The sequence below is a fragment of the Haliotis asinina genome, chromosome 1 (assembly GCF_037392515.1).
Source record: "Haliotis asinina isolate JCU_RB_2024 chromosome 1, JCU_Hal_asi_v2, whole genome shotgun sequence".
Classification (NCBI taxonomy): Eukaryota; Metazoa; Mollusca; class Gastropoda; order Lepetellida; family Haliotidae; genus Haliotis; species Haliotis asinina.
The window spans coordinates 63,410,274-63,482,362 of NC_090280.1; the positions used below are offsets into that span (position 1 = coordinate 63,410,274).

Genomic DNA, 72,089 nt, shown 5'->3' on the forward strand with positions numbered 1-72,089 from the left:
ACTAGACAAGCTAGTAGGTCATTATCATAGAATTTCAACTGCAAGATAGACTAGTAATAGACTAGAAAGATTAGTTTATTATCAGTATCACAGAATTTAACCTCCAGCCTTGTAATGAATGAGAAGAACTTTACAATACTTGTAAGACAGGCTAGTAATACACAAGATAGGCTAGTAACTCATGTATATCCTAATGTAGCAAATTAGACTGTCTGTCGTCTCTTTGGCTCAATGGTGAACTGATGCAATCTATCTCAAATACTAATAAACATATAATACTCAATGAAACACTGGTTATAATTCGAACATCCAACTGAGTTTTTGCAGAATTCATGTCCTAAAAAGTTGTTGAACAAACTGTCATTGAAATATTGACTTACTTCACTATTTGTTACAAGGGAGGAGTGCAAAGAGAGGAACAGCCTAATGAAGTAATGAAGTCATTTATCACCGTACGGTGCTGTCTCCATCCTTTTGCACACATGTGGCTCTTCCTCTCATTGCGCTCTCTCATAACAAATAGTGAACTGGATCAATATTTAAATGAAAGTTTGTGAAACAACTTTTAATTTTTTAGCGCTTAATAGAATTTAAAACAAGTTTGATGTATCATTCAGTATTTTATGTTTATTTGTTTTTTATTACATTTCATCTGTCTGCTGTTGAGCCAGACAAACTTTAGTACATTAATCAGGTGCTTATGGCTGCCCAGCACGAATTAACTGGACCGGTAGGATTGAGTCAGTTTTAGTATATTATCTTAAATTATGTTTAGTCTTGACTGTTAAAAAAGATTGTTATGACTGATGTGCACAGTTGATGAACATCTCCTGCCATAATCACGGGAGCATACCTTTAGTGTATGTTAACTTAATGTCATAATAATGTTAACTTAATGTCATAATAATGTATTGTTTCTGTTAAGTACTTTCATCATAATTAGTTTTCTTGCACACTGAATAATTGTGTCCACTTTGTGGTAGTGGAGAATAATTGAATAGATTTGCCTGAAAGCTGTTTCTAGTTATAGAGGATAATGTTGCAAGTATTATCTCAAATTTCAATATGTGCAAAAATTAAGTGGCACAAGTAATGACTTTGTTCGACAAGCTCTCTCCCCCCCACCATTCCTCTCTCCTCCCCACCCAAAAACAACATTCGATTGCACAAGAATTTGGAATGTTTTTAATATTTTTTTGTGGACCAAAGAGTTTTCAGGGAAGTAGTTTTTATCTGAATTTCCTTGCGTAGACAAATGTATATGTATGTGTTACTTTCTCATGGTTTCATCCTGTGTTTTCATGTACAGATGCCTGTTATTGGGTTGATTTGTGATGTTGCAGAATTTTGAAAATATTATCTGTTAAGTTGTGAATAAGAATCTAGACTGATGGATTGGGGAACATTATATGATGGTTTGTTGACCAGACATTATGTGTTTTGAATAATATTATCTGCACAGTGGGGGTTAAGGAAGCCCATTTTGTGATGTTCAGGGACTAGATTTTCGAAGCTGTCTTAGTGGTAAGATGGTCGTAAGTTAATGTTAATGAGTGGCACTTACACGACAGTCTTAGCGCTAAGAGAGCTTCGAAGTTCTAGGCCCAGGTTTTGGGTTGACTTTTAGCAACCCATTCTTGCTGTGAAAGGCGACTACTTGAAGTGGCTGGTCAGGATTGTCGACTTGGTTGACACAGGTCATCAAATTGTAATAGATTGATGATCATGCCATCAATCACTAGATTATCTGCTCCAGGTTCGACCGCTGCTACAATACTGGAATGTTCTATATCTGATGGAGATCTTGTGTATGACATAGCTAATTTGTCTTCAGCAAAGCATGATTGTTGTAAAAGGTGACTACTGGCTCAGGTGGTCAAGTGTGCAGATATTCTTCAGATGCGTGACATCATGTACCAATACCATAGACTGATGCTCATGATGTCTGTCTTGTGATACCAGGGCTAACTTCTCAGACATATTGCTCTGTTACATATTGGTCAGGGCTCATTGGGGAAGGTAGGGTAGCCTAATGGTTAAAGCGTTCGCCTTGTTCCCGCATGGATACATTATGTGAAGCCCCTTTTTGGTGTGCCCCACCCTGTTATTGCTGGAAAATTGCTAAAACTAAACTCACTCTCTGGTGTCATTGAATCGTGTGCTACTCATAATCGATTATATTGGCGTATTGGACAATGACTCTTATGCACATTTCTGTTCAATTTCTATGTTAATTTGATATTTTGAGGTGAATAGAAACCCTCAGATTTTGACTGTGAAATATTTGGATATATTTCAAAACTAGAGGAATGCATTTTAGGTGGATCGTTTGTTGTGACAAGTATTTTGGAAGTTATGCTTTGGTGATCAATTACATGTGTTCCAATTATCCTTCAAATTCTAATCATGCATAAAAGCAGGAACTGAGGCTTCAGTTTAGTAGGCCATGTTGGGTGTGAAGCATTGGTCTGTGAATTCCAGGACTTCTATGTATTTATGATATTCTTTGTTACCTCTGTTGACATAATGTATGTTCTCGCAAGATTGTTAACACTCTATGTAAGATTTTGCTCTAGGTGCAAATAAAATTGTCTCAGATCTATCATTATTAATGTATATGTCCCTTTTGACTATGATGACAGTCTTTTCCTTCTCTCTTTTGCCCTGAAAAAATGAAGAAAAGTTATATTTCAGCAACTCCTGCTTGCAAAACATAGGATGGTCAAGTGCAGTGACTGCGTAGAGTGATGATCATGTCATAGATCACTGGTTTGTCTGGTCCATACTTGGTAGACCTCTACCATATAGCCTGAATGTTGCCTAGTGTGGCAACAAACGAAACAGAAACCTTTCCCCCTTTAAATTGTTGTATACAGTCGAATCTGTCAAATGCCGACTCTATGTAATCCGATTTTCACCATAATCTGGACTGCTCTATGAGCAGAATTGAAGAATGGTCTCGAGTTAACTACGTGAAGATTGGCTGATGACATGCCATCGTACTCTGATGTCAGGACGCCACTCATCGCTCGATTGTCTGGTCCAAAAGATTATTTGCAGGCAGCTGGAATATTCGTGGGAGCTAGTCCTCATTTCTAGATTTGCAGAGTATATTTCGGGAAGGGAGAAATTCATTGCATTGTAAGCGTTCGTGTCGATTTTGTATCACATGCATCTTCATGACAAATGGGAATGTCTCTGCACCTCTTTCTGAACAGCTTTGATGAGAAACTGTATATGAAGGGGTTGGCAATGGCGCTCACGCAAGGAAAGTACCAAGCCTGATTGACGAGAATCATATTGATTGACGAGGGTTCTTCATATGAGATTGTACATTATTTCCATGAAAGACACTATTCCAATGTACCTTGTGTTTGTACTGACGGAGAGTATTAAAGCTTTTCCGTCCCGCTTGTATTTTTCCTTGTAGTCACACTCTGGAAACTCGGTGCTTTGGTTACCAGGAGTTAGTTTGTTGTGACTGTCACTCACAACAGAGAGGACAAGTGTGCTAAGCATAAGCACAGTAATGCTGCATCTGAGGAATAATTTCTTAGCCAGCGAATGGGTTACCTGTGAGGCAAGAGGATGGCATATCTTCCTGTAACGCTTATATGCGATGATGCTCAGAAGGATGCCCGAGGTGATGGTCGAGAAACTGCTCATGAACGTCATGAACTTTCACATGTGAGGCGTGTTATTGGAACGCATGAAGAAAGTGAAGTAGAACGAAACTGGAAGACATACACAGATGCTGAACAAGTCAAACGTCGCTAAGGATTTGACAAAAAGTCAATAGATATTTGGAGGTATGTGACAATGGTATGTGCACAGAACCAAGCAGTTGCCAATTAACCCGAGTAGGAAGAGGTTGACCCCGAAGACCAGAACAGGCCACAGAAGCTGGACAGACACGTCGGCACATCTGATCAAGGTGATGTTGAGACCGTCCATCACTTGGTGTAAGAGGTACTCGGTGAGATAGGGATACTGTTTGACTAATGATCTGAATACATCACCCTTTAATATATTTCCACAGTGAGAATATACAATCACGTACAAGCCTTTACTACACAACTGACAATTGTATTGACCTGTTGAATACAGGTTGATGGATCATCTGGATATCGCTCCCTTATAGCGGAATTTATTTGCTCAGTAAAGGCCTATGAGCAAGAACACCTCTTTACCAATAGTTGATGATTGGTGTTGGTAACTGGAATCTTTAACTGTTCCGGGAAATCATTGCATTTTTGTTATCATGTCTGCTGAATGTTTTGAATACAGTATGTTGGTGATTGAGGAAACGGAAGTGATTTTACTGTCCCTGAACGCAGATGTTCAGATTAAAAAGAGCTAATATGTTCCGTTTAGATTCAAATGAAACGAGATGAACTCTGAGTCTGAATACATAAATAAGATACTAAGGTGAGGAAAAATATCAACGAGGGAAGCAAAACGGACGTTAGAAGGTCCCAATATAAAGTTTCCGTAATAAGAGCAACTCGACCGACATCCAGATTTTGAGTTTTTGAAGAATGTCTATTCTTGAACACAGACATCAATAAGCAAATTCAGTGCAATCAGTGTATTTGCACCATCAAGGTTCATCAATATGTTAAATTATGATTAATTATTGGAAGGCTGCTAATTCGAGAGAATCGCCAAGCGATCTAGCTGCCATATTGTGATGCTGGTAAAGCACGTGACCAGCATTACCTTAGGTACAATAGCAATGGCAAGGCGCTGGCAAATGGGGTACATTTAGGGGTGGTTAGACTTTTTATGCTGACTACAGAAAAATGAGCCTACCTTAACGGTAGTTAATCTTTTCCTGTGTCCCCAAGGGAAACGTCATGAACAATGAATGTGAGTAAAACACTTATTGTTGAGGTAGAGTCGGTGAAACCGAAACAGACGCATGTTTTTAAGTACTGCTGACTGTACAAAACTCTTCTTGGGGTATTCAGACGTGTTAGATTCACATTAAATGTCACTGTAACCGCCACATAGCAGTTAGCACTGTTGGCTGCAGTTGGGTGCCTAGCTATCCAGAATGTACTGCCTACACAGGAAGGGCACTGTAGCTCACACCTGCTTGGCGTTAAATTCTCTGTACACAATGAACACAGCTTGGGGCACTGTAGCTCACTCCTCCTTGGCGTTACATACCCGGTACATTGTATCATTGTTCTGATTGGTTTGGTTTGTTCTTTAACGCCGCACTCAGCAATATTCTAGTTACATGGCGGGCGTGGAATGGAGTCTAGACCAGACAATCAGCATGAGCATCCATCAATATTTGAAGAACCATGTCAGCGAGCCTGACCACCCGATCCTCTTTGTTGCTTCTTACGAGAAGCATGGATGGTTGAAGATTAGTTCTGACCCGGATTTTCACTGGCAAAATATCAGAAACAACCATATTATCATTCAACACCAATCATGTGGATCTAAATGTTTTTTTCCTGGTTATTATACAGAGCGGCCACTAGATCCATCGCGTAATTATGAAAATTGCAGGACATAATCGGCGACGTTGGTGTCCTCAGATTTGCTAATATAAAGATGCTAGAGATATTTGATTAAAGTGATTGTTCATTTACAGTTCAGTTTCTTGACAATAACGAACTGACACGAAATGTCAAAGCAGATATCCGATTTATATTATTTGGTTACTATCACTTTATTTCCTTGCAGGCATCACAATATATACAACACATATTTTCAACATAGATATATAAAGATAGTGTCTGTTTGCAAGTGTGCGTGCGTGTGTGTGAACATTTCGCCCATGTAACGCGGACTTTCTTGTTTCAAACGTCTTAAAATATCGATTTCCTGGTGTAACAGAAACGATGGACATTGTTCAGATGACGTAAAAGTTGCTATAGTAACGATGAAAATGCGCAAAACAATGTTAACCACCCGTTCTCCGATTTGCCTAATATATGACGAGTCACCAGGAACGCCGTCATTGTGCAGTCCTTACCGATGTCAGTGTCGGTGCGCAGCGCTGCAGGCCCCGGGAACCAGGATGCAGTTTTCTGCAGTCAACAGTTACGACAGAAAATGAACACTGGAACTTTCCTCCTCGAAGTTCTCTTTATTCTAATGTAGATTTTAACAGGGGAACGACAAATAACATCAACTACATTCATAAACCCCCGTGTCAATTCACCGACACGCCAAAATCACTTCAACTCCTTGTATAAGCTGTATAGTCTATTTGGTTTAAACATATTTATTCAAGTGATCATCATTGGACTGGCAAACAAGCATAGAACATACTCACTTGGGAACACTGCTGCTCAATCTTACTTGGCCTATATAAAAGGTATATACCGACTGAACACAACTTAGAGGTACTGTAACTCCGTCTTACATGGCCTTAAATATCCGGTAAACAGTGCATAGATACCCAGAAAGAAGCACCAGCAGAAACAGTTTCTAATTTTCAAGCATCTGTTTTCATGTCAGAGGGAAACCAGCGTTTCAGCATCCCACTTCTCCTGGGGACACCTCAACACAGGTTATATGGACTATTTCGTAATGCGACTATACCATACGTTGGCCATACTAGTTGTATTTCTGTTGAAAACGACAAAGGTTCCCTTTAACTGACATTCAAACTCAGCGAAGTTATGTGTGCTTCTGTGCATGAATGTAGCAAATCCTGCTCTTCTGCTTACATATGGCAAAACATTCTTGACAACTTTTTGTTGTGAAAACGACAAAGACCTTTTGATATATCCTACCCAAAACATGTACAGTTCATGCTATATCATAATCTATGAATACACGCCATTTAGTAGGTGATCAAATGTAACACATATTTCATTTGATATTACCCTTCTCACTACCTTTATTCTGGTACTTTTGTTGGGTTGAGTCCCATCCTGGATTCAAACACACACCCTCATCCCAACAAATATGATAGAACCTCTATTTGACTGAGAAAGTGTTTTCCCAGATATAACATGTGGTACATTAGATACAATTGATATACTCATCAAATCCATATTGTCAATATCATTCTCGGTTTGTTTGTTATGAATTCTTATTATCAAACGCGATATGATTCCAACAGTCGTGTTGTAATGTTCATATTTGTTACGTGCACTTTTATGTACTTAGATATCTTACATTTCACGTGTTTCAGTGACGATTCCTCTTAGTACAGTGAGTGAGTTTAGCTTTATGCCGCTCTTAGCAATATGACTAATCATGTAGTGTTGGTCTTTGTGTTGTTTGCTGCAGCTCTAAGCGATATAACAACTATTTGACAGCGATCTGTAAACAAAATCTGGATCAAACAATCCAGTGACTCACATCGTGAATACTGCTCCACTTTGGGAGACACTAATTCTGCATTGTGACCCTTCCACCTTTGTTCATTATCTATACTGCCCGTAACAGGTTTAGGGTCACCGGATACTTTCAAGGCATCTGCAGTAACATGAATTAATTGAGTAACCCTTAAGTTCTTTTGACCTATATATGTGTCGGTTTATCCCCCACCTATCACAAGACGGGATGTAATCGATTAAGTTGTAAGGCGCTGTCCTTATTTATTGTGTAGCAAACCAAATGGAACGTGACTGATCAGTTCAATCACATGTTTTTCTGACCCGGACTTCATACTAAATACGTGAATTTTTGTCAAAGCTCCATTTTCAGTTACCCGTCTATGTGTTACCGAATGTAACGTTGACCTTGACCTCCTTAATGAAGTGAACACGTGATTGACCCCACATGGCATATTTACGGTCGTTGGCTATGACTAGACTATTTGTTGCATTTATTAATAGGATCATAAATCTCCTGTTCAGCTTTGGGCTACTGAAGAAAAAGGAGCTTATTGAATCCAAAACCTTTTTGTCGAAATTTTTAAGATCATTAAGTAAAGTTGAGAATACTAAAATGCATTTGTATGTCTGGAACAATAACGAAACAAAAATGGCAGCAGTTGAAATTTATTTCTCGATATCCGAAATGAACACCCACTGTACTGTCCCCCTCAGAGCGAGTGAGTGATCATGGTTTTACACCGCACATTGTGCACATTTCACACATTGTGCACGTGTGGGGAATAGAACCCTGGGCCTATATTTCCGAAGCTCTCTTAGCACTAAGATGCCATGCATCTTAGGTAAGTGCCATACATTAACATTGACTTACGACTGTCTTAGCACTAAGGCAGCTTCGAAAATCTAGGCCCTACAGGTTGAAGAGCGGATGCCTTAACCATAAGGTGCCATCACAGGCTACGGTTATGTCAAGAAAAGGGTGCACAGTCAGCGTGACAGGATTATGTTTTATTTACGTTTATTGCATGTCTAGATGAAAGAACAGTACAACACGTCAGTATGTTAGTGGGATATTTATATATTTTTAGAAATGGTCATTTAAACCATTATCTGTTACCTTAGAGACTTGCGTTTTGCATAGAAGCAGCATGACGATCGAGACGACAGCCAAACCGATGTATATGTAAATACTTGACGGAATATATCAGTATAATGGTTACACAACAGCATTGTCAGAAACATGTTTTATTTGTTTCCATGGTTACAGGTCGGAGTTGTTCCTGATGAAGTCAAGGTACTTGGAGACTCTGGTGTAGACGCTGGGGGCGTCAGTAGCACAGCCGGACAGACCCCAGGAGGTGACGCCAATCAGGGTGTACTGACCGTTTGACATACACACCAGGGGGCCACCGCTGTCTCCCTGGCAACAGAGGAGAAACTGATTAACCACCAATAAAACAAACAAGCATCCCTGATTTCACACGTAATTCAAAGCATGGAAGTTTATCATGGGTAATCTCTTTCGTGATGTCATGAGTCATATTGCAGATGTCTAAAATTGGTTAAATTTGATATAGCTGTGATTTCATATCATCTTAATTACAGTAAAGATAGTTTAATTTCCGATCAAGATATTGTCCTCAGAATTTAAGATATGCATAAAACAGTTGAAGATATCAGTACCTTCTTGATGTTAATACGATTTGGCAATAACAACACTGCTTGTTTGACGTCTTTCTATGAAATTCTCGGCATGAGAACGGATATGGACGACCTTAGTGTTAATGAGTGGGCGAGTTTAGTTTTACGCTGCCTTTTACAATATTCCAGCAATATTGCAGCGAGGAACGCCAAAACGCGGCTTCACATATTGTGCTCATGTGGGGACTCGAACCCAGGTCTTCAGAGTGACAAGCCAACGCTTTAAACACTGGGCAACTCCACCACCCATAAAATTGATGATATTCCGGTTTGCTTCAGGTGGTTGAGTTCGTGAATAAATACAAAACTTGGTGAATGTTTCTCCACTTACATTACATGCTCCCGTGGCCTTGTTGACGCTGTCGTAGACGCAGACGTGGTTGTCGGAGAGGCCGAGGCCAGGGAAAAAGCCGAGGGCACTTTTGCAGGCGCTGTTGCTCACGACGTTGGTTTGGACTTCTTGCAGAATGTCGGGAAGGCCAGACTCAGATCCTAAAATACAAATATCAGATGGTGAAAGGTATCTCAAAGTACTGAAGGTCAATGAAAAGCAGACCCTGCGATCCCAGTTGAACCTGTCTCTGACACAGTTGTCACACAAAGTGAGTGTTTGTTGAAGGAAAGCAGTGTTCATATCCTGCACGTGTCGGTCTAGCTGACCTGCTTGATGCATGTCATCGCAGTCCAGTTAAGCAGATGTTAATCACTGAACTGTCTGGTCCAGACTCGATTGCTTACAGAAAAGGCGTCATACAGCTGACCTGAACTGATCTATGCTGAACCGAACTGAATTTGATTTACAACCCCGGCCGCTTTCCGTAGCATTAGAGGTGCTTACAAACGAATGATACACACAAATAGGTCATATATGCATGTCGGTTGTTTGCAAGAATAAAGTACGTGTGAACATAGATTTAACCAGGAAAAGAAATAAAATGATACAAACGTTAAACAAACAAATGGATGAGTTAAGTTTTAAGCCGCTTTTAGCAATATTCCAGCACTATTACAGTACGGGACACCATAAAGGGCTTCACACACTGTACTCATGTGGGGATTAGAACAAGGGTCTTCGGTGTGACGAGCAAACTGGAAGTGCCATGTTTTAACATCTTTTAGTTTGACACAAACGAGCGTCAGCCCGGGTAGCAACAAGTACCCCACCAGGCGCTCCATCCACTTTGTCATGGACAACAAAACAAAAGGACTGTAAAATTCTCACCTCCAAGTTTTCCCCATCCGGTGATGAAGCAATCACTTTCCCCTGCAAAATTCTTGGAGTCATCAGGAACCAGATTTGCCGGTTGAACGCCATCATTCCATTGGAGGGGTGTGGCCAGTTTCAGAATAGCAATGTCATTCGGAAATCCGAGAGCGGTGCCACTGTAGCTCGGGTGCTGTAATTATACACGTGTCACTTGACGAAAAGTGGTGATTTGAAAAACTTGTACATACTCTGCATTTACTGTGAAATCAACACCTTTTCACTGTGTAACGTTCGCTTGTTTTGTGCTGGCAGTGATGCTCAACACTGACTACTTTATATTCCCAAGCAACAACAACTTACCCAAAGCAACATACACCCCCCCCCCAAAAAAAAAAAACCAAAAAAACAAAAACAAAACAAAACAAAAAAAAACCCCAAAAAAAAACAAAACAAAAAAACAACAACAAAAAACAAAAAAACAAAAAAACAACAAAAAAAACCCCAACACCTTAAACAAACAAGCCAAAGGAGTAATTTAGAATATCACATTTTATATACTACGTTCCCTGGTTCTTTACATAATATAACCATGCAATGGCAGAGATATGGTCAGTGTGTCAACCTTGTGCATTGATGCAGGTCCAGCACCATCGTCGCCTCATCGAGACCACGAAACATCAATGAAACGCCATTGGAAGATTATGCAGCCGAAGGAATTGGCGGAGTTCCTCAGAGGTAGCGTTGATTGAACACACGGATTTCATTGATTTCACAAACGTCGCACCTTTCCATTCAGCAGCTGTTCAGCGGGTGAATCAGGGGAACTTGACGCCACGCTTACACATTAACCTCGTCTTTATTAAGATACTGTTTGTGACTGAGGGGATTATGCAGCCGAAGGAATTGGAGGAGTTCCTCAGAGGTAGCGTTGATTTCATTGATTTCACAAACGTCGCACCTTTCCATTCAGCAGTTGTTCAGCGGGTGAATCAAGGGAACTTGACTCCACGCTTACACATTAACCTCGTCTTTATTAAGATACTGCTTGTGACTGAAGGGAACTGGATTGGTGTGAGGTAACAGACGAAATGCTGCCAATGTCGTTCTTTTGCCAAGAAACCGGCAAAACGGCTATGTACAGTGTTTTGTCTCGTCACCTCACAACATTCCAGTTCCCTAAACGAGAGGCCAGACTCGCTGGCTTGGTTCACAGTTATATTGATCGATGCTCATGATGTTGATCACTAGATTGCCTGGTTGGGACTCGATTCTTTACAGATCGCCACAACAAAGCAAAACAAACATACCATGACGTAGGTTACGTCGATTTGCTGCTGGAAGTCCGATGGATTCTGAAGATCGTGTCCACCTGCCACGATTGACATGTCAGATTGAACTCTGGAAGAAAACAATAAAAAATATAATTAAATAAAACGTAAACAATCATGAAGAATTTAGATTTTAGGGTTCGAATCCCAGCACGCATCTCATGTGTTCCGTTGGGTCAAGAATGGAGTAAAGCTAATGAAAGCGCAGTACAAGGTCGTTGACCTACTTCTTAGTTCCTTCTGAAAGTATTGTCATTTCTGCCCTCGGTGATTTCAAAATCTGCGGGAAAGACAAAAGGCTGACAGAGACAGCCAGATAACCTCACGGTTAGAGGGCCCGCCTACCACACTGTAGACAAGCGTTCGATTCCCCACATCGGTACAATGTGTGAAGCCCATTTCTAGTGTCCCCTGTAGTGATATTGCTGGAATATTGCTGAAAGAGGCGTAAAACTATACTCCCTCATCAATGATAAAGAGGTAAGGGCGAGGGGCATTTAATTTATCTCAAATTTCAAGTGTTCCAAAAATGCCCTACCTCCTTTCCTACAAAAATAGATGTCCATGCAAGTTTCCACTTTCCAGACAACCATCCATAGCATTTCTCTAATGTGGCAAAGATTTCACAACTGCTACAGGTATATACTTGGCTTCCCTCAGACACAGCAATTATCAACGTGCGATCATGGATCACTGTGACCTCATAATCATTCTATTCCTAAAATCTTCATGTTTTAACGGTACACTTGAGGGTCAGATGTCATGAACCTACAATCCTTCAATTCCTAAAATCTACAGCCATTAACATGAGAGAGGAGTGTCTGATATTATGAATCTACAATCTTTTAAATCCTAAAATCTACAGCCATTAACATGACAGAGGAGTGTCTGATATTATGAATCTACACCCTTTCTAGTCCTAAAATCTACAGCTATTCACAGTACAGCTGAGTGTACAGTCAAATCGTTCAATTCCTAAAGTCTACAACAATTGAAATGACAGTTGAGTGTCTAATATTGTGAATCTACAATTTAAGTTTTTGCATAGTTGTATTACGAGGTGTTACTCACTGATTTTCCACACAGTGGGCAGCGGTCACGGCGTAGTTGGCTGTCAGGATGGACGCTCCACAGATGTGACTTCCCTGTCGACGAAGGGAAAGCTGCGACGGCCAAGAATGCGGGACAGCGTCCGATCCCCCAACAATACGTTGGGAGGGGGCAGCGGCTGAAACAGCGGGTACCGCATTATTCGCTTCCATGGAACGCTCTACCACCAAACCCGTCATCGTTACAAACGAAAATAGCCCGTACATAAAGAGTTTATAATGCTATATTTGGTGGTGGCGTATTGTCTTGTGCATAGAGCCAAGAAGTCTGTCTCACAGTCCCTGAACCACTATATTTTCCCTACTGCCGTGTCCTCTCAGCGGTGATAAAGTCTTAAAGAAGCAAGTCTAGATTCTCTCGGGTTCAAAATCTCCGGCTTCGCTATGGGCCCTTTTAAGTTTAAATAGGTTTATTTGTTACTATCAGATTTATATATTCAGAGCCTAGGCATTAGTCTAAGAGACCATGCCACAAATAAACTGAAATTAAGCAACCGTGGTCATGGAGAGTTTTGAATGGGTAACTCATAGATTGACCTCTGAGAGTCACTTGGTCTTCAGTCTTGCCCCATAAAGCTTGCATATGGTCTCAACTAAGGCAAGTTTGTTCAAATTTCATCTGTTCATTCAGCAAAAAATTGGTACCCGGAGTGCTGAACCATCTGGCGCTTTACAGGCACTCTTGATCACAATAATGCCCATCATGCTGTATGCGCTGAGAGCATGTCCGTGTGGTGTGGAGTCAAGGGCTTTGTAGCTAGCCTTGTTACACGGCAAAATGGTCTTGGGTATTGGGCGAAGTTATCTGCATCACCACCGTAGGTCAAGGAGACAGCGGGGAGACACAACGCGATAAAGGTATGACGAGGTAAAAGTAAAACCTCATCACACCCAATCTTACAAGGAAAGTGTAAAACCTCATCATACCCAACCATACAAGGTAAACGTAAAACGTCATCACTCCCAGTCTTACAAGGAAAATGTAAAACCTCATCATACCCAGTTTTACAAGGTAAATGTAAAACGTCATCATACCAACTCTTTCAAGAGAATTGTAAAACGTCGTCTAATCCGGGTATTACAATGTAAATGTAAAACGCAATCACACCCAGTCGTACAGGGAAAATGTAAAGCTTCATCATACACAGTCTTACAAAGAAATTGTGAAACGACACCATACAAACTCTTACAAGGAAAATGTTAAACCTTACCATACCCAGCCTTACAAGGAAAATGTAAACTACGTCCTAAAGGCCAATAGTTTCCGTTCAAAGAATAGATTTGTTCAGTGGTCAGTGCCTTTCTCGTCCCAACTACCAGGTACTGGGTATCTGTACTCACCACTGTAAGCCAGGGAGACAGCGAGAAGGAGACACAACATCATGATGAAGGTTAGACGCTGACCAGACTGACTCCGTACCCCTATATACTAAGACCTGAAGCCCTGCAGGTGCAGCGTTCACAAGACACGTGGAACATTTGACGTGTACGGTGAATGAGCTGCATCTGTCAGTTTCTGAAACTCAAATGACCCTGACTTCGTGGTTGAGAGGCACTCATGTTGGCCAATGAGACTTGAAACTGATGTAACAGTGGAAAAATATACTCTTTGAAAGTCAACGAATTAATGAATTTCTTAGTACAATTTTTGTAAACAATGGACAACATATTTTCTTAGAACGTCAACGATTTTTTGTGCAGTCTTTTGAAAACAATGGGAAAATGTGCACATAGAAAGTCAACGAATGTTTCTGTACAATCTTTTGAAAACAATAGGAATATATGCTCTTAGAAAGTCAACAAAATCGTGCAAATGTAATTTTTGGGTTTGACCAGGAATTGATTGGACAGTTTGGTACCTGAAGACGTACTCGAATCTAGAGCATCTGTCAGTGTCTGTATATGTAACGAAACCCTTTGAAATTTAATGTCTCGTATATCATACAGAGGTAAACACTTAAGCCTCCTCAGTATATCGATTCTCAGCTTACTCTCTTTAGAAAGACAGACGAGTGTTATGCATGTATAAAATTGTAGTTTATTGTCCCGCAAAACACATGCGAATAATCAGTTCCAGTGTATGTTTTATACACAATGTTCTTGTGATGCAATGTTCTTGACTTGATAAACTGGAAATATACTGGACAAAAATAGGTAGGGATTTATGTAAATTTTAAAATTATGAATAATGATCTATTTATTCACTAACAATCTGATGAAATATCAATCATAAAAAAACAATATCCCTAAATTATTTTGTCCAGTAGTTTTAATCTTTTCGAATTAAAAATACGTGATGCATTCAAATGTTCACTCAAGAGAATAGTGACTGAGTTAATTTTACCACGTAATTACGGAAGCTGACTTTTAGTATGTAATTTTCCATACATAAAAATACGATAGCATTCACCTTTAAAAACGCAAGTCTGGATAAAAGAACAGTACAAAACGTCAGTATGTTAGGGGATATTTATATGTTTTTAGAAATGGTCAATTAAACCATTATCTGTTACCATAGAGACTTACGTTGTGCAAAGAAGCAGCATGATGATTGACACGAGAACCTCGACGTCAATCTGATGCAGTTTAATGGTTACAAAACAGCATTGTCAGAAACGTGTTTTATTTGTTTCCATGGTTACAAGTCGGAGTTGTTCCTGATGAAGTCAAGGTACTTGGAGACTCTGGTGTAGACGCTGGGGGCGTCAGTAGCACAGCCGGACAGACCCCAGGAGGTGACGCCAATCAGGGTGTACTGACCATTTGACATACACACCAGGGGGCCACCACTGTCTCCCTGTCAACAGAGGGTAGATTAGGCACCAATAAAACAAACAAGCATCCCTGATTTCACACGCAATTCAAAGCATAGTAGTTTCCAGTTTCCATAGTAGTTTCCAAAGAGGGGTTATGCTCTTTCGTGATGTCTTGAGTCATATTGCAGATGTCTAAAATTGGTTAAATTTGATATAGCTGTGATTGGTTTCAGGTCATCTTAATTGCAGTAAAGATATTTTTATTTCCGGTCAAGATATTGTCAACAGAAGTTAAGATATCCATAAAACAGTTGAAGATACCCGTACCTTCTTCATGTTAATACGATTTGGCAATAACAACACTGCTTGTTTGACGTCTTTCTATGAAATTCTCGGCATGAGAACGGATATAGACGACCTTAGTGTTAATGAGAGGGCGAGTTTAGTTTTACGCTGCCTTTTACAATATTCCAGCAATATCGTAGCGAGGAACGCAAGAAAGCACACTGTGCTCATGTGGGGACTCGAAGCCAGGTCTTCAGCGTGACAAGCCAACGCTTTAAACATTGGGCAACTCCACCACCCATAAAATTGATGATATTCCGGTTTGCTTCAGGTGGTTGAGTTCGTGAATGAATACAAAACTTGGTGAATTTGTTTCCACTTACATTACATGCTCCTGTGGCCTTGTTGACGCTGTCGTAGACGCAGACGTGGTTGTCGGAGAGGCCGAGACCAGGGAAAAAGCCGAGGGCACTTTGGCAGGCGCTGTTGCTCACGACGTTGGTTTGGACTTCTTGCAGAATGTCGGGAATTCCAGACTCAGATCCTAAATGACAAATATCAGATGGTGAAAGGTATCTCAAAGTACTGTAGGTCAATGAAAAGCAGACCCTGCGGTCCCAATTGAACCTGTCTCTGACACAGTTGTCACACAAAGTGAGTGTTTGTTGAAGGAAAGCGGCGTTCATATCCTGCACGTGTCGGTCTAGCTGACCTGCTTGATGCATGTCATCGCAGTCCAGTTGAGTAGATGTTAATCACTGAACTGTCTCGTCCAGACTCGATTGCTTACAGACCGGCGTCATACAGCTTACCTGAACTGATCTTAGCTGACTCGAACTGAATTTGATTTACAACCCCGGCCGCTTTCCGTAGCATTTGAGGTGCATGTTTACTTACAAACGAATGATACACAAAAATAGGTAGTATATGCATGTCGGTTGTTTGCAAGAATAAAGTACGTGTGAACATAGATTTAACCAGGAAAACAAATAAAATGAAACAAACTTGCGACGTTAAACAAACAAATGGATGGGTTAAGTTTTAAGCCGCTTTTAGCAATATTCCAGCACTATTACAGTGCGGGACACCATAAAGGGCTTCACACACTGTACTCATGTGGGGATTAGAACAAGGGTCTTCGGCGTGACGAGCGAACTCGAAGTGCCATGTTTTAACATCTTTTAGTTTAACACAGCTGCACGCTAGGCCAGTTAACAGGAAGTGCCATGTTTTAACATCCTTTGGTATGACACAAATGAGCGTCAGCCAGGGTAGCAACAAGTACCCCACCAGGCGCTCCATCCACTTTCTCATGGACAACAAAACAAAAGGACTGTAAAATTCTCACCTCCAAGTTTTCCCCATCCGGTGATGAAGCAATCACTTTCCCCTGCAAAATTCTTGGAGTCATCAGGAACCAGATTTGCCGGTTGAACGCCATCATTCCATTGGAGGGGTGTGGCCAGTTTCAGAATAGCAATGTCATTCGGAAATCCGAGGGCAGTGCCGCTGTAGCTCGGGTGCTGTAATTATACACGTGTCACTTGACGAAAAGTGGTGATTTGAAAAACTTGTACATACTCTGCATTTACTGTGAAATCAACACCTTTTCACTGTGTAACGTTCGCTTGTTTTGTGATGGCAATGATGCTCAACACTGACTACTTTATATTCCCAAGCAACAACAACTTCCCCAAAGCAACATACACCCCCCCCTAAAAAAAACCAAACAAACAAACAAAAAAAACCCAAACAAGAAAAAACAACAACAACCCAACGCCTTAAACAAACAAGCCAAAGGAGTAATTTAAAATATCACATTTTATATACAACGTTCCCTGGTACTTTTCAGACACATTTACATAATATAACCATGCAATGGCAGAGATATGGTCAGTGTGTCAACCTTGTGCATTGTTGCAGGTCCAGCACCATCGTCGCCTCATCGAGACCACGTAACATCAATGAAACGCCATTGGAAGATTATGCAGCCGAAGGAATTGGCGGAGTTCCTCAGAGGTAGCGTTGATTGAACACACGGATTTCATTGATTTCACAAACGTCGCACCTTTCCATTCAGCAGCTGTTCAGCGGGTGAATCAGGGGAACTTGACGCCACGCTTACACATTAACCTCGTCTTTATTAAGATACTGTTTGTGACTGAGCGGAACTGGATTGGCGTGAAGTAACAGACGAAATGCTGCCAATGTCGTTCTTTTGACAACAAACCGGCAAAACGGTTATTTACAGTGTTTTGTCTCGTCACCTCACAACATTCCAGTTCCCTAAACGGGAGGCCAGACTCGCTGCCTTGGTTCACAGTTATACTGCTCGATGCTCATGATGTTGATCACTAGATTGTCTGGTTCAGACTCGATTCTTTACAGATCGCCACAACAAAGCAAAACAAACATACCATGACGTAGGTTACGTCGATTTGCTGCTGGAAGTCCGATGGATTCTGAAGATCGTGTCCACCTGCCACGATTGACATGTCAGACTGAACTCTGGAAGAAAACAATGAAAAAATATAATTAATTAAAACGTAAAGAATCATGAAGAATTTAGATTTTATTTACGTTGGTGATGGTTTGTTTCTGTGGTGTAAAACAACGTTGTGGGTACGGTGACTGTATTCAACGACATTTTGGGGGGTTCGAATCCCAGCACGCATCTCATGTGTTCTGTTGGGTCAAGAATGGAGTAAAGCTAATGAAAGCGCAGTACAAGGTCGCTGACCTACTTCTTAGTTTCTTCAAAAAGTACTGTTATTTCTGCACCAGGTGATTAAAAAATCTGCATAAAAGACAAGAGACTGGAAAAAACAGCGAGATAGCCTCATGGTTAGAGGGCCCGCCTACCACGCTGTACACCAGTGTTCGATTCTCCACATCGGTACAATGTGTGAAGCCCATTTCTAGTGTCCCCTGTAGTGATATTGCTGGAATATTGCTGAAAGAGGCGTAAAACTATACTCCCTCATCAATGATAAAGAGGTAAGGGCGAGGGGCATTTAATTTATCTCAAATTTCAAGTGTTCCAAAAATGCCCTACCTCCTTTCCTACAAAAATAGATGTCCATGCAAGTTTCAACTTTCCAGACAACCATCCATAGCATTTCTCTAATGTGGCAAAGATTTCACAACTGCTACAGGTACATACTTGGCTTCCCTCAGACACAGCAATTATCAACGTGCGATCATGGATCACTGTGACCTCATAATCATTCTATTCCTAAAATCTTCATTTATTAACGGTACACTTGAGGGTCAGATGTCATGAATCTACAGTCCTTCAGTTTCTAAAATCTACAGCCATTAACATGACAGAGGAGTGCCTGATACTATGACTCTACACCCTTTCCAGTCCTAAAATCTACAGTTATTCACAGTTCAGCTGAGTGTCTCATATTATGAATGTACAATTGTTCAATTTCTAAAGTCTACAACTATTGAAATGACAGTTGAGCGTCTAATATTGTGAATCTACAATTTAAGTTTTTGCATAGTTGTATTACGAGGTGTTACTCACTGATTTTCCACACAGTGGGCAGCGGTCACGGCGTAGTTGGCTGTCAGGATGGACGCTCCACAGATGTGACTTCCCTGTCGACGAAGGGAAAGCTGAGATGGCCAAGAATGAGGTACAGCGTTCGATCCCCCAACAATACGTTGGGAGGGGGCAGCGGCTGAAACATAGGATAATCGTTTATGTATTGATATGTTGTAGTTACAGTATATACTGAACAACATAAGAAACGCAATTTTCAAAAAATGAAATGTGATATAAGTCATATCGTGTCGTCTATCTAAACACCAGACGACTAAAAGTCACAGTTACGTTTCTTTTGCTGTTCAGTACAAGTTTGTGTAATATATGCACTTCAAACATGAATCACCAAGGACTGACAACGTCTACAAATCGTGGGTATTTCTACGCCGAATAAGTCCGTCTTTTGTCTGACCACCCAACCCATTTAGCTGCAGGGTGGTGTGTTAGCTTAGTGGTTAAAACTATTGAAGCCTGTGATGTCACTCGCCCTGAAAATGCTGGAATATTGCTAAAAGCGGTGTAAAACCAAACTTATACACTGATTTAGTTGTAACAGTCCAACCCTGATTCTCCTCTTGTTTAAAGAACACCATATGACTATTATCGTGCAAAATGTGCATCATCGTATTCCACTAGCATTGAGAATAAACTACCATTTTAAGGCGCTTGTACAGAGTAAAACATAACGAATAGTTTTGGAAGTAGTGGTTTCTTTGAGTTCATTAAAAATGCAGTATCCAGTATTAATCCTGTTGTAATAGATATATAGGAGAAACACATTTATAAATTTAGCTAACGAACGTACAGTAGAGTCAGCATTGTTCTCATTATTATATAGTACGTAATTTGTATTTGTGAGAGTCCGGATTAATGACTTTAATGACAAATTAAGAACAATTTTGCCGGGACTCAGAGAATAGTCCGCAAAATGGACAAAACCAGATTACACCGTCTGGATTTAGAAGATTCCTTTTAGCCGTTCCGGTACCTACCATAAGCAACCTCCTTAAGTTCGTTATAACTGCAGTATCCTGTATTGAGTCATCAATCATGTTACAATGGATATATAGACTGACGTATATGACGGACAGTTTTACTCGTTCCTGTGACTGATATTAGGAGCCCCTTCGTGTGTGTTATAATCGCAGTATCCTGTTTTGAGTTATTTATGTTTTCATAAAAAAGATGTATTGAAGGAACTTGCTTCCTAGGTTTCAGCATGTTTCCTTAAATCGAAAAACATGTCTGACAGGACAGCACTAAGCATTGTTCCATCTAATCAACCAGTTATGTTCTGCTGTCTAATGGTCAAAATGATCTATTGAATATCTTATGACAGAATTTGAAGTCTTACCTTCAATATGTGAACAGTGTACGCTTAAAACATTAAGTGCCAGCTTCATGCTACAAGGGACACCCCATAGCATAAACGACGACTTACAAGGAAAAGGTAGAAGGTCATCATTTCAGTCTTACAGAGAATGTGAAAAATAAGGACAATGTAGTCTTACAGAGAAAATATAAAACCACACCATACCCTGTCCTTCAGGAAACATGTAAAACCTCATCATACCCAGTCTCACAAGGGAAATGTAAACTCTCATCACACCCAGTCTTACAAGATAAATGTAAACCCTCATCACATCCAGTTTTACGCGATAAAAGTAAAACCTTTTCATATCCACTCTTACAAGGTAAATGTACCTTATCCAGTCCTACAGAGAAAATGTAAAACCTATCACACATCCTTAGAAGAATCATGTAAAACCCGATCACGTCTTTCAAGGCAAAAGGAAAACTTTATATGCAATCTTTCAAGGAAAAACGAAAACTTCTTTCTACCAAATGTTGCAAAGAACTTCATCCTAGTCAGGATTGCCCTTCGAAAGAAAGGGTTTGTTGAATGACAAGTACCAGCTAGGAAGTTTTAAAACCTTAGTAGCAACTACAGGGAACTGGGTATCTGTACTCACCAGCATAAGCTACGGAGACTGCGACAAGGAGACACAACATCATAGTGAAGGTATTACACTGACTTCTAACACCAACTCCTCCCTATATATGAACCCCAGAGGCCATGCAGATGCAGCGTTCGCAAGATACGTGGATACGCGTAGGACGTCAAAGATGCACTTGACTCAACATCAGCTGTCGGTTTCTGTAGGTCAACAGGTCTTGACCTGTGGAGTGGTGGACTTTCGAGGCTATCAGGTTAGAGACACGGTGACCACACGAGTGCATACAGATGGAGACAGTTTGACATTGTGCTTTCGGAAAGTCATTTGGAATTTTTTGAAGTGAGAGAGTTTAGTTTTACGCCACACTCAGCGACATTCCAGCTATATAGTTTGGAGCAGCCAATCCAGTGGCCAACACCAAGAGCATCGATCGACGGAAATGGGGTAAGGAGACATGTATCTACCACGTCAGCGAGCCTGACTGTCCGACCCCATTAGTCGATTGTTAATCTAAACATAGATTTCTGATGATAACCCGAATCTTCATTGGTAAAAATTAGCAATAATTTCTGATTGAAAACTAATAAAGGACATTATGAACAATCCATAAAATAATGTGGATATACCAACAGCTCAAATACCCAGTGACACTCGTTTATGAACGTGAATGTAATGAGTATGTGCCGAAGAGAGATAGAGAGCCAATATACAGACTGAAATTTTGTACCTATCCCCTCCCCCTCCAGCCACCCACTTTAGCAGTCATCCAGCCAGCCACCCAATTTAGCAATCATTCAGCCAGCCACCCAATTTAGCAATCAGTGAGTTAGTGAGCCATACTTCAGCGATACCGTGACGGTACCAATTAACAGTAGTATTAGAAGCTATAAAAGTGTTGACGATAAACGGTAAAACTACTAGTGTATCACAGATGGGGATATAAAACTAGTATGGATCTAAAACCTTATACTATAACGCAAGATAATACAATGTAAAAATGGGCTGGAAAACCCCAGCAACAGCAGGTATTTTACCATACTGGGGACCATGGACACTTTAATTACTGTTGCTACTTGCAAGGACCCTAGCTGGATTTACACCGTCCCTTCAGCTATTGGAAATTGGAAGAAACGTCTTCGTTCAGGTGCATGTATAAGACACAGCTGAGTATTCAAAACTCGAATAAAAGTCTAGGCATCACATGTTATTTATCAGTTGCTAACCTTTTATTGTCATTGTGTAGATATGATCAACAGTTATAACAATATCCACCAGGAGTGCAGCAAGCCAATTTCTTCGTGTGAGCCCGACAGATGCAAAGTTCTATATTTAGATAGATAGATTCATAGTGGGATTACCACATTTTAAATTGTCCTCGTAACGTGATGATAGGTCTTTTTGGCAAGAATTAGAAGAAAAAAATCTTTTTAGCAAAACTCATTTGTAATCCCGGGCTTTTTTAAATAGTAGCTACACTCTGCCTGTTGTTCTTATCCTAAACGTCAAAACTCAGTTCTGGCGCACGAATACATTGGAACAACAAACATAGCGAGAAAAATAAGAGTGTAATTGAGGAAAAAACTCTTTATGGTATCGGTTAGCGCAAATACGGGTAATGTCTATTTTCAATAGAGTGGAATCAAGTGACGTGTACATAAAATGTTTGAGTCAGCTAATAAGTCAAGGATTCTGAACTGACGTTAGTTCAGGCGTAGCACGTGGACTCGGTGAAGGACACAATGAAGAACACTTCACTCATATTCCCACTCGCTCAGAGCAGGTTCCATGACTCACTCAACGATCAGCTGATCGGGGCGAACGCCATGTATTCTGTTGTGTTACAAGATATAGAGCAGAAGGTTTGTTTGGACCTTGAAAAAAAGTAGTTCCGCCAAAACGATATTTTCAAACGCAGGCTTCTGTACATTAGATACAATTAGTTACAACTCATCAAATCCATATTGTCAATATCATTCTCGGTTTGTTTGTTATGAATTCTTATTATCAAACGCGATAAGATTCTAACAGTCGTGTTGTACTGTTCATATTTGTTACGTGCACTTTTATATACTTATATCTTACATTTCACATGTTTCAGTGACGATTCCTCTTTAGCTTTATGCCGCTCTTAGCAATATGACTAATTATGTAGTGTTGGTCTTTGTGTTGTTTGTTGCAGCTCTAAGCGATATAACAACTATTTGACAGCGATCTGTAAACAAAATCTGGATCAAACAATCCAGTGACTGACATCGTGAATACTGCTCCACTTTGGGAGACACTAATTCTGTATTGTCACCCTTCCATATTTGTCCATTTGCTATACTGCCCGTAACAGGTTTAGGGTCACCGGATACTTTCACGGCATCTGCAGTAATATGAATTAATTGAGTAACCCTTAAGTTCTTTTGACCTATATATGTGTCGGTTTATCCCCCACCTATCACAAGACGGGATGTAATCGATTAAGTTGTAAGGCGCTGTCCTTATTTATTGTGTAGCAAACCAAATGGAACGTGATTGATCAATTCAATCACATGTTTTTCTGACCTGGACTTCATACTAAATACGTAAAGTTTTGACCTCCTTAATGAAGAGAACACGTGATTGACCTCACATGGCATATTTACGGTCGTTAGTTATGACTAGACTATTTGTTTCATTTATTAATAGGATCATAAATCTCCTGTTCAGCTTTCGGCTACTGAAGAAGTAGCTTATTGAATCCAAAACCTTTTTGTCGAAGTTTTTAAGATCATTAAATAACGTAGAGAATACTAAATGCATTTGTATGTCTGGAACAATAACGAAACAAAAATGTCAACAGTTGAAATTTGTTTCTCGATATCCGAAATGAACACCCACTGTACTGTCCCCCTCAGAGCGAGTGAGTGATCATGGTTTTACACCGCACATTGTGCACATTTCACACATTGTGCACATGTGGGGAATAGAACCCTGGGCCTATATTTTCGAAGCTCTCATAGCGCTAAGATGCCATGCATCTGAAGTAAGTGCCACACATTAACATTGACTTACGACTGTCTTAGCACTAAGACAGCTTCGAAAATCTAGGCCCTACAGGTTGAAGAGCGGATGCCTTAACCATAAGGTGCCATCACAGGCTACGGTTATGTCAAGAAAAGGGTGCACAGTCAACGTGTCAGGATTATGTTTTATTTACGTTTATTACATGTCTAGATAAAAGAACAGTACAACACGTCAGTATGTTAGTGGGATATTTATATATTTTTAGAAATGGTCATTTAAACCATTATCTGTTACCTTAGAGACTTGCGTTTTGCATAGAAGCAGCATGACGATCGAGACGACAGCCAAACCGATGTATATGTAAATACTTGACGGAATATATTAGTATAATGGTTACAAAACAGCATTGTCAGAAACATGTTTTATTTGTTTCCATGGTTACAGGTCGGAGTTGTTCCTGATGAAGTCAAGGTACTTGGAGACTCTGGTGTAGACACTGGGGGCGTCAGTAGCACAGCCGGACAGACCCCAGGAGGTGACGCCAATCAGGGTGTACTGACCGTTTGACTTACACACCAAGGGGCCACCACTGTCTCCCTGTCAACAGAGGATAGATTAGGCATCAATAAAACAAACAAGCATCCCTGATTTCACACGCAATTCAAAGCATAGTAGTTTCCAGTTTCCATAATAGTTTCCAAAGAGGGGTTATGCTCTTTCGTGATGTCTTGAGTCATATTGCAGATGTCTAAAATTGGTTAAATTTGATATAGCTGTGATTGGTTTCAGGTCATCTTAATTACAGTAAAGATATTTTAATTTCCGATCAAGATATTGTCAACAGAAGTTAAGATATCCATAAAACAGTTGAAGATACCCGTACCTTCTTCATGTTAATACGATTTGGCAATAACAACACTGCTTGTTTGACGTCTTTCTATGAAATTCTCGGCATGAGAACGGATATAGACGACCTTAGAGGTAATGAGTGGGCGAGTTTAGTTTTACGCTGCCTTTTACAATATTCCAGCAATATCGTAGCGAGGAACGCCAGAAAGAGGCTTCACACATTGTGCTCATGTGGGGACTCGAAGCCAGGTCTTCAGAGTGACAAGCCAACGCTTTAAACATTGGGCAACTCCACCACCCATAAAATTGATGATATTCCGGTTTGCTTCAGGTGGTTGAGTTCGCCAATAAATAGAAAACTTGGTGAATGTGTCTCCACTTACATTACATGCTCCCGTGGCCTTGTTGACGCTGTCGTAGACGCAGACGTGGTTGTCGGAGAGGCCGAGACCAGGGAAAAAGCCGAGGGCACTTTGGCAGGCGCTGTTGCTCACGACGTTGGTTTGGACTTCTTGCAGAATGTCGGGAATTCCAGACTCAGATCCTAAATGACAAATATCAGATGGTGAAAGGTATCTCAAAGTACTGAAGATCAATGAAAAGCAGACCCTGCGATCCCAGTTGAACCTGTCTCTGACACAGTTGTCACACAAAGTGAGTGTTTGTTGAAGGAAAGCAGTGTTCATATCCTGCACGTGCCAGTCTAGCTGATCTGCTTGATGCATGTCATCGAAGTCCAGTTAAGCAGATGTTAATCACTGAACTGTCTGGTCCAGACTCGATTGCTTACAGACCGGCGTTATAAAGCTTACCTGAACTGATCTTAGCTGACCCGAACTGAATTTTATTTACATCCCCGACCATTTTCTGTGGCATAAGAGGTGCATGTTTACTTACAAACGAATGATACACAAAAATAGGTAATATATGCATGTCAGTTGTTTGCAAGAATAAAGTACGTGTGAACATACATTTAATCAGAAAAAGAAAACAAAAAGATACGAACTTGCGACGTTAAACACACAAATGGATGGATTAAGTTTTAAGCCGCTTTTGGTAATATTCGAGCTATATTACAGCGTGGGATACCATAAAGGGCTTCACACACTGTACCCATGTTTGGATTAGACCAAGGGTCTTCGGCGTGACGAGCAAACTGGAAGTGCCATGTTTTAACATCTTTTAGTTTGACACAGCTGCACGCTAGGCCAGTTAACAGGAAGTGCCATGTTTTAACATCCTTTGGTATGACACAAATGAGCGTCAGCCAGGGTAGCAACAAGTACCCCACCAGGCGCTCCATCCACTTCCTCACGGACAACAAAACAAAAGGACTGTAAAGTTCTCACCTCCAAGTTTTCCCCATCCGGTGATGAAGCAATCACTTTCCCCTGCAAAATTCTTGGAGTCATCAGGAACCAGATTTGCCGGTTGAACGCCATCATTCCATTGGAGGGGTGTGGCCAGTTTCAGAATAGCAATGTCATTCGGAAATCCGAGGGCGGTGCCACTGTAGCTCGGGTGCTGTAATTATACACGTGTCACTTGAAGAAAAGTGGTGATTTGAAAGGCCTGTACATATTTTGCATATGCAATCAACACCTTGTCACTGTGTAACGTTCGCTTGTTTTGTGATGGCAATGATGCTCAACACTACTACTATATATTCCAAAGCAACAACAACTTCCCCCAAAGCAACATACAAAAACAACCCAACGCCTTAAATAAACAAGCCAAAGGGACAATTTTTTATTTGTAAACTACTGATGGTTCGCTTTGATTTAAAAGTAATTTTAAATAAAGTCATTTACATTTACATCTTCTTGACTCTTGATACCTTCTTGGTGTGTTTATGTATTTCATATACATTCACAAGGTGTTCAACGGCCTCTCATAAAAAAACCCCCAAAACATTACATATTAAGTACAACGTTCCTTGGTACTTTTCAGACACATTTACTTATAAAACCATGCAATGGCAAGGATATGGTTAGTGGAATAACCTTATGCATTGATGCAGGCCCAGCACCTTTGCCTCATCGAGAACAGGAAACATCAATAAACTCCTATTGAGGATCATGCCGAGGAAGGAATCGGCGGAGTTCCTGAGAGGTAGCGTTGATTGAACATTCGGATTTCATTGATTTCACAAACGTCGCACCTTTCCATTCAGCAGTTTTTCAGTGGGTGAATCAGGGGAACTTGACGCCACGCTTACACATTAACCTCGTCTTTATTAAGATACTGCTTGTGACTGAGGGGAACTGGATTGGTGTGAGGTAACAGACGAAATGCTGCCAATGTCGTTCTTTTGCCAAGAAACCGGTAAAACGGTTATTTACAGTGTTTCGTATCGTCACCTCACAACATTCCAGTTCCCTAAACGGGAGGCCGACTCGTTGGCTTGGTTCACAGTTACATTCATCGATGCTCATGATGTTGATCACTAGATTGCTTGGTTGGGACTCGATTCTTTACAGATCGCCACAACAAAGCAAAACAAACATACCATGACGTAGGTTACGTCGATTTGCTGCTGGAAGTCCGATGGATTCTGAAGATCGTGTCCACCTGCCACGATTGACATGTCAGACTGAACTCTGGAAGAAAACAATAAAAATATAATTAATTAAAACGTAAACAATCATGAAGAATTTAGATTTTATTTACATTGCTGATGGTTTGTTTCTGTGGTGTAAAACAACGTTGTGGGTACGGCGACTGTATTCAACGACATTTTGGGGGGTTCGAATCCATTAAAATTTCCACTTTCCAGACAACCATCTATAGCATTTCTCTAATGTGGCTAAGATTTCACAACTGCTACAGGTATATACTTGGCTTCCCTCAGACACAGCAATTATCAACGTGAGATCATGGATCACTGTGACCTCATAATCATTCTATTCCTAAAATCTTCATGTATTAACACTGACACTTGAGGGTCAGATGTTATGAATCTACAGTCCTTCAGTTTCTAAAATCTACAGCCATTAACACGACAGAGGAGTGTCTGATATTATGAACCTACAATCTTTTAAATGCTAAAATCTACAGCTATTCACAGTACAGCTGAGTGTACAGTCAAATCGTTCAATTTCTAAAGTCTACAACTATTGAAATGACAGTTGAGCGTCTAATATTGTGAATCTACAATTTAAGTTTTTGCATAGTTGTATTACGAGGTGTTACTCACTGATTTTCCACACAGTGGGCAGCGGTCACGGCGTAGTTGGCTGTCAGGATGGACGCTCCACAGATGTGACTTCCCTGTCGACGAAGGGAAAGCTGAGATGGCCAAGAATGAGGTACAGCGTCCGATCCCCCAACAATACGTTGGGAGGGGGCAGCGGCTGAAACATAGGATAATCGTTTATGTATTGATATGTTGTAGTTACAGTATATACTGAACAACATAAGAAAAGCAATTTTCAAAAAATGAAATGTGATAAAAGTCATATCGTGTCGTCTATCTAAACACCAGACGACAAACATGTCACAGTTACGTTTCTTTTGCTGTTCAGTACAAGTTTGTGTAATATATGCACTTCAAATATGAATCAAGAAGGACTGACAACGCCTACAAATCGTGGGTATTTCTACGCCGAATAAGTCCGTCTTTTGTCTGACCACCCAGCCCATTTAGCTGCAGGGTGGCGTGTTAGCTTAGTGGTTAAAACTATTGAAGCCTCTGTTGTCCCTCGCCCTGAAAATGCTGGGATATTGCTAAAAGCGGTGTAAAACCAAACTTATACACTGATTTAGTTGTAACAGTCCAACCCTGATTCTCCTCTTGTTTAAAGAACACCATATGACTATTATCGTGCAAAATGTGCATCGTCGTATTCCACTAGCATTGAGAATAAACTACCATTTTAAGGCGCTTGTGCAGAGTAAAACATAACGAATAGTTTTGGAAGTAGTGGTTTCTTTGAGTTCATTAAAAATGCAGTATCCAGGATTAATCATGTTGTAATAGATATATAGGAGAAACACATGTATAAATTTAACTAACGAACGTACAGTGGAATCTGGGTTGTTCTCTCAGCATTATTCTCATACTGACACATTATTATATAGTACGTAATTTGTATTTGAGAGAGTCCGGATTAATGACTTTAATGACAAATTAAGAACAATTTTGCCGGGACTCAGAGAGTAGTCCGCAATACGGACAAAACCAGATTACACCGTCTGGATTTAGAAGATTCCTTTTAGCCGTTCCGGTACCTACCATAAGCAACCTCCTTAAGTTCGTTATAACTGCAGTATCCTGTATTGAGTCATCAATCATGTTACAATGGATATATAGACTGACGTATATGACGGACAGTTTTACTCGTTCCTGTGACTGATATTAGGAGCCCCTTCGTGTCTGTTATAACCGCAATATCCTGTATTGAGTTATGTATGTTTTCATAAAAAAAATGTATTGAAGGAACTTGCTTCCGAGGTTTCAACATGTTTCCTTAAATCTTCCAAACCAAAATCGAGACCGTTTTCTCCAACTTGTATAACGATATGGTTATGTATATGGTCGTCATTTCCAGGTTTGGATACGTTTGGATAAGTAAAATACCTGATAACTAAACCATTTCGGCGAGTCCCTTGATACTTTACTCATCAGGTTTCCATGGTATTTGTTTGATGATACACATAAAAGCAAAGCTCGCAAGACATATCTGACAGGACAGCACTAAGCATTGTTCCATCTAATCAACCAGTTATGTTCTGCTGTCTAATGGTCAAAATGATCTATTGAATATCTTATGACAGAATTTGAAGTCTTACCTTCAATATGTGAACAGTGTACGCTTAAAACATTAAGTGCCAGCTTCATGCTACAAGGGACACCCCATAGCATAAACGACGACTTACAAGGAAAAGGTAGAAGGTCATCATTTCAGTCTTACAGAGAGAAAAATAAGGACAATGTAGTCTTACAGAGAAAATATAAAACCACACCATACCCTGTCCTTCAGGAAACATGCAAAACCTCATCATACCCAGTCTCACAAGGAAAATGTAAACTCTCATCACACCCAGTCTTACAAGATAAATGTAAACCCTCATCACATCCAGTTTTACGCGATAAAAGTAAAACCTTTTCATATCCACTCTTACAAGGTAAATGTACCTTATCCAGTCCTACAGAGAAAATGTAAAACCTATCACACATCCTTAGAAGAATCATGTAAAACCCGATCACGTCTTTCAAGGCAAAAGGAAAACTTCATATGCAATCTTTCAAGGAAAAACGAAAACTTCATTCTACCAAATGTTGCAAAGAACTTCATCCTACTCAGAATTGCCCTTCGAAAGAAAGGGTTTGTTCAATGACAAGTACCAGCTAGGAAGTTTTAAAAACTTAGTGGCAACTACAGGGAACTGGGTATCTGTACTCACCAGCATAAGCTACGGAGACTGCGACAAGGAGACACAACATCATAGTGAAGGTATGACACTGACCTCTAACACCAACTCCTCCCTATATATGAACCCCAGAGGCCATGCAGATGCAGCGTTCGCAAGATACGTGGATACGTGTAGGACGTACAAAGATGCACTTGACTCAACATCAGCTGTCGGTTTCTGTAGGTGAACAGGTCTTGACCTGTGGAGTGGTGGACTTTCGAGGCTATCAGGTTAGAGACACGGTGACCACACGAGTGCATACAGATGGAGACATTGTGCTTTCGGAAAGTCATTTGGAATTTTTTGAAGTGAGAGAGTTTAGTTTTACGCCACACTCAGCGACATTCCAGCTATATAGTTTGGAGCAGCCAATCCAGTGGCCAACACCAAGAGCATCGATCGACGGAAATGGGGTAAGGAGACATGTATCTACCACGTCAGCGAGCCTGACTGTCCGACCCCATTAGTCGATTGTTAATCCAAACATAGATTTCTGATGATAACCCGAATCTTCATTGGTAAAAATTAGCAATAATAAATAATAAAGGACATTATGAACAATCCATAAAAAAATGTGGATATACCAACAACTCAAATACCCAGTGACACTCGTTTATGAACGTGAATGTAATGAGTATGTGCCGAAGAGTGATAGAGAGCCAATATACAGACTGAAATTTTGTACCTATCCCCACCCCCTCCAGCCACCCACTTTAGCAACCATTCAGTCAGCCACCCAATTTAGCAATCATTCAGCCAGTCACCCAATTTAGCAATCAGTGAGTTAGTGAGCCATACTTCAGCGATACCGTGACGGTAACAATTAACAGTAGTATTAGAAGCTATAAAAGTATTGACGATAAACGGTAAAACTACTAGTGCATCACAGATGGGGATATAAAACTAGTATGGATCTAAAACCTTATACTATAACGCAAGATAATACAATGTAAAATGGGTTGGACATCCCCAGCAACAGCAGGTATTTTACCATACTGGGGACCATGGACACTTTAATTACTGTTGCTACTTGCAAGGACCCTAGCTGGATTTACACCGTCCCTTCAGCTATTGGAAATTGGAAGAAACGTCTTCGCTCAGGTGCATGTATAAAACACAGCTCGGTATTCAAAAATCGAATAAAAATCTAGACATCACATGTTATTTATCAGTTGCTAACCTTTCATTGTCATTGTATAGATATGATCAACAGTTAAAACAATATCCACCACCAAAAAAGCCTGTTGGGAGTATAGAGTGCAGCAAGCCAATTTCTTCGTGAAAGCCCGACAGGCTGCAAAGCTTTATATTTAGATAGATATATAGATTCATAGTGGGATTACCGCATTTTAAATTGTCCTCGTAACGAGATTGGGGGTCTTTTTGGCAAGAATTGGAGAGAAAAATTATTTTTAGTAAAACTCATTTGTAATCCCGGGCTTTTTTAAAATGGTAGCTACGCCATTGTCTGTAGTTCTTACGTAAACGTCAAAACTCAGTTCTGGCGCACGAATACATTGGAACAACAAACAACAACATGGCGAGAAACCTAAGAGTGTAACTGAGGAAAAACCTCTTTATGGTATCGGTTAGCGCAAATACAGGTAATGTCTATTTTCAATAGAGTGGAATCAAGTGACGTGTACATAAAATGTTTTGAGCCAGCAAATAAGTCAAGGATTCGGAACTGACGTTAGCTCGGGCGTAGCACGTGGACTCGGTGAAGGACACAATGAAGAACACTTCACTCATATTCCCACTCGCTCAGGGCAGGTTCCATGACTCACTCAACGATCAGCTGATCGGGGCGAACTCTTTTCACTGACACTGGTCTTCCGATGCCTAGTTTGTTGATCAAATGCAACTGATGGAATGTATATGTTTACATCGCCATGTATTCAGTCGTGTTTCAAGATATAGGTCAGAAGGTTTTGTTGAACCTTGAATAAAAGTAGTTCCGCCAAAACGATATTTTCAAATTTCTGTAAGTGCAGTGAAAATATCAATATTTTAGAATATAACTCTGCATTTCCCACTACTCTTTGTAATATTATTACTGTGTGATATTTGTATAGCAGCAATATTGAACTCAGCTCAGTTGGTCAAAGACGTTTTGTTTTCCGTCGTTCAGAGGTTGTGAACATCTACATCACGTCGTATTTTTCAATCTCAGCTTCCTGGGGATAATACAACTCTTGCAACTATTGAGACGCGCCAAGTTCGCATGGCTTTCAATTCTTACGAGGTACTCATTCACAGCTGTGTGGACTGGGAGACATACATGCAGTTCATGTTGGCAAAGCTAATTGGTATGCCTCTCCATGTGTGGTCTAACGTGTACAGGGATGTTTATTAAATTAAATGTACTATATGCGGGTATGTAAGTAAGCATGGTTTTCGACATCATTTAACAATATTCCAGCAATATCACGAGCTTGAATGATTGTGCCCATGTGGGGCTTCGAACCCGGGTCTTCGGGTGATAAGCGAACACTTTAACGACTAGGCTAAACAACCGCCCACGCTTTCAAGTACTCACACAACAGATAGTTTTACAAGTCAGAAGGCAGCATGTAAGTTAATCATAACACATGTAACAGAAAGAATATTTCCGTGTAATATTTACGTCATTTGTCGTGTAACATCTTTACAGCTGGAAAAGATAAAGAACAGCCGACATTAACAGTGGGTGTATTGGAGTGAGTGAGTGAGTGAGTGGGTGAGTGAGTGAGTGAGTGAGGATAGCCTAAAGCCTAATGCCGCTTTTAACAATATTCCAGTACAACTATATTAACATACTCACTTGAAACGTAGGAATAATGACAAAGACATGTTTCGAAATTAGTGAGTGAGTGAGTTTAGTTTTACGCCTCTTTAGCAATATTCCAGCAATATCACGTCGGGGAACACCAGGAATAGGTTTTACATATTGTACCCATTTGGGGAATCGAACCCGGGTCTTCGGCGTGACGAGTCAACGCTTTAACCACTAGGCTACTCCATCGCCGCTGGGTATATTGGAATACACACTACAGAAAAAAAACAAAAACAAAAAACAAGATTTGTTACGTTTTTCTCTACAATTTATTTAGTTGATATGCGAAAGTGTGAAATATACGTCGTCATATCTGACTGAGCGACGTAATTGCCATCAAAAGTCGGATCTATTGTTTTTAGCAGCTAGTCGTCTTTTTTCTAAGTTTTGCCCGATTTTACGAGTAAACATGCATTTCTGGATATCCTCTTACACACCCCACTGAATGCCCAAATAGGCCGAAGTAAGTTATTTCGACATATTTCATTTGCAGCTGTGTAAACATTATTTGAGGGATGCAGAGTCTAAAACACTTTGTTTCTATTTCCGACAGTACTTTAGCCACGATAGATTAGTCACCCTGATATCAAGGAAACTGGTGCACCATAAATTCATTTGAGAAATATCTATTTGGATTTAACCTAATGACCATGACCCACCACGCGCTGACCTCGTGATGGTCCTATTAAACACGTCACGAGGGCCATAATCCAATCGATTAGGTTTCGCAAAAAGTCACTGGACATTAAAAGAAGCCGTGCGCATCTATATAGTAGTATGCTGAAGTAAATAGTGAGAAACTTTCAAAATTCTTCTCAAGCTGAAGACTCTCAACCCTTGCTTCACACACTATAAGCTTGTGAAGAATCTGGTCTTCAACGTGTGAAAAATGACGTCATAATCACAAGTCTGACTCAATGTCCCCATATAAATGACCCACCCCTGAATAGCGTTAAGGTGTGAGTTGACGTGCCCCGTGCGACCCCGCGATGATTGAAAGGTGGTAGAAACCTACCTTGGTGAAACGATAAAACAGTAAAGCGATGATATAAGACTAGAAAACTGTATTCATGTCTCGCGCAATCAATCTTGTTATCACTTCCCCACGGCCATGATTAAATCACGGCCATGATTAAATCATCAAACCCCGTAAGCCACCATGACATGGAACTGAGGGGGTTAATGGTCCAACGGTCAAAGCATTCGCGCATCACTCTGAAGACCCAGGTTCGAAGAACCGAATGGGTGCAATGTGTGAATCTTCTTTCCGGTCTCCCCACGCGATATTTCTGGCTTAGTGTTCAAAGCTGAGTAAAAATATACTCATTCACTCACTCACTCACTCACTCAGCATTGGAATGACATCCTTGGCACGTGGTTGCGCTGCAATGCGCAGCACATATAGACTCATGTATAGTATGACCAGAAATTACTGAGAATTTAAAGATTGTATTTTTCTATATTTTTTCACTGATTACTCATGAATTAAATGTGAATATCAGCAGAACATAACTCCAGATTCAAAGACTAGTGAACAGTTTTTATTGTGCCAAGTCACCAAGACCAGCAATGCAGGCTTCGATGCGGTGGGGCATATTTCTGATAAAAGAATTTAGAAACTCGTGGTCCATGCTGTCCCAACATCGGACCACCTCTTCTTTCATTTCAGCAATATTTGTCACATTTTCCCTATTAACACTTTCCTTCATAAATCTCCAAACGTTTTCTATCTGCTTTAGGTCAGGGCTGTAGCTTGGCCAATTTAACAATGTCATATTTTGTGTCCGAAACTAGGTCTGTATGCTTTGGACGATGATTTAGGTCAGGGCTGTAGCTTGGCCAATCTAATAATGTCATATTTTGTGTCCGAAACTAGGTCTGTATGCTTTGGACGATGATTTAGGTCAGGGCTATAGCTTGGCCAATTTAACAATGTCATATTTTGTGTCCGAAACTAAGTCTGTATGCTTTGGACGATGATTTAGGTCAGGGCTGTAGCTTGGCCAATCTAATAATGTCATATTTTGTGTCCGAAACTAGGTCTGTATGCTTTGGACGATGATTTAGGTCAGGGCTATAGCTTGGCCAATTTAATAATGTCATATTTTGTGTCCGAAACTAGGTCTGTATGCTTTGGACGATGATTTAGGTCAGGGCTGTAGCTTGGCCAATCTAATAATGTCATATTTTGTGTCCGAAACTAGGTCTGTATGCTTTGGACGATGATTTAGGTCAGGGCTATAGCTTGGCCAATTTAATGATGTCATATTTTGTGTCCGAAACTAGGTCTGTATGCTTTGGACGATGATTTAGGTCAGGGCTGTAGCTAGGCCAATCTAATAATGTCATATTTTGTGTCCGAAACTAGGTCGGTATGCTTTGGACGATGATTTAGGTCAGGGCTATAGCTTGGCCAATTTAATGATGTCATATTTTGTGTCCGAAACTAGGTCTGTATGCTTTGGACGATGATGTGGGTCGTTGTTCTCCTGGAAAATCCAAAACTATTCACACAACACGAGAGCAGAATGACGGAAATGCCCCTCGAGAATATCTGTGTACCGCTCATTGTTCATATTTCCTTCAAATACACAGAGGGACGTTCCCTCTAACACAGATATCCCACCTCACACGTTAAATTTCGGACTGTACTTTGGGCGCTGATACAAAGGAGTTTAGTTTGTTTGGTCCAGAATTTCGGTGTTTTAGGAAACAGAACTTTCATCTTAGAAAATCACGTTGTCCCAGTTGAAATTTCTATGCTGTGAGCACCAGTTCAACCTTCGCTCCTTTTGTTCAGGTCTCATGATCGGTGATGGAATTCCTCGACGTTTCTGCCAACCCATTGCTTGCAGCTCAGTTCTAATTGTCTCCTTACTGACAGCGACAGTTCCTCTATCAGTCATATCCAGCCTTAAGTTTTCCGATCTCCTCCTTTTGTTTTAGAAACAAGAATAGCAAGCCGCCTCCTGTCCCCGACAGTCACTTTTCTAGGCCTACCTGCGCCTACCTGGTGTTCAATGACATATCCATTCGCAATAAGTTTCAAAATGCGATAAACAGTTGTGGACAAAGGGATCCCTGTTCTACTCTTCCTCTTCTCTGACTCATCCGTCACTGAAAATGTCGTCTGCTAGTAAGTAAAGACGATGAATAACTCCTCACAAACTAATGAAAATGGATTAACGGAGTTGTCTCTCTTGAATGAAATCAAGCACTTCATAGCTGGTCAATGTTGTTTATACTAGGAATAAACATTAACGTACAGAAATGTTATAGCTATATTTCATGATACGTTACTTCCCTGTGAGAGTATATATTTATGACGACATTCTCTCTCCTTTGCCTACTGCGTCGTACTCAAGGAAACCATTGTTCGATAGAAAGCTCTAACCAGTTAGTGGGTATTTCCGTTTGTGCCCGAAATATCGGCATTTATATACCCAGAAGTAATATCATTCTTTCAGTTGTTAGTGAATTAGTCGGGTCAGCATATGCAATATGAAAGTTCAGTTGTCACCACGACTCTATATGAAGTGAACCATTCAACATTCGGGTTGGGTTGTATTGTACTCTGGCGAACAACACATTGTAATTGACACACTGTATCTAACTATGACAAACAGCACCCGGAAGATAATTGCGATGAGGGTCGGCCGGATGTGCGGATGTTGACATTGGGCATTAGAACAAGTCAGATCGAGACAGCAATACTCAAAGAACTTGGACAACTTATCCAAAGACAACAGTGTGATTGTATTGTGATGCTGAGCTCACTTTCATTTTCTTGATTTGACGGATAATATCACCAAATGGTAGGACTCGAGTTTCATGTGTGTTCATGGTTGTTCGTATCATCAAGCAAGCTAAACTCCAACATACCGTTAGATTGGCTCAAACACCAACACAAAATCGTGTACCGACCAGTGCCTGCCAAGGTGTCATCGTGTTTGAGGAGTCAGGATTGAAGTATCATTACGAATATCTCCCTCGGACGAATCGAATATGAGTATATACCATGATTGTGTTATTTGAAAACACTGTGCACAATTCAGAGGCCGCGGGTAATTTGGTTCAGTTATAACGGTGTCATTCATGTGATAGAAACTCGCAACAGTGCAAACAGAGAAATTTCAGAAAAGGTGATTGCAGTCGTCACAGTGTTCACAGAAGGACTTTATTGTTGACAAGGTTGAAGGTGCGAGGGAAAACCAAGCATTGTCTGATCTGGAGACATCCATACATTAATTCTGTGGCATCAAGTTTGAACTCAATAGAAAAACGCCAAGAAATTGTATTAAGTTGTCAGTTACATGGATTATACTACAAAACCCCACTTCAACTGGATGCTGTTCTTTGATGGACTTTCATTGGAAATTTTCACAAGCATGGAGATACGTTGGACCCCATGTTTCATAAGTGTTTTCTGCTTAATGTCATTGTGCCATTTCCAGGAATGTCATTCTGTAAGCTGCTTTCATGATTGGTGTTCATGTACATCGCATGCAGCTAGTTGCAAAAACAATGAGGACAGGCTGCAATATGTCCCACGCCTACAGTGGGTTGGGGACATTTACAGATTTACATTTGTCCACAACCATTTGAAGACTATCACAAACAGTACCTTTCAAAACATCAGCCAATACACCCTACACTTGCTGAATCTTACACACAATCGAATTACACATATCTCAGCAGGAGCCTTTGCAAATCTAACTCACCTTCTTTATCTGGATGTTAGTGATAATCCTATCGCGTTAGCTGAATTAGGTAGGGCGTTTCATTCACTTCCTGGTGTTTTGGAATATCTGTACTTGAACAGATTAAATATCAGTGACGCCGGGTTAGAAGGCAATTTCCTTTCTGGTCTACAGACAAAGAGTCTCACTGGGTTACATCTCGCCCAAAATAGACTGACAAAATTTGATGTTACGCCCTTTGTCGCCTTCAAAATGTTGACAGTTTTAAACCTTTCCGACAATGAAATTGAGTGGAAAAGATATCATATGATTCGTAAGTTGGAATGTTTACAGACTTTGATTCTTGACCACAATAACTTAACTGAAATACCCACAATGTGCACAGAACAGCCTAAAATGCCCTCCTTTCCAAACCTGAAAACATTATCAATGAACTATAACCGTGTCTATACACTAGTTGCTGGAAATTTCCATTGCCTCCGGAACTTAAGACATTTAAGCATGTCAGGAAACGTAATCAGGAGTATCAAACGTTTCTCATTTCAAGGTATAGCTGGGCTTGATACCTTGGTTATATCACACAATAAAGCAAATCTAACAATACAAGGGCAGGTATTCAACGAAAACCTATCGAATTTACATCTGTCTCATTCAAACATATACTATTTCAATACATCCGTATTTGTGAACTGCACCAGGATCAAGACACTTCATATCTCTGGCAATGACTTTAGTAGAACTGATAAATATTTCTTTAGATATCTTTTCGGAAAAACAGTGAACACAATAGAGTCATTCCACTGCAAACGTTGCGGGTTAAGACAGATACCTAGTGTCTTATCAGAAATGGGCAGACTTAAAGACCTGCATCTAAATGAAAACTCAATACAAAACATTCAAAACAATTTCTTTGAAAACAACCTCCAACTTCGGAAATTGTACCTTGCCAACAATTCCATTAAGACCCTAAGTAGATTAGTTTTTTCCAATTCGGTGAGAAACGCTTTACATCATGTACATCTTGAAAACAATCCTTTTGTTTGTAACTGTGATTTATTTTGGCTCAAGTACTGGCTATTGTCTGAGACAACGAAGTTTTCAAATAATCTGTCTAAATATAGGTGTTCAAACGCTCCTTTTCAAGGCAAGAATCTTGTAGATATAACGTCTATTAACAGTTCAGAATGTTCTGAATCTCGCAAGCAATTTTCCATCGTATACTGTGTCGTTGGGACTGTGCTTATCTGCCTGTGTTGCTTTGGCTTGGGCTACAGACTCAGATGGAACATTAGATACTGCTGCTTGACGTTCAAATCATCAGCTTCAGAATCTATTCCTCTTCTGAGAAACGATGTCTACATTCTGTACAGTGATGAGGATTATTTGTGGGTGCGTTACGAAGCACTGGACAAGTTAGAAACGGAAGGAAGACAAAAAGTATGTTTCCGTCAAAGAGACTTTAACCCCAAAAAATATATGGTTGACAATATTGTGACAAACCTGAGACGTTGTAGAAAAGTCATTGTAGTTTTTTCCAACAGCTTCTTCAAGGACCGAGCTTCGCAGTTCGAGATGTCCTTGATCTGTAAGCGTCTCCACAAGGATATGCTGGTGTTGGTTCTTCTCGAAGAAATTGAGAGCAGATACATGTCTCATTCTCTCAACAGTATGATGCAGAATTGTCCAACTATGAAGTGGTCTGAGATGAACGATGAAAGAGATGCTTTTTGGGAGCAGCTGTTAACGCATGTGTAAGAGAAGATTCTTTGGGATGACTGATGCATCGTTTGTGGACTCAAGCCATTGTGTATATACATTCCACATATATGACTGTTCCCAAAATGAATGTCCAGTAACATATTCTTCCTTTATTGAGTTCTTTATCGCTCCCGGAAGACACGGGTTAGAACTGGTCTTCAACAACCCATGCTTGTCATAAGAGGCGAATAACAGGACAGGTCAAGGTCAACGGATGGTTGATGACATATGTCATCGTAATAGATTGAAGTTTATATTAATGGTCATGAATAGTTCAGACTCGATGATTCATGGATTTCAATGCAGGATTCCAACTGAAGTTGATGACGTAACTGTGGTGAGTTCCTGAGTTCCCTCAGCTCCCTTTTGAAAACTTCAGAAAACTGCGGTATGTTTTGGCACAACCCAGCAGGATTAAGTGTGCTATATTCAGGGCTAGCCGAAAATATAAAGTTGTTGCTCACGAACTGTCCTTGTATGGACGTCAACAGTCAAACATATCATCATACTCTCTGACGGGTTCAATTCAATGGAAAGAACACTAGACGCATGTACGAAGCTTAGATACTAAGCTTACACAATATCAAGGAAGGGGCTGAATCCATTCCTTGTGTCTCCCACCGTGTGTGTGTGAAACAGATACAGAAAATTACTGTGCCAAAATGTCTATTCAATTGTGGAACTCTCTCGGCCAAACTGAGATTCTTATGCTTGAAGGTTTATGCTGTCGTGATAACATACTTTCTGTGAGAGATCAGTTATGGTGTGAACCGATCAATATTGGCCAAGAGGGCTTCAGGGTATGGCTCCACAACCTGTCAGACACTGAGCTGGTGTTGTGTCTTCTCTCATGCAGACCGTAGCGTGGACTGAACGCGGAAGAGCAAAGAACATTCACCAGTATGGCTGTAAGATACTTTCATCTGTCGTGTAGAGAGGTCACACAACAATAAGCAGCTCAGCTAGCTTTCAAAGAGACATTATATCACGTAACGATGTGACAGATATGTAAATACTACGTTTTCCACTTTATACTCTCCCAACTTGGAGGATACATTAAAAATATATTGTCAACATACTTCCTGTAAAATCTCTGCTTAACTTTTGTTGGTAGATCTCATAGATAGATTTTCTTGTTACTTTTTTGGTATATAGGTTGTTGTGGACTTTGCGTAGTTCATCGTAGTTTGTAAATTCAGAGCAAAATATGTTACTGTTGGAATTTTAATTTGATTTAATTTGCAATATTTTGATTTCATACGTTCCATTATCCGTTCGCCTTCTTGCATATTAAGGTCGTAGAGAGCGTATTTTACGATCGATTTACTTCACTACACAGTCATACATTAGAGCAAATTAAAGGTGGCATTTTAAGCTTTATATTTCCGGATCTGCCATAGGCTATCATTGATTATTACCGGTTATTAAAACCATAAGGAACCAATATATTCATGATAAGTAGATCAGGCGTCTTAAAATGCTTGTAAATCTGATGTTTACAATTTGCTCCTAAATTTAAAATACATGTACCAGTACCACTGCTCTGTTCACGTTGCTGGGATATTGCTGAAAGGAACGTTGAACCACAATTGCTCTTTACTTCAGATCCAAGTGAACGTTGGCACTTTTTTATGTTATTTTATTAAAATTCAACTACTTTTTTAAAATATGCCATGTGTAAATAAACGAAATGTGCTGCTATCTTCTGATTGTTTTAAAAAATGATTGGGGGCACGAGCGACTCAGTTCACTACGCAGAATTGCCTTAGATGCATCAGAAACCTATGAATGTGGGTTAGAGCCAATGTTTCGGGGTTTTTTTATATACAACACTAAAACACTGGCGCCTGGGTTTCAGCAATGCGGAAAACGCCCGAAACCCACCCGAAACCTGACTTACCTCTCCGGTCAAGCTGACCGGTCATGGTATAACTGGAATAATATTTACAGCAGTGTTAAACTAATTCACTGCATAGTTTGTGTGTTACCTGTCAAACAGAAACTCATTCACTGCATAGCTTGTGTGTTACCTGTCAAACAGGAACTGCATAGTTTGTGTGTTACCTGTCAAACAGAAACTCATTCACTGCATAGTTTGTGTGTTACCTGTCAATCAGGAACTCATTCACTGCATAGTTTGTGTGTTACCTGTCAAACAGGAACTCATTCACTGTTTAGTGTGCGTGTTACCTGTCAATCAGGAACTCATTCACTGCATAGTTTGTGTGTTACCTGTCAAACAGGAACTGCATAGTTTGTGTGTTACCTGTCAATCAGGAACTCATTCACTGCATAGTTTGTGTGTTACCTGTCAATCAGGAACTCATTCACTGCATAGTTTGTGTGTTACTTGTCAAACAGGAACGGTAGGGTAGCCTTGTAGTTACAGCGTGCTGTCATCACGCCGAAGACTGGGTCCGATGTGTAAAACTCATTTCTGGTGTGTCCTGCCGTGATATTGCTGCCACTAAAAGCGACGTAAAACTAAACTCACTCAGCCACTACTTGTCAGTAGAACTACCGACAAGGGAATCGAATAGCCCACCGGATCAGTTCACTTACGAAACGTGTCTTTATCATTATTCCTACTTTTCAAGTGAGTGAGTCAGTTTAGGTTTACAGTGCACTCGAGTCTGGACGAGACAATCCAGTGATCAACAACATGTTCCCAAATAAACTGGGATATGATGGCATGTGTCAACCAAGCCAGCGAGCCTGATCACCCCATCACCTCTTACGACAAACACGGATCAATTCTAACCCGAATCTTCACGCAAGACAAGTGGTTGGTTGATCAATAGGGACGGCTAGGTAGCACAGAGGCTAACGTGTTAACTCGTCTCAACGAATACCCGAGGTCGCTTCCCCACATAGGTACAAAATTATACGTGAAACACATTTTTGTGTCCTCCGCCGTGATATCGCTTGGATATTGCCAAAAGCGGCGTAAAAAATATCACTCATGTGCATGAAAAAAAACCCCATAATACCCTGTCATGATCCATGAAAATGTCCCAGGTAAACGAATATAGCTTGTTCATATATTCCAGAGATTTTTTATCAGATAACAATTGCCTTGATTTTGAATGTGTTTGTGACATGTGCTCACGCCCACCTACCATTCTTTGAGTGGCAGTTGGGAAGTCTTTATGCTTTACAGTGCTACAAGAATCTGTATCTAAACGGTATCCATAAAGTTTGTTCTATATTATATCACACGTACCATTTACACCGCATGCTCAAGATATAGTCTGTCGTTTGGAAGATAACTATTTAAATAAGGACAAGATGTTGTCTTTTACTGAGTAAAGCTTCTGGTCTTGTCCATTTTCTAGAGTACAGAGTGTGTTAGAGACAATCGACTGATTTCTCTAGAGAATTCTAAAGGATATGGAAAGGGTTTTGTGGCTTCTGTTTACATATCCTTGAGGAAAATCTTGACTTTTTTACACGCTGTAATCTATGCTTAGCAGCCACCAGTTAGTCAATTGTTTACTTTTGAGCTTTACATTACAAACTGTGAGCCGTGGCTGTACTCAGGCCCATGTCTAATGTCTCCTAACCCGTGAAGATCCGGGTAAGAATAGGTATTCAGTAATTCCTGCTTGTCGTAAGAGGCGACTACCGGGTGGTCAGGGATTCAATTTCAAGTCACAGGGCAGGTGACCGCAAAAACGTAATTGTCCTGACTAATTTTCCACTTGCCCTGATTTTTATGAAATAATCATGATGATGTAATTATGAAAGAATAAATCAACATGATATTTCATGTTAATTTTTACTTCACTATTTATCAAGAAGTGATAAATAGCAAGACAAATAACTCTACTTTGAATCACATATTTTGTCAAGCAATATAACACTTGCATTTGTCAAGCGTGGAAACACTTGGAAACTTCACTCTGGTGTCATACTGATGAGGTCTATGTGTGTCTACTTCCCGTAAACAAGGAACTTCTGTTACATGAAAGACTGCTTTTTATGCGTATTATATCCGGTACTTCCATGGGTCATCACTGATCAGGTGTCGTGGGGTAGCCTAGTGGTTAAAGCGTTCGCTCCCAACGCCAAAGACCCAGGTTCGATTCCCCAAATGAGTTCAATGTGTGAAGCCCATTTCTGGTGTCCCCCGCCGTCATGTTGCTGGCATATTGCTAAAAGCGGCGTAAAACCATACTCACTCACTCACACTCATCATTTATAGCACCGGTTATTAAACCCAGAAGGAGTAAGTGACATCACTTTTACGTCGCACTCAGCAATATTCCAGATATATGACGGCAGTCTGTAAATAACAAGATCAGGGTTAACTGAAGAAATATTCTTACCCGGATCTTCTCGGCTCAAAACCAAGAAGGAACCTTCTTAAGTCTGATTTAGTTATTTCAAACTTTAAAAATCAAACGAACATATTTTGCCTAATGAAATCATTCGTTCCATGCACTGAATCTCTTCCCGTTTCGTTATTAACGATAAGATATGTTAGAAACCTCTCTATCACGTCCTCCTCTGACTCGTACAGCGGCGAGTGTCAGTGGTGTGGTTTGATTTATTTCCTGGTAGACAGGAGACCTTCCTTGTAAACTGATCGTGGTTGTGCTCTGTGATATGAAAGCGGAGAGGGACCTACTGTGGCTCGTGTAGAGTACAACTCCATTCGTCACGACACGTTCTTTTCCGTAACCCGACGAAAGTTTAGTATTCCCACTATTGTCCAAGACTAACACACCCATGAAGATTCGAGTTAGAATTAGTTTTCAGCAAGTCATGGTTGGGGTAAGAGGTGATTCATGGAATTGGGTGACGTCGGTGAGACATACTCTCGTATACCAGTTGTGTAGATCGAGAGTCATGATGTTGATCACTGGATAGTCTGGTCCGTATTCTGTTTTTACAGACCGCGGTCATATAGCTGTAACATTGCTGAGTGCGGCGTTAAACAAACAAACACACAAACAATAAGTCTCACGTATATATCATGTATGTATGTAAAAGAAACTGGTTCTAACTTTGCAAGGATAAGTAGGAATTGTGCAAGAGTGATTCTCAGCATAATAAGTGCATTATAATTTGCTAAAGTCCATTCACAAGATGAATGCACATAGCGCTAACAAACGTTATATGCATGCGAACAAATACAAATGAATGCCCACACTGTAATATGACATGAACGAGGAATTAAAACTACTTGTGTAGAGCACAACAAAACTGTTTGTCAATAATACATACATGTGCTGCAACGTGAGCGCAGTTTACCTCATCATTGCGAGTTAATTACGACTATATGCTAGGTTTCATATAATGAACTGGTGAAAACTGAAAGTGAACGCAAGAGAACAATCAGACTAAATCCTCCGAAACAATTTCCAGAGAAAATAGCACTGAAAATTATTTGAGAGAGTGAGTGAAAGAAAGAAAGAGTGATAGTGACAGACAGACAGACAGACAGACAAACAAAGAGTTTGGTTTTAAGCCACACTCAACAACAAAGGAAAGTTCAGATCATGATGGCAATATACAAAGAAGTAAGAATTTCAACACTTTATATTTATTAATAGGACTTCAGATTTCACAATATATCTCATTTAAAACTATCACAGCAAAGTTTGCCTTTCAAAATGAGAGTTGTTCAACAAATCAATTTGTTTAGTTGGTTGTAAATTCAAGGTAGCTGGTTTATTGGCAAGTTTACAGTCGATAAATACAAAAGCGACGAAACCATTACTACAATCCAAAGACATCTCTGCTTAATAATACCAGGTGTTCGCCATAAGGTAATCGTGTCACGTCCCAGCAATTCCACCTTCGTAATTCAGTTAATTACCACAATCATGTGTCATTCAATCCGCTCATGGTAGTGGATGTTCTTTGATTATAGCCGTGAGCCCATCGTCTGCTGGTAACACGCAATTGTTTGGCATGGAATTCAATCCTGGGCACATAGTTAAGGTTCCTCTCTGATTGTAGCGGTTATGTTTACGTCCATCGTCTACTGGTAACAAGCAATATGGTTTTGGCGTCAAGTAAAGTTGAGTGACATGGAATTCAGTCCTGAACCCGGTGTGAAGGTGCCTCTGTGAATATAGCAGTTATATTTACGCCCATCACATACCGATGACATTCAAACGTACCGACGTCAACAACAGTTACCTGACACCGTTCTTCTCGGTAAGGGATAGGGCGTGATCCTTCCCCCAAATTAAACCAAATACATGTGTTCCATCTTTCAACGTAAGAAGTAGGATCCATTTGCGGATCTGTTATCCCGCTCCATACATTCAGCGACTTGGCCTTGCTCTTTATCTCTTTCAACAATTCAGCTGAACTACCCCTTTCCACCTCAACAACATGTCGCCGGAATCCTGTTTGTGCATTTGGAATGTTCCCCTTGTATTTTCCAGTGAATGTCTGATTTTTCAAAACCATGTATATGTCGACAATTTCACGTTCAATTTCGGTGCTCATCACAGCGTCCTAGACGACAGACAACACGCAACAACGTTAGACCAGTCAGGGACCACTGCGCAAATAGTTGAAACAGGTCGTGTCGGTAAATCTGGTGACGTTCACGTCAGGTCTATTTATACCAAACATAGTTTTTATGTCTGTTCTTTACACAGAATAAAATCGCACCACTTACGGATCGTATGTTAATTACATTGTCTTACCACAGTGATGCATTAATCCTCTCGTTTGTTTTAAGCTGTACATTGGCAAAAATATGTTCTTCCAAAGAAATGCCTCCCATGGTGTTCTGAACTCCTCACAGCATATAGCCACTTCTAATCTGTCAGGGACAAGTGCGCAAATGACAGCGACTGTATCGTAGTCAAGAAGGTGTAAATATACTATGCTATACAATCAACAGCAAATACCTCATCTGTATTTCAGTACCAGGGTAGGTGTATCTACACAGTGAAAATAAGATATATATATATATATTTTACTATAACACAATTACATCATAGACATGATTGATGTTTGCTTAAAACTCCAACATTACAGCTGTCTGTTCGAGTCTGAACCAGATAATCCAGTGAGTTTAGAATCTATCACTGTGCCAAGATACTTATACTCCTCAACTCTGTCCGTTGTTTCGTTATTCACGGCAATTGGTAACAGCTGACTTTTACTTATCTACTTCTCTATTTAATAAGGACATCTGACAAAGACAATCAAGTGATCAACATCATGAGCATCAATCTGCGCAATGGGGATACGTTGACATGTGTCAATACAGTAAGCAAGCCTGACACCTGATCCTGATAGTCACCTCTTGCGACAAGCATGGGTTGCTGAAGTCCATTTCTAATTGAGCTTTGGTTTCGTTGACAGAAGCAGACATGTTGGAACTTGGTGAATATGTATATGTTTATTGTAATTAAACGGACGTGTACAAAACTTGCACGTTTAATATGTTTGTATCATAAGGTGACACCTGCACATATGAACATGACCCCAACTTTGTAATGTCAAAACAAACGTGAGTATGATTTCATTTCGCAGAGGGCTTATGTTTATCAGTTCGACTCTATATCGGTATTCACAAAAAAATAGAATCACGTTTCACTCCATGGAAACGCAGTGATTTAGAGCTGATCCTATCAGTCTTTGCCCTGGTTGATAAACCCACAAGTGTTTCATGACATCAGAGATCGTTCTGGTTGTACAAATAGATACATGTTTAGATAAGGGCATGTGGGTGAATTTCCCGATGCACTTACATCAGAGGACTCGGCACAAAAACAAATAACGACGATTTCTTTTTAGCGGGATCCTGTAGTAGCCTAGTTGTTAAATCATTCGCTTGTCACGCTGAAGATCAGGGGCGGTGAGGTAGCTTTGTGGTTAAAGCGTTCTCTCAAAGTCCTGGGTTCGATGCCCCACATGGGCGCAATGAAGCCCATTTCTGGTGTGATATTGCTGGAGTATTGCTAAAACTACACTAATTCACAGAGGATTAGATTACAGCACCAAAACAATGGCTCCTCAGTTTCTGTAGTGCGGAAGAGTTTGCACTTGATAACAGGTCAAGATAACATGATAACTGGAATGTTGTTCACAGCGTTGTTTAACATTGTGTATTACATTCAAACAGGGGCGGTGGGATACCCTTTTAGTTAACACGTTTGCTCATTGCGCCGAATGCTCGGGTTCGATTCCCCCATGGTTTCAAAGCTTGAAGCTCATTTCAAGGGTTCCCCTACGTGCTGTTCGTGAAATATTCCTAAAAGTGCCATAATTCCATACTCAATAAGTCTTGTTAAGGTTTAAATTTTTCAGGGTTGTCAAGTAAAAAGTGACCACAGCCAAGTGATGAGAAGTATATATATATAATTATACGTAGTATGTATTGCCGAAGATAATGTTTGGATTTTGATAAAGCCATCCATATTAATGTACAGAAACAAGCGCTGTCCATTACGTTTCCATTTCTTATGATTTCAGAGAATTTCTCCATTCATAATTCCGGTGACCTTATCTTAATCAATTAAATGCCAGTTTTTTTGCCTCACATCAGCACAACTACAATATCATCGATTTGCACAACAAAGACGTTCACAAACATCCCAAGATAGCTTTCTCCGCCACACGTGCACATGGAAATCACCCAGTGGAATAGTACTGAGGGTAAATCACTTTTGGGTGTGTTGATCGATGGCTCTATCCCACGGAACTGATGACACATAAAAATGATAACTGGCAGTTCTTCAGTTGTTTGTTGGTTTACCACAGCTTGGTACTACTAAACGCAGAATACGCCGAATGACCCGACTCTAGCGTGAGCATATGTTGGTGACCAACTATCATATATTATGGCACCAGGTGTTCCTAGAAATGTGACGCACCTTGATGCAGTGTTGACAGGAATTCTAGAAGTTCACAGCGATTGAACCAATTCAATTGTAGCATAATCATTAATCACTACCAAACAGCACAACACCAGGTGTTCCTGGAAATGTGTCCTATTGCAGTGTTGTCAAGAGTCACAGAACCTGCCAGGCGTAAAATCCTACCCGGAATTCCGTCCGATTACAGCCCCTATGTTCACCCCCAATTTCCACGTGGAATATTTAGGACATGGAAATACATCAACGTCAATCACAGTTACCTGGCATCGTGTACGTGGGGAGGGAATGAGGTCTACGTATTCATCTTCCACACGACACCAGATACATGTGTCCCATGTGTCATGATACTGACCGCGTGTGCAGTCAATATCCGGATCTGTTATCCCGCTCCACACCTTCCGTGAGATGGCGTCCCGCTTTATTTGTTTCAAGCATTCCGTTATTTTACCTTGATCCACCTCAACAATATGTCTAGGAAATCCCGTCTGAGCATTTTCAAAACATCCCTTGTACACTCCAGTAAATGTTTGATTTACTATCACTCTGTACATGGCGAGAATATGATCTTTCAAAGTGATGCTGGCCATGGTATTCTGAACGGTCCACACCATGTAACCATGTACAAGCTGTCAGGGGCAACTGCGTAAATGTAGACGATTGAACCAAAGCCTAACGTAGCCAAGTAAGGTCTAAATATAGCGGTTAATCAAAGCAGACATATTAGAACTTGGTGAATATTCATGCTGTTATTGTAATCATAAGGACTTGTGCCTAACTTGCACGCTCAATGTGTTTGTACCATGGCACATTTTATAACGGCTTTAATCAACCAGTTGGTTACCTGGTAACACGTTTTTAAAGCAAATGTGAGTATGATTTAATTTTGAACTGAACTGAACGCAACATGTTTGTTTATCAGTTTGATTTTTCTATCACGCTGTACATGGCGAGAATCTGATCTTCTAATGAGATGCTTACCATGGTGTGAGAACAGGGATAATGAGAACGGCCCACATCAGTCTTCCAGTTCAGTCTTTCAGGGACAACTGCACAAATTAAAACGATTGAACCAAGTTATATCCTAAGTTATGTGTAAATATAACCAAGATATAGCCGATTGTCCCAACACACAAATCCGCTAACTTTACTTCTATACCAGTCCTGATGCACCTAAAGGCATGAATATATGTACGCGCATGTGTATTATATTATATGAATCACAGTTACTTCATGGACACGTGAGTCACTTGGGTTTTACGCCACCTTGAGTAATATTTCAGCAATAACACGGCTGGGGACATCAGAAATAAGCTTCACACATTGTACCCATGTGGGGAATCGAACGCGGGTCGTAAGCTTGACGACTGAACGGTTTAACGATTAGGTCACCCCACCTCATTCACCGTTACACTAACACCTTGTATCGTGGTCCTGTCATAGCAAGTCACAAACACATGATAACCATGGTGTATGAAAAGAACTTTGTCCCTATTAAATGTAATTGTTTCTGCAGAAAAGTATTTATTAAACATGTTGGTTGCTTTATCCATGTCGTGACCCGTGAAGGTTCCAGGGTAGAGTAGGCCTTCAGCAACCCATGCTTGCCATAAAAGGCGACTATTCTTGTCGTTTAGAGGCGATTAACGGGATAGGGTGGTCAGGCTCGCTGACTTGGTTGACACATGTCATCGGTTCCCAGTTGCGCGGATCGATGCTCATGTTGTTGATCACCGGATTGTCTGGTCCAGACTCGATTATTTACAGACCACCATCATATAGCTGGAATATTGCTGAGTGCAGCGTAAAACTAAACTCACTCACTCACTCACTTATCCCTGTAGTAATATTGTTGGAAGAGGCGTAAAATCATACTCACTCACTAAGTACGCTCATTTTAACCCTCCTCTGATGGTCTATTTTAACAGTCATTTTACACTATCATTAACTAACAGACATTTTATAACACCCCATAATATTTTGGAGAATTTCCTATGTCAGTTCCTAAAACTTAAATTTAAAAAAAAAACCATGGACAATTCAAGTCATGTGGTACGGTGTAAAAGAATAGCATACATTTCTTTTGTGACATCATGAAGCTCATATTTTCACACGTCAGGACCAGTTTCGATCATGTGCAGCCTCATATCATATAACTGTAATACTGATAAACTGTCACGTTAAACGACAAATAAACAAATACACAAACAAGGAAAGTATCAAACTGAATTTGAAAAGAAGGATAACAATATATTGATGGACAGCTCCTTTATTACGACAGGCACCAGTAACGGTCCGGGTAACGTGTGTCCTCAGTGGTCCATACGTGTTCTTTGAGGCGACATGCAGCTTTATTACTGCTCTGTGCGGTGAACCGAGTGAGTGAGTGATTGAATGAGTGAGTGAGTGAGTGAGTGAGTGAGTTAGTGAGTTAGTGAGTTAGTGAGTGAGTGAGTAAGCTAAGATCACATCGGCAATATTTCAGCCATATCATGATTAAAAACAAGTATTAATTTGAGAACACATACAAATAAGGTTTTGAAAAAATGTCAATGAAGTAGAGTAAAGCCAGCTGGGAATATCACAGACATGAAACTAATATGTAACTCTAAAACAGCTTTGCAGAAGACAATACAGGATGAAAACAAGCTATATATTGCTAACAGCTGATGGCAGGTCACCATATCAGGGACCATAGGGACCCTAGCTGGATTTACATCATATGGCTAAGGCTATGAAACGTAGTACACATGAAGTGGAGAGCACATGACACGATGAACTTCAAGATTTTAAGCAATATCAATGCTACCTAATATTGTAGCTGTAATTGAAACTTGTCAATCGCGATCTGATATGATCTGATGTGATCTGATATGATCTGATGTATCACTTGCAATCATCCATGTGTCATGGTGCACTGACCACTTTAAATCATATACATGACTCTATCTGACATGATCTATTTACGATGATGATGTGCCTGACCATCTACAGCGTGTTACGGCCTGGGGCACAGCTCTAACAGCGGCAGCTTGACTGAGTTGCATAATTCAGAGTTACTGATTTGTGACGGTCACCTACGTGGACAGTAAGTCGGTTACTTTATTTTAAGAAACATATCAATGTCTCGCTGGTGGTTTAAGAAAATATTGATGTAAATACGCAAGTTGGTATAAAAATATGATCGCAATATATGTTCACTAAATATAGGGATTGCAGGACCATAACAATACTAACAAAACGTAAGCGTGGATTTTGAGACAACAGAACATTCAGATACTCCCTTGACGAGTCATTTCTCCGTACGTGCCCATTACAGAGCATGCATAGGATAATATTAGGGAGGACGTTAGCTATTATTGGAACAATTATTGGTTCAGACATTTCTCAAGCGTTCTACAATCGCCCAGTGTCATCTATGCGTCGTCGTTGTCACGCCTGCATCAAGGCCCATGGTCAGAAAGACAGACAGACAGATTTTATTTTGCAATGTCGACTTAATGGCCCATAATGCAGTAACATAATGTAAGGTATAGATTGAGAGTGGCCATTGACATTACCTAACTTTATATCTGACAGTTTAGGATATGAATAAAGTTGTAATGAAAACAACACGTATTACAATATTATGGAGTGAGAGTGGGCTACTGTATACATTACAAGCTGGTGAATGGTAGACACACATGATACTGAATTTGTGCACTGACTTTTGAAACCACTTCTCTTCAAATGCGTGTCATGAAGATACAGATTTGAAAATTATTTGTCAGCAGGTAAACAGTGATCACCACAAATCATGTTAGGTTTTTGCATTATAAAGTGCCTTAATAGTACACAGCACAGCTACCATAATCCGGTGGTGTATTGTATCCTTGTTTGATTTTACTGATCAGACGAAAACATTTTGTTCAATAATGTCATGGCGGCGAATCTCTTCCCGCTTCGTAGCTAACGACAAGATATGTTAGAAGTCGTACTGTCGCGTATGCACCTTCCTCCGGCAGCACTTCCTTCTTGTAACCTACTCGTGGTTGTGCTCTGTAATATGACTTATTGTCACGTGTGTAGAGTACAACAGGCCAGTCGCCACTTAGCACCCCTTTCTGTAATCCGACAGAAGATCACTATTCGGCATGCCCCAGAATAACACATTCGTGACCAATTCGTGTAATTCCGGGACAAGGAGATGAACGACTCCTTTCCCTATGGGAGGATTTCTTATTAGCGCATGAACATCAGAACTACATTAAACAAGAACTCAAATCCTGTTCCATTCCACTGGTAATCGATATCACCGAAGCACTCGTGTATTGTATGGTTCTTTTTGTTTCCGTATTTGATTGATCGAACAAATATGATCGATCGATAGACTGACTGACTGACTGACTGACTGACTGACTGACTGATTGATTGATTATACGAATAAAACCTCTGAAACGCCTGCAACTGAAAGAAGAGAGAACATATTTGTTCAACACATATTACACGATGAACGTAATCATTACCAGCTGTTCGCGTTATTTTCCCAAATGTATATTTCTAAATAAGATTTAAGAATCAAAAATGGGATTTGTTTTGCTGAACATGCAAATACAACAACCATTTTTCAGCTACGCTAAATACCAAAGGAGATACTGAAAATGACTGTAAAATAGTTCTCAATCTGCCTAATCGGATAACCTTGCTGCGGAAGCCCTTGTGGAATTTGAAATGGCCGGAATACAATATGTACGGCCCCAAGAAAGTCAGGCTAATATATCCCCAGAGATAGGAAACATATACTTAATGGTAATTATTAACGTTGATTTGCTACACATAGATATAATATCGAAACTCGTGGTGATTTATACCTATATTGCCTAATATTGGTGGAAAGCGCACGTACAATCTCCAAAACACGCTCTCATGATGATCAGAAATGGTGACACTTAAGAGTGCCGTTATTTGAACAAACTCATATGCGCCTATTTGAATCTGTGCTGTGCCGCCTTCATTGTCTCTCACACACCTGGCCGTCCCTCTCTTGATTTGCTATACATAGATATAATATCCTTGTTTTGAAACTCGTGGTGATTTATGCCTATATTTCTTAATATTGGTGGAAAGCGCACGTAAAATCTCCAAAACACACTCCCAAGATGGTGAGAAATGGGGAGACCTAAGAGAGCCGTTATGTGAACAAACGCATATGCGCCTATTTGAATCTGTCACCGTCTCTGGCATTCTCCTTACTAAGGACTTCACATGAGGCAGTTATATATTTTATCTTTTTTGTTACTGTCAAAATGACAATACATGTATATAAAACTAATTTACCTCTTGGAATTATTTTCATCAAAGCACCGCAATCGTTCTGATTGGTTTAACAAGATCGAGATGGGTGCATTAGTGTATATATTTAACAAACATGCCTCTTCCTTCTTTTAGTTCCATCGCATGTGTACGTCATTAAGCTATATAAGTATATGGTTAAAAATGCAATACGATATAAAAGTGCCTCGGCGATATTAAGTACCATCGGAGCCAAACGCAGATTCGAAGTTATCAGGAACAGCCAGGTGTATATGGAGCACGTGCACAAGTGCCAACAATGTAAATGATTCATTAACCTGTGCTGTGCCGCCTCCATTGTCTCTCGCACACCTGGCCGTTCCCCTCTGTGCAGCAGCACCCCCCCACCCCCCCTCCCCCACACACACACCTCGTAACAAACAATGAACTATCTCAAAAGTTAATGATAGTTTGTTAAACAACACTTTTTATTTTAGGGCATAAATTCTGCCAAAAAAATCACAGAGTTGGTCTGATGTTTTGTTTATGATCATGGTTTGACTGAGTATTTTATTCGTTTTCAGGTTAGTTTGCATTTCGTGGGTTCGCTTTTGAGGGAAAGGTACTATAACAACCGCCACTCATACCTGTTTCATTATTTGCTTTACATCCCGTGCAAATTCCGATCAAACAGGAGATGAGTGAGTGAGTTGAGTTTTACACCGCACTCAGCAATAGTCCAGCTATATTGTGGCGGTCTGCAAATAATCGAGTCTTGACCAGACACTCCCGTTATCAACAAGAAGAACATCGATCCGCGCAATTGGGACATCAGCGAGCTTGACCACCCTATCCCGTTAGTTACCTCTTACGACAAGTATAGTCGCCTTTTTATGGCAAGCATGGGTTGCTAAAGGCCTCTTCTACCCCGCACCTTCACGCGTCCAAATATAAGATGTGATAAAGTTTTATTATCCTGCGGGAAATTTACTGGACACGGTTGCATATTCACATTGAAAACATATGCAATCATCAAAAACATAAGATCTCAAAACCACCCAGACATACGTTAAATATTGCTAACATTGATAGCAACACGGCCCAATATATGAGATAAAAGGGAATAAATGATATTTCTAAGATTTAAAATTATAGTCGCATCATTACAATTAGCAGTAAGATATATTACGATGAATTATTGAAATAATTGATAAAGTATTATAAAATGATTTACACGAATTAAAGGAATTCATTGAAAACACTGAAGCTGCCGGAATGAAAGCATTTCGAGAATTGTTTGTTCTGAATATCGGCATGCGCAATCGTCGGCTGGAAGTAAGAAGTTGAAATGAAGGGAATAAGACGTGTGTGTTCATGTAAAATTTTACGTGCTTTCCTTTCATTTGATGCTTGTAAATAGTGCCGATTTCTTGCATTTTGCGTTCAGAAATTATGTTTGCTGTGTTAACAATTTGGGAAAGTTTACATCGATTTTGACCAGACAGAAAACCCATATCAGCAATGTGCACTTCAAACTTAAACATTGAAAAATCAAATACTTTTGAATAAAAAAACCCAGGGTAACGACTATATGGTTGTGTCAGTCTTAAAATACCGAAGACGACCCCAAACAATATCGCCGCTTCGATTCTGCCTTGTGTATGTAATAGGTATTGCTGTTCTACAGTCCGTTTGATTAAAATATTGACACAGTTCACTATTTGTTACGAGGGAGGAGTGGAAAGAAATGGACAGTCAGGTGTGCGAGAATGGATGGAGACGGCACAGCACAGGTTAGTGAGTCAATATCTTTGTTGGCCCTTGTGTCTGTGCTCATCGAACACCTGGCGGTCCCTTTCTTTGCACCCTGCAATTAATCGGTTTGGGGCCAAACGGACTGTAGGTGAGTTTAGAATCTTTCACTGTGCCACGATACTCATATTCCTCAGCTCTGTACGTGGTTTCTTTATCAATGGCAACTGACTAAAGTTTACTTCTACTGTATCTGATTCTCTGTTCACCGTGGACATCTAAAAAGACAATCAGGAGATCAACATCATGAGCATACGATGCCACGTGTTCACCACCTGATCCCCTTAGTCGCCACTTATGACAAGCATGAAGATCAGTTCTAACCAAGTCTAATTTTGCTAACAGTTATCCTAAGCAGACTGTTCAAACAAACTTGCTGCAATTTGTTGATTATTTTACGCGGTTATTATAATTATACTTACATACACATAACATGCACGTATGTTCATCTATGAACATAAACCCAACATCGAAACGTCTTTAATTAAACAGCTTTGTCTGTTAGCTCATTTTCAAAACAAAGGTGAAGATGGTTTGAGAATGAACGGGGCCTATGTTACAGACTTTTCACATGAATGCAGCGACTTTATTTGTCATTTCAGCATATTGCCATCCGTAACAGAATCACGTCTCACTAAACGGAAACGAAGTATTTTAGAGCTGACCCTTTCATCATTTGCCTTTGATGATAAACCCCTAAGTGTTTCTTGACATCAGCGATCATGCTAGGTTGTACAAATAAGTTACATATGGGGATAAGGGTGACTTGCCCATCTCAGTTACAGCAACAGGCTCGACCACATGCGACTGGAAAGGAAATGATGATAGGAGGTACATATATAAAGGCGTGATTTTGGCGCAGTACATGTATATATACATGTAGGTATATCCTAAGCAGACTTGTGTGTGTGCGTGAGCGCGTGAGCGCGTGAGCGCGTGTGTACATAGTAGGTTTTGTCGAAGACAATGATTTTATAAATAAAGACCAAAGAATGTTTAAGTAAGCACACAAACATCACAACAACAAGTTTCAATCAGTTGTTTGTTAGCTTAGGTAATACTAAACGCAGGGTATGCATAAAAATCACTATCAGATAGTATGATGAGCAATGCGAGGCAACAAAAAAAAAACCACAAAAAAAAGAAATTAAAAAAACAAAAAAAACAACAAAAAAACAAAACCCAAACAACGACAAAAGAAAAAAACAACAACCAACAAACAAACGAACAAAAAACAAACAAACATGGAATGAACTTCAAATGTGGTTTAATCAAAGCATACGGGTATTACAGCTGACAAAATTTCATGTTTGGTTTGGCAAGCGAAGTACTGACCCATTACTTTATCATACAATACTTTCTGCTAAAAGATACGTCCAGATTTGCTCCTGACAAATAATTCCCAGCTAAGAACACTTAATAATGGGTTTGCAAGACATATTAATGGTTGAAAATGTGTATCCAGAAGAATCAATACTTTTGATACATTCTGAAAAGGCGGTTTCCTCTGTTCCCATTATTTGATCCAGAATGACGATTATTAACCGTTGGAATTCCATGTATATGTCTCAACAATGTATACTCGCATATAATTAAACATATTTTTGAAACTTGTATTGATGGGAAAGGAAGAATGTTTTTGATACATTTTTTAAAAGAATGACGATTATTAATCGTTAGAGTGAGTGAGTTTAGTTTTACGCCACACTCAGCAATATTATAGCTATATGGTGGCGGTCTGTAAATAATCGAGTCTGGACCAGATAATCCAGTGATCAGCAACATGAGCATCGATCTGCGCAATTGGGAACCGATGACATGTCTCAACCAAGTCAGCGAGCGGGACCACCCTATTCCGTTAGTCACCTCTTACGACAAGCACAGTCGCCTTTGATGGCAAGCATGGGTTGCTGAAGGCCTACTCTACCCCGGGACCTTCACAGGTCGTTAATCGTTGGAGTCTGAAGTACAATATATATACGTACATTTAATATACCAGCAATGTATACTAGCATATAAGTAAACATACACTCGAAACTTGTATTGATGGGAACAATATAAAGAATTTAAATTATTGAAATATTGAGATACCAGGTGTTCCAGAGTAAGTAAGTTACAATTTCACATCACATCGGCTTGAAACAAGAATTTCAAATACTGAATATTCTTTATAAAAAACAGTATGATTCCATGTGTTCCTGAAAATGTGACGTGTTGACGAAAGTCAGAAAAGCCACACCTGTAGGACCAATCCGACTGTGGTATAAACATGAATCACTACCAAATAGTATGAAAGCGGGTGTTCTTGAGTGAATAAGTTAAAATGTAACGTCACATCAACAATATTTCGGCCAGAGCGTGACAAGATTAGGTTTTACATAAACATACACAATATATGTTAGTAAATAATCAATCATCGTACGACTGTAAGAAAAACAAACTAGACTATCACAGATGGTGTCTAAAACTATCATGGCAATCTAAAGCCATTTTATGTACGAAGACAATACAAGATAAGATAAGAAGACAAACAGGCAAGAGGTCGTCAACAAGTGAAGGCAGGCCCCCATACTAGGGACCAGCTGTTCCTGAAAATGTATTCTGGTGAAGTGCTTACAAGCTTCACAGAAGTCACAGCCGTCGAACCAGTCCGATTACAGCATAAGCATGAATCACTACCAAATAGTGTGATACCATTTGTTCCTGAACAGTATCCTGTGAAATTTTGACAAGAGTCACAGACGTCACATGTGTAGAATCCTACCATGCACGTCATTTGATTACAGTCCTTATGTTTACCCCCATCTCCCATTCGTTATATCCAGGGCATGGGAACATATCAACATCAACCAGGGTTACCTGACATCTTTCACCTGAGGAGGGGATCAGGTCTATATCTTCATCTCCCACAAGACACCAGATACATGTTTTCCATGGGTCTTTATACATATCCCTTGTGTCGTCAATATCGGGATCTGTTACTCCGCTCCACACCTTCCGTGAGATGGCGTCCCGCTTTATCTGTTTCAAGCATTCCGTTATTTTACCTTGATCCACCTCAACAACATGTCGACTGAATCTTGTTCGAGCATTTCCAACACGCCCCTTGTACACTCCGGTGAATGTCTGATCTCCTATCACTTTGTACATGGCGAGAATATGATTTTCCAAAGACATGCTTGCCATGGTGTTCTGAACGGTCCACAGCCTATATCCACGTCCAGTCAGTCAGGGGGCAGGTGCGCAAGTGAACAAGACCTGTCGTGGTCAGGAACGATATAATTATAGCCAGGACATGCAAACAACGTTAACACAAATGCTTTGTCTGTAACTGAGCAGAACGGCAGGATGAAGATATGAGTGATATTGAATGTTCAATTTTCCGCTTTTTCTGTGGACTCCGGCAAACGGTACTTGCCTAGAAGACAAATCCAATCCGCACGAAAGCAAACAAACCCGCCCTACGGGTCATACGAACACCTACCGTCTTATTTAACACTTCTCGATCACCCGTCGCTTTGTATACATTTCACTAGCCTCGCGCTTTGCTTGGATTACTTAATCCACTCATACAGACGAGAACCATCAAAATGTAAGTGAAAACGTGCTAATGAATTACTGAAGAGGGCGCTACAAATACATTTACCGTAATGTCGCGAATAGAACCCGGTATTCGAATACAATCCCAGGAGGTCCTGAAGGAAATAAAAAACCCAGGGTTGTAATCGATGAAATGCTGTAACTATACAACAGAAAATGGAAGATCGAGATGGGGAAATCAGATATGTTTCTATCTGTAACAACTGTTCTTATCAGTCTATGAAGATTCCGAAGATAACACAGTTGCGCACGAACAATACAGGCAGTAGACCTATATTTTCACAACATAGGGGCACAACATATGTGATCTTGTTGTCGCAAAGATAAACCATATAAACTGTGATACATCATCACTCGTTAGTAATATTACACTCGACAAAATAAGTTAGGGATATTGGTATTTTATGATTGATATTTCATCAGTGTGTCAATGAATAAATAGATCACTGTTTATAATTTCAAAATGTACATATATCCCTAACTATTTTTGTCCAGTACACACAATGTTAGGAATGACAAGACTTTATGGATGATCAACTTCTTTAGTGTGCAACAGTAGGGTTGTGCAATAAAACCTGTTAACCGATACGTGTTGCAACACGCTTATCGAACACCGGTATTTTGGCATGAACTCGAGAAACATCGTGACACTCAGAAATGTTATGATATTTCCTTTTTCCACACCCGAGGTCAACGTACGTTTGGTTTGAAGGAGCGTTCTTAACTTTTGTTCAAGTGTATTGTGTAATATTGTGTGATATTGTGGTTCTGACTGTTTTACATGTTTATTCATAAATGACCAGTGATTTCTGCTATGTCCTGAATAGGTCAGTTTTGCGTTCCTGTTATTATAGTGTCCACAACAGGACAGTCATGTCCAACTATTTCCAAAGGCCAAAAACAATGTGGCCAGGCCACATGAGTTCTTCAATCGGTCAACGCACACCATATACCACCCGTTGACACTGTCTAAAATTTCAGGTTTTTGTTTTGGAGAGTGAAAAAAATTCTTCAAACCAGAAACTACTCTGTTGATGTTCTTTTCCTTGTATTAATTGTACCAAATATCATTTACATTTCTTGCAATAAATTGCAATACATACCGCGATATATGCTTTCGCATCGCAACAATTTTCTACAACGCCCACCCCTACACAACAACAACGTATCGGTAGAGTTACTTATAAACCGTTTTCAATTATGAGGCGGTGACTGGATATATAGCACTCTCATGTCGGTCCTGTCCAAAACGATCCTAAACATCATTGCACAATGGCTAGGTGAGAGATCCGATCAAGCTAATTGGCATTAGCCACCGAAGCGCGAGCCTTTGTTCAAGGGCTATAGTCTATATCTACAATGTGACACTATTTAAGATATATGTAAGTGTGTGTGCGTTTGTTATAACTGTAACATTTAAATTCGGTTTAAACATATATATTTGTGTCTCTCCAGAAAAGCAGGATTTAAGCGACATGCATTTCATAACACGATTGCAAAAGTACATGATATCATAAATAACATTAATCATACAATATACATACATGATGGGTTATCTGATATAAATCTACTTACTTTATGGGCATTTAAATCGCTGCATTCTAATCGAAGCATGCAGTGGATTATTTGACAAAACGCGTTTCCAATGTTGATATCAAATTCAAAAGACCTCAAAGTATTACAATATGATGTAATCGTAATTTTAAATTTACTTGAGGATTGTGTAAGCATCAGTTCTTCAAGGAAAGAGTTCCAAAATTCCTCGAGTACTGAGTCAAAATGATTTTGTCTTGATACTCGGTATTGATATTTCATGAAACAGTATCAAGTATAGAAGTGAGCAGTCCAGTTTGCGTCATTTTGAAACCAGAAGGCTTAATGTTTGTGCTCAGAATAATAATTATTTTGGCAAAAATAATCTTGGACAAGTTAAAATAATTTCACTAATATCACTAATGTCTTCAAATCCTGAACAATATTCAAATAATACCATATTAATGTGCACGTATGTCACTTTAATACAAATTTCACATATCTCACTAACTGAGCATTTTGTTGATACAGACTATGGCTCATCAGGACTAAGTGTTATCAAAACACTAACACCCCACTGGCCAAATCCCACTCTGGCTATGTGACAGACCGGTTTTGACAGAATCTGTCTAAGTGAGAGGACACCATATGTCGTGAGTAATTTACAGACATGCCGAATCCTGGAATTACGCAAGATAATTGCGCAGTCCCTGGGAATGCCCAAACCCTGTCATTACGCAGATAAGGACAAACTGGTTTGGATGAACATCTTATTTTTCAGGTGAAACCACGTTTCGATACATTGATTCTTGTATCGTTGTCAAGCATGTTCATATTTGACAAAAACAACAAGAACTTAATTACTTAATTGGGGAGTACAGTGACAATGTGATGACAGGGGATTACATGTAGAAGCCAGTGACAATAGTCTACCTCACAGTCAGCGAATCACATTATTTCGCCTAAAACCAATCATTCTATACAGTGCAAAGGCCTTACGTGAAACAAGTCTAGATTTCCCCAGGTTCAGACCGAATCTGTGGTCTCCGTGAGACTCCTTTTTAATTAAAATGGGTTTGTTTGTTACTATCAAAATTCTATATGTTCAAAGACTAAGCCTTAGTCTAATAGACTACATACAGAAGCCAGTTGGATGTACAGAGCAGGCGAGTTGGGACATGTTTATACAAGTTACACAAGCACTAACGGTTAGTTGATAAGTAGTGTGGAAGTACAGGAACAATGTGATGACAAGAGATTACATGTAGGAACCAGTGACAATAGATAACATACAGAGGCCAGTGGGGTGTACAGAGCCGGAGAGTTTGGACATGTGTTACAAACGCTTAGGGTTGGTTGATGAGTTCATTACGCAGTTAGAGGTCTCATTCCTGTGAATCCTTGCGTAATCCAAGCCATCAAGCTGGGTTGGTTTCCTCACATAGGAACTATATCTCATTTGAACTGCATCACAAGTGAACTACAGGGATTAATTAAGGATTAATTACCCAAGTAGAGACACCCCCATGGTATGTAATGAGCATGGCCCATCAGGTCGCCTAGTAGAACTATATGCGTAAAATTACACCTGTAGAGTATCTTGATAAGTCTCATTGAAAAGTATCTGGTGTTGTTGTAAAGGTAATCTCATATCCAGAAAGTGAAGGACTTATGAGAGAAATGTATATTGTAATTAGTAAATATTCTTGTACTCATATGTTATAGAAAAAAACAAGCCAAGACTGGTATATTAGAGTAGAGGTAAAGTAAGGTCAGACCAATTTTATTTCTTCTTTTTCGGATCCTGCCAGCCGTATTTCTTTCAAGATTAAGAAAAACACAAAAATTGATTTTCATCACTTAAAAGTAAAATCCTAATGTTTTTATTACCAAAATTTAAGCCTTCCCCAAATCAGAAGTTTCTTCATTGTTTTTGGTTTTTTGCCTCTACACACAGTTTACCTATACAAATTGCCAAAAGTAAAATACATTTTCTGGTGATGTCTTAGATGTTTTTTCATTTTTCATTCAAGTTTTCAGAGTACACAAATCTATAAAACCCATTGCTAAATTGTCTTGGTAGTTTTAAATACAGATCAAGTAAATCATCAGAGCAAATGTCAATTCATACATATTACCAATGTTCATTGCTCCTTTACCAGTCCTAATTATTCCAACATCAGATATCACATGCATGTTTATGGACATAATTTAAATTCTGTCATAAATGAAAATGCAAAGAAAACTAAACATATAAATCCTTTTATGCTAAAATCAGTCCATACTTTAATAATAAATTCGCACATACATCTATATTTTATCTATATGTGTATATGCTATCCACATAGTTTTGTATAAGATGCAATGTGAACAAAAATAAATAAACGATATGTATTTCTTTTTTTTTGTCGGGCAAATCCATTAAGCAGACGCAGGTGTCAGAATGTAGATAGTGTGTGCACTGGACCACAACATGTATTGTCTTAGCTGTAATTCTTATGGGATGTAGTTGTTATGCGAGGACACGACAGAGAATGTGTATTTGGAAACCTCGTTAAGTTTATGTTTTCAGTCTATGATAAGTGGTTCACAGTTTGTGTCCCAGTAGTCGACTGACAACTGCTCTGAGATGGAGGACAAACTTAATTTTGGAAGTTTAACAGTAGTACATTCTCTGTATTTGCTAGAAGTGAATATGAACAGGTTATAAAGAATTTTTCTCCCACCAAAGAGACTTAAGACTGTAATAAAGGATAAGCGCAAATACAGACATATCAAAGGTTTGCTTTAACTGAAGTTGACGGAGTTAAGCGTTTGATACAGAAGAGAACAGAGAAATCTGCCAAATAATTAGTTAAGTTTAAAGATCTGTCATAAAAGATGCTCATCGGACATCTGGACATGGAGGCGGAAAGAGGACATTTCATAAGTAAGTGAGTTTATGATTACACAATGCCAGTGAAATCCCAAATATAACACATGTTACATTTGACCACTTTGTAAATGGCATTGTGTAATCATAGCTTTCGGTCGTGGGAGCCGTGCCAATTAACACTTATCAGAGGGGTACACAGAGCCCGCGCTCTAGTCTACCAGTTGTCTGACATTCATTTGTGGAAGTCGTGGTGGCTGAGCGGGTTAGGCGGCTGACTTTGTGTGCTGGCGATTAGGTGCCAGATTCTGAGTGTATGGGTTCGAATCCCGGATGAGACTCAACTCAAGAAAGCACTAGAATTTGTACTTTACCACGAAAGTGTAACCCCAAATATAACATATGTTACATTAAGTGAGTTTAGTTTTATGCAGCTCATCAACATTCCTGTCTGTAAATAACAGATCTCGGACAGACAATCCAGTGATCAACAACATGAGCACCGATATGCGTAATTAGGAACTGATGACATGTGTCAAAATAGTCAGCGAGTCTGACCACTTTTTCCTCTTAGTCGGCTCCTAGGACATGAGTAGTCGCCTTTCCTGGCAAGCATGCGTTGCTGGAGACCTATTCTACCACGGATCATCACGGTTACCATGACGTTTCACGGATCGGACATTATATGAACTTAGTAAGACGTGTTTAGATGTGACTCTTGACCAGGTGTGATATCTTACATCTTTTTGTGAAAACTATGAGTTGAAAAGATCAAAAGAATCAAACGCTGTCACAGTGAAACCAGTTCTGTCTGTAACGTTTCAGTCTTGCTGTCAGATTGACATGCAAACAAGTCAGCGACGATTGTTACGTTCTACTATTTCACGATCACATGACGAAGTTTTGTATGTTAAGACTGCTCAACTTCAAGCGTGCAGCCAATGTAGCTTATCAGCTAGTTGATATGAATAAGGTATTTTAAATCTTACAATAAAATAAATAACATCCTGTTTTAATATGTCTCTCTTACTGCAATAAAAAACAAAACGTATCACAGGAATTCTAGCTGATTCCAAGGGATGACGCTGTGAGGCGTGCCCAGTCCGTAGATTAAGCAAACGACGCTTTCAACTGCTTGCTACAATAACAGTGAAATGAATTATCTCCGGACCAAATTATCATTGAGCATGATTGGCTAAAATTGAAACGATTGCTACAGAAAGCTAGGAAAGTCATTACAGTGAGTGAGTTCATATTTATCGTCACATCGGCAATATTGCAGCCATATCGTGACGAGAGCAAGTAATAATGACAGTGTAGAATGAATGAATAAAACCCTGTTCACGAGGAACAGTAAAACCACTAGTAAATATCACAGATATCCATTTAAGACTAGTAATTAAATCTACAGTTTAACTATAGAAGACAATACAATCTAAAAATGGGCTATAGATTGCCAACAACTGAAGGTAGATCACCATACTAGGGACCATGGGGACTTACATTACTTTTGCTACCTGCATGGACCCTAGCTGGATTTACACTATCCCCTCAGTCGCTTGCAATTTAGGCACATCTAGCCATGTATTTAAAAGGACACATATACTACGATTAAAAAGGCGAAGAGTTTGAATTTACTTTGAATGTTTGTGGACTTACGTACCCTCTCAGGAGGACAATAATTTTACAGTACTTTAACCTCCCTCGAGGATACAGCCACTAACAATCTTAGTTATCAATTTAAACCTTCAATTATAAAATATTCATCTATTTACAAGTATGATATCAAATCTAACTCTTTTAAAAATGCAAGAATTAAACGAGAACTAATGTTACTGAAAAGACCCTTCATAGTTCGGCATTTGAAATATTTATCCCTTGTGATGGAATATTCGATACAGTCAAGCAAGACATGCTTGACCGTGATGATTTCATCACAAGGGATGCAGAATGGAGGATCCTCACCTTTCAATAAGTATTCATGAGTATATCTCGTATGGCCAATACGACATCGCCGCATGATGACCTCTTCAAATCTGGACTGACAACCCAAGTAAGTATAACCAATATAAGGTTTTATTGCATGTAATTTATTTATCCCCACTTGGATGTCCCACTTCTTCTGCATCAGATCACGGATATAAGATTTAATGGTAGCTTTATAATCAGAGTATGGAATAAGAAGTGGTGTCACAGATTTGTTGAGTGCTGCCTTGGCAGCAAGATCGGCCAGTGTATTCCCAGAAATGCCTACGTGGCTGGGTAACCAACAGAAGACGATGTCGTATTGGCCAGTAGCAAGATCACTATGCAATTCAATAATTTCTATTAAAAGTGGATGTTTACAAGAAATACTTTTAATAGCTTGAAGGCAAGAAAGAGAGTCCGAATAGATTATATACTGTTTATGTTTGGGGTGTCTTTGAACATATTTAAGAGCCGTTAATATGGCGTTAGCTTCAGCTGTGAAAATGGAGCTGCAATCTGGTAATCTAAAAGATATTGTTCTGGATCCAACTACAGTGGCACAAGCTACTGCGCCACCGTCCTTGGACCCATCGGTAAATATGGGTTTGTAATTGCTATATTTACTTTTTAATTGATTATATTCTTGTTTATATTGTAATTGATTAGTTTCTGACTTCTTAAACTGTGTAAGAGTTAAATCAACTTGTGGCCGCACTAGTTGCCAAGGAGGAGAAGAAAACAAACGCAAAGGAGATATAGTCTCCAGCGCAATGCCAGCACCAGAAAGGAATGGTTCAATCCTATGCCCAAGGGGCGGAACAAGAGAAGATTTCTTACTATATAAATCCTCATAGAGGGGACTAAAGACACAGCCAAAAGCAGGATTAGACCTGCCAGAAAAAAGTTTTGTAATATATTGTACAGATAATTTTATACGGCGCTGTGAAAGAGAAGGCTCATCTGCCTCAACGTAAAGACCGTCCACGGGAGAGGCTCTAAAGGACCCGAGACACAGTCTAAGACCTTGGTGGTGGACAGAATCTAATAGTTTTAAGCTGCCTTTACAGGCTCCCCCATACACGATGGACCCATAATCAAGCCTCGAGCGGACCAGTGATCCATATAGGTGAAGCAGAGTAGCCTGATCACCTCCCCACCCCGAACTGGAAACAACCTTTAGTAAATCCAGAGCCCTCAAGCATTTATTTTTTAGATATTTAATGTGTGGAAGAAAAGTTAAATGGGAGTCGAAAATTATACCCAAGAACCTGGCCTCCCTGACCACCCTGACGGTAGCGCCATCCAGAAACAGTTCCGGGTCCTTATGTGGCTTATACATTCTACAGAAGCGTAGACAATTAGTTTTTGACTGAGAAAATTTGAATCCATTTTCGAGACACCATTTATTCATTTTGTCCAAACACAACTGCAGCTGCCGCTCAACAGCATGCATATTTTTACCGCGACAAGAAACATTAAAATCATCCACGAAAAGCGACCCATCAATTGAATCATTTAAAACCTTGGACAAACTGTTAATCTTAATGCTAAACAGTGTGACAGACAAAACACTGCCCTGTGGAACACCCCGATCCTGATTGTAATGACCAGACAGGGTTGAACCCACTCGGACCTGAAACTGTCGGTCATTTAAAAAGTTGGATACAAATTGAGGCAAACGACCTCGCAATCCAAGGTCATGCAAATCTCCCAAAATTCCACGCTTCCATGTTGCGTCACACGCCTTTTCTAAATCGAAAAAGATTGACACTGCATGTTGTTTATTAATTATGGCATTTCCCACAAAAGACTCCAAACGCACCAAATGATCGATAGCACTTCTGTTTTTACGGAAACCGCACTGCATATCTGTTATTATGTTATTCGCTTCCAAGCACCAAACAAGTCGACCACCCATCATGCGCTCCGTGGTCCTGCAAACACAGCCAGCTAGCGAAATGGGCCCATAATTAGAAGGATCAGCGTGATCACGTCCAGGTTCAGGAATAGGAACAATAATAGCATCACGCCACGACGAAGGGAATTTTCCACTTGTCCAAATGTTATCAAAATATATAACAGTGTCTCCAAACATGAGTCTGGCAAGTGTTTCAGGAGTTGACAATGTATACCACCAGCTCCAGAAGCAGCATCGTGAGCCCGATCCAGAGCAGTGTGAAGTTCATGTATCGAAAAAGTTTCATTGTAGTCTTCTCCATTATCTGAAGTGAAATCAATAGGTGTCCTTTCCTGCTGTTTTTGATATTTTTGGAATTCAGGTACATAATTAGATGAAGAAGAGTGTCTGGCCAACGTCTCACCAAGTTTATTTGCAATATCCGACTTACCAGTCAACAACTGGTTCCCATCCTTCAGATGATGGACACTAGATTTTGATCCCCTACCCTTAACTTTCTGGATCATACTCCACACCTTTGACATCGGCGTGCGCGAATTAATTTTTGAGACATAGTTCTGCCAAGAGTGGCGTTTACTTTGCTTGAACGTACGCCGAGCTTTGGCGTTCAAAATTTTAAATTTATCTAAATTGTGGACCATAGGATGGCGACGAAAGTAATGTTCGGCTTTCTTCCGTGCCTTCCTAGCCTGTTTGCATTTATCTGTAAACCATGGTTTTCGTATGTGAGGAATTGAAGAGGACTTTGGGATACACTCGTCAGCTATAGTATTTAACTTATCTGAGAAACATTTAATGGCATCAGGAATATCATTGAAAAGTTCAGGTTTAAGTTGTTCAGCACAGAGAATTTCATACAGAGGCCAGTTAGCCTTTTTAAAATTCCATCTTGATGATGGAGGAACGTCAGATGGATTCACAGGTTTTAGTATTGTTGGGAAATGGTCACTTCCACAGAGGTCGTCATGGACTGACCATTCAAATTCATTCAATAGGTTGGAGTCAGTTTGTGACAAATCAAGAGCTGAATATGTTCCTGTGCCAGGATGTAAATACGTGTTTGAACCGTCATTATAAATGCATAAATCATTGTTAGAAATAAAATCCTCCAGCACTTTACCTTTGGTGTTTGTATTAGTGCTACCCCAGAGTGGGTTGTGGCTATTCAAATCACCCATGATTAAACATGGTTTAGGTAACTGATCATAGAGAGCCTGTAGATCACTTAGTTGAACAGTTGATGATGGCGGAATGTATAAGGAGCATAAAGTAAAAGCAACCTGTAATGTAAGTCGCACTGCAACGACTTGAAGATTTGTTTTAAGTGGAATTGGACTGTGGATAACATTGTTCCTCACCAGGATTGATGATCCACCAGAGGCTCTATCACCCGGAGGAGAAAAACAGTGATACGCATTGAACTGACGGAGGTCAAAATTATCGGTCTGTTTCAGATAAGTTTCCTGGATGCAGAATACTGACGGGTTAAAATCTTGGACTAATAACTGTAAATCGTTTAAATTAGTCTTAATTCCTCTACAATTCCATTGGATGATAGGTGAAGATATCATTTCTGCGGAGGGTGGACGGGAGATCTACCCCTCACCTTCCGTGAGGGCGACAAGCTATGTGTCCTGCCATGTCTATGGTCAGACACATCCATGTCCTCAAGAGAGCCAAATTTATTGAAAATCTGGATCTGGTTGTTTGCCCCTTTTGGGGCTCTATTGCTCTGATGCTTTTTACCCGTTTCACTGTTCGTTTTAGACTTGGTCTTTGCTGGATGTTTCATACTTGAATCTTGTTGAGATAGTTGAGATGATGGTTTCTGTGAATTAGATGGATCCTGCTCAGATGATACCTTTGGTGGAACGACTGGTTTCGAATGAGATGTAGTTTGTGCACTGGCGGTCTTTTGTGGTGGTTTCGCCTAGAGTTCAACAGGTAACAAAGTGGGCGCTGAAGTCTTTGTCCATGTGTAATTGGTCTGACACCCTACTGAACTGCATGAAACAATGGGACGTTTGACAGGAAGTGAAGCAGAAACAGCGTTAGCATATGACAGGCCTGACTGTTCTTGTGCGAGAGCAATTTGTTTTGCTTCAACGAATGTAATATTGCGGTCATGCTTTATCCGTGATATCTTAGACTGAAGCTTCCAGGTTGGACATTCCTTAGAAGAAGAAGGATGACAACCAGAACAATTAACACTTAGTGGAGGATTATCACAAAAGTTTGTGTTTTCACACGATCCTGCACACCGATGGCAAGCAGCTTGATTATGGCACGATTTAGAACCGTGGCCATATTTCTGACATCTGTAGCATCTCAAGGGATTAGGGATAAATGTATCCACCCTCAAGTTACAATACCCAGCTTTCAATGCTTGTGGATGCACGGGGAGACCAAAAGTGAATAGATACGTGTTAGTGTTTGTGATCTGATCATTCTTTTTGAAAGTGAAACGTTTAACACTAGTGACTCCTTGGGAACATAATTCTTTAACAATGTCAGCTTCTGTCATATCAGAAAGGCAACGCCCATTGTCACGGACGATGCCCTTAGAATTATTTAGTGATCTGTGAGGAGAAACCTCAACTGGAATATTGGCTAGAGATTTGGCTGAAAGCAGGATCTGTGATTGGATTTGTTTCCTACACTCGATGAGCAGAGTACCAGATCGTAATTTCTTAATTTCTTTTACCTCACCGACCAAACCTTCAATACCCTTAGCTACAGCAAAGGGGTTTAGCCGTAGAGGACCACCATCAGGTGTTGTCATGACAACGAAACGTGGCCAGTTTTCATTGGTAATGAGAGCTGTGGGAGTCTCATCCTCCGACGAGAACGAATCATCAGACTCGTGGGAACGTTTTTTGAGTGGGGGTGCCATGTTAGAAATATATATGATTCACCCTCCTAGCGCCCCACCCACCACGGAGTGTCAACAAGTACGATGCCATATGTCTGTGGATCTCCAACAGACGACACCGGGGATACTAGGAGGGTATACTCAAGCAGGAATAATCTTGAAAAGATAGGTCCTACCAGATTGGCCCATGAGCCACCGCCTTCTGGCATAGGACTCTAGGCAAATGAACAATTCAATACGTTGTCGTATCATAAAGATAAATGGCCAAGGCCAGAGTATACATTCCAGAATTCCAAATATGTGCATAAATACTTACCATGCACAGGGCTTGGCATGACCAGCCGATTGGTCGAACCGGGCCCATTCGACCGCCCGTCTAGGCGAAGTCAGGGCCAAAGTGGTGTATTGAGCAACAGGAACACGGTTGCAAGCTCCTATTGCCCTCAACCACCAGGATCCCTTTCTCCGCCGACACGGGCCGCAACCCACGGCAAACGGGTTGGTGGACCAAATATCCCCCCGGGTCCACTACGGGGGTGTCGGCGAGCTCTTCGCGTTACCCAGCACCCACCACGTGTGAAGGTAGGGAAAGATTTTTGACAATTGGGAGAGACGCATCAAAATATGGAAAGATACGAGACAGTAGGGAACGATGTGTGAATGTAAGGAAAGATACGTGACAGCAGGAAGAGATGTGACAGCCGAAAGTCATTACAAGTGCCGATGAACTCAATGACGAACTTAATACCATATGATAAAAGATTTGCTGAAATAATTTTTTTTTCAGTTCAGAAGGCACGAAATAAATATTTTGCATCTTGTTGATCTTTGTCCGTCATAATAGCGAATTAACACTACACCTGTATGTGATATTTTATGGAACTTCGGCAATTTATTGTATAATCTTTCGCACAGTGGCACAGGGGCCCCTATATCGAAATAAACTCTGTATCATATCGACACTGATTCTGTAAAACTGGAAAGTGTAACTGTAACATTTCGTTGTTATTCTACACTGTGCAGTATAATAAAGCAAAATCTACGTCATATTCATTGTTCCCCAGTCATACCTAAATTTACGTCACATGAGTCATTTAGCTGAGAGTGCTTAATGGGTTTCTTCATGTGTTCTCTGTTTGCATCGGTTTGCATTTCTCCTCCGTTTTATTTGCGTATGGCTGTCAGTGATTACACTCTTACAAACATCTTTCATGCACGTCATCACGCGTTGCCGTTAGTACAGACAAACAGACAGACCGATATTATGTTCAGTCTCACCCCATACATAGCGTTTACACCAATTACTGTATTGCAATCTAACACGTATTAATGAAACATTAAAGGGCATGAGCCACCCAAAAATTAAAGTTATGAGAAAATAATCTTACATGTTAAAATAACAATGTATTTTAAAGGAAATGTGTCTTTAAATAAAGTACTTAAGACATAGATATACTATACACAAAAATACATAAATATTCAAACAAAAAGTTATATACCATTTTTAAAATATAACTTTCCGACATTACACTCTATACCACAAAGAGGATACTTCCAGATACCGAAGACGTTGAGCGCGATGATGACGACGTAGCACGACTCCGACGTCAGGTTTTCTGGCTCTCAAACCAAACTCTTTCAACCTGTTCCGTACAGTCT

General features: G+C 40.1%; 4 protein-coding genes across 4 annotated transcripts; 1 reads left to right on the forward strand and 3 right to left on the reverse strand.

The window, feature by feature from the left end:
* Window positions 1-8,303: 8,303 nt before the first annotated feature.
* Window positions 8,304-14,050, reverse strand: LOC137281799 (fibrinolytic enzyme, isozyme C-like). Its single transcript, XM_067813420.1, has 6 exons — window positions 13,997-14,050; window positions 12,618-12,774; window positions 11,526-11,616; window positions 10,234-10,408; window positions 9,343-9,503; window positions 8,304-8,730 (listed from the first exon to the last, which is right to left on the reverse strand). Exons 1-6 carry the CDS (start codon window positions 14,037-14,039, stop codon window positions 8,572-8,574), a joined length of 786 nt encoding a protein of 261 aa, XP_067669521.1. The 5' UTR covers window positions 14,040-14,050; the 3' UTR covers window positions 8,304-8,571.
* Window positions 14,051-15,261: 1,211 nt separating this feature from the next.
* LOC137281809 (fibrinolytic enzyme, isozyme C-like) lies at window positions 15,262-21,276 on the reverse strand. The gene is made up of 6 exons (XM_067813432.1): window positions 21,223-21,276; window positions 19,229-19,385; window positions 18,114-18,204; window positions 17,045-17,219; window positions 16,080-16,240; window positions 15,262-15,452 (listed from the first exon to the last, which is right to left on the reverse strand). Exons 1-6 carry the CDS (start codon window positions 21,263-21,265, stop codon window positions 15,294-15,296), a joined length of 786 nt encoding a protein of 261 aa, XP_067669533.1. The 5' UTR covers window positions 21,266-21,276; the 3' UTR covers window positions 15,262-15,293.
* Window positions 21,277-24,636: 3,360 nt separating this feature from the next.
* On the reverse strand, window positions 24,637-30,496 carry LOC137281826 (fibrinolytic enzyme, isozyme C-like). Its single transcript, XM_067813456.1, has 6 exons — window positions 30,454-30,496; window positions 28,244-28,400; window positions 27,557-27,647; window positions 26,397-26,571; window positions 25,431-25,591; window positions 24,637-24,795 (listed from the first exon to the last, which is right to left on the reverse strand). Exons 1-6 carry the CDS (start codon window positions 30,494-30,496, stop codon window positions 24,637-24,639), a joined length of 786 nt encoding a protein of 261 aa, XP_067669557.1.
* Window positions 30,497-37,665: 7,169 nt separating this feature from the next.
* Window positions 37,666-41,438, forward strand: LOC137281818 (toll-like receptor 3). Its single transcript, XM_067813445.1, has one exon. It carries the CDS (start codon window positions 37,666-37,668, stop codon window positions 39,730-39,732), a length of 2,067 nt encoding a protein of 688 aa, XP_067669546.1. The 3' UTR covers window positions 39,733-41,438.
* Window positions 41,439-72,089: the final 30,651 nt, after the last annotated feature.

Bases quoted from the DNA above. Each gene is read 5' to 3' on its own strand.
- LOC137281799 (XM_067813420.1), bottom strand. From the start codon at position 14,039: ATGATGTTGTGTCTCCTTCTCGCTGTCTCCCTGGCTTACAGTG. The intron at 11,617-12,617 runs GTGAGTAACACC...GTTTTCTTCCAG, and splicing joins GCCCACTGTGTGGAAAATCA to AGTTCAATCTGACATGTCAA. The intron at 10,409-11,525 runs GTATGTTTGTTT...GTATAATTACAG, and splicing joins TCGACGTAACCTACGTCATG to CACCCGAGCTACAGTGGCAC.
- LOC137281809 (XM_067813432.1), bottom strand. From the start codon at position 21,265: ATGATGTTGTGTCTCCTTGTCGCAGTCTCCGTAGCTTATGCTG. The intron at 17,220-18,113 runs GTATGTTTGTTT...GTATAATTACAG, and splicing joins TCGACGTAACCTACGTCATG to CACCCGAGCTACAGCGGCAC. The intron at 15,453-16,079 runs GTAAGTGGAAAC...CTCTGTTGACAG, and splicing joins AGGCCACAGGAGCATGTAAT to GGAGACAGTGGTGGCCCCCT.
- LOC137281826 (XM_067813456.1), bottom strand. From the start codon at position 30,496: ATGATGTTGTGTCTCCTTGTCGCAGTCTCCGTAGCTTATGCTG. The intron at 27,648-28,243 runs GTGAGTAACACC...GTTTTCTTCCAG, and splicing joins GCCCACTGTGTGGAAAATCA to AGTTCAGTCTGACATGTCAA. The intron at 26,572-27,556 runs GTATGTTTGTTT...GTATAATTACAG, and splicing joins TCGACGTAACCTACGTCATG to CACCCGAGCTACAGTGGCAC.
- LOC137281818 (XM_067813445.1), top strand. From the start codon at position 37,666: ATGGAGATACGTTGGACCCCATGTTTCATAAGTGTTTTCTGCTTAATG.